General features: G+C 45.0%; 2 protein-coding genes across 2 annotated transcripts in view; both read left to right on the forward strand.

Annotated features, from left to right (window-relative positions):
* Positions 1-20,894, forward strand: part of LOC119969133 (lysosomal protective protein-like) — a 49,349-nt gene extending 28,455 nt beyond the window's left edge. The window contains exons 8-11 of the mRNA XM_038802350.1: positions 5,617-5,692; positions 7,621-7,710; positions 15,220-15,321; positions 19,360-20,894. Coding sequence (XP_038658278.1) covers positions 5,617-5,692; positions 7,621-7,710; positions 15,220-15,321; positions 19,360-19,443 — 352 coding nt within the window. The 3' untranslated portion in view covers positions 19,444-20,894. The remainder of the gene's footprint in view (positions 1-5,616; positions 5,693-7,620; positions 7,711-15,219; positions 15,322-19,359) is intronic.
* Positions 20,895-29,004: 8,110 nt separating this feature from the next.
* Positions 29,005-60,425, forward strand: prelid3b (PRELI domain containing 3). Its single transcript, XM_038802943.1, has 6 exons — positions 29,005-29,153; positions 41,199-41,367; positions 45,365-45,454; positions 53,872-53,942; positions 54,637-54,739; positions 56,000-60,425. The coding sequence occupies exons 1-6, from the start codon at positions 29,029-29,031 to the stop codon at positions 56,111-56,113; spliced, it is 672 nt and encodes a 223-aa protein (XP_038658871.1). The 5' UTR covers positions 29,005-29,028; the 3' UTR covers positions 56,114-60,425.
* Positions 60,426-70,933: the final 10,508 nt, after the last annotated feature.

The following is a 70,933-nucleotide window of genomic DNA, read 5'->3' on the forward strand; positions in this document are numbered from 1 at the left end:
GCCAATCCACCTAACCTGCACATCTTTGTACTGTGGGAGGAAACCGGAGGAAACCTATGTAGGCACAGGGAGAATGTGCAGACTCCGCACAGACAGTGGCCCAAGCCGGATCTTAGGACCCTGGAGCTGTGAAGCAACTGTGCTAACCGCTATGCTAGCGTGCTGCCCTCTCTCTCTCTATTTTATATATATATATATATATAAATATATAGTGGAAATGTTTCCTACCTTCACTACTGGAAGGCCTAGCTCTAATTTCTTGACCATGACTAGTCTCCCCAAACAGCGAAAATAGTTGTTCTCTATCTACCCCATGTTCTTATTTCCCTTAATATGTTGAAACTTCAATCATATCACCCTTAGTCTTCTAAATCTAACAAATGCAATCCTGGTTTGTGTGATCTCTCCTCATAAGTTAACTCTTAAAGTCCACGTAACCTTGCAGTAAATCTACAGTGAATTCCTTCCAGTATATCCTTCCTCAGCTTTGGTGCCTAGATCTGCTCTCAGTCCTCCATATGTGGTCTAACCAAAGTTGTGTATCACTGTAGCAGACCTTCTGCCCCCATTGTAATCTATTCATCTAGATATTAAGGTCAGCATTCCTTTAGACATTCTGATTATTATTGGCACTTCTTTGTGACGTTTTAATGATGAGAGTCTGGACCTGCCCCCACCAAGCCTTTTAGGATTTCCACTGTTTTTAGCTTTTCACCATTTTCACCGGGGTGGCACAGTGGTTAGAACTACTGCCTCTCAGCTCCAGAGTCACGGGTTCAATTCCGGCCTCGGGTGACTGTGTGGAACTTTAACTTTCTCCCCATGTCTGCATGGAATTCATCCAGTTCCTCCTACAGTCCAAAGATGTGTAGGTTCAGTGGATTGGCCATGCTAAATTGCTCCTTTAGTGTCCAAAAGGTTAGTTTGGGTTATGGGGATAGGGTGGAGGCGTGGGCTTAAAGTAGGGTGCTCTTTCCAAGGGGCGGTGCAGGCTTGATAGGCTGAATGGCCTCCTTCTGCACTGTAAATTCTATGATTTAGGAAGTCCCCAGTTCCATCCTTTTCAGGTTCACAGTGGTTTACCTCGCACTTTCCGACATTGAAATCTATTTTCACAGTTTTACACATTCACTTATTCTAACTACTGTATCACTCTTATCCTCTTAATCCATAAATGCTCTTTCAGCGGTCATGGCCCAGCCTTATACAAAAGCCAATTTAAACTTTAATGTGTAGTCTTTAGATTTTTTAACTGCAATCTGCAGACTCCAGGGGCAGATGATCCCAGCCTAGGAGTGTCCACAGGGACTGTGAGGTCACCTGATATCTGTCCATTTGGGATTGGGATACCACGCAAGACGAGCACGGTGCCTTGAGAATTCTCTTTCTCTACTTATTGGCTGGCGGATTGGGGTAATTGTAACCCAGTCCACCGGACAGGAATTCCATGGGATATCTAGCTCTCTGGGTGGCAAGTAAAATTGGACAATAGAAAGCAAGTATTCCACCCAATCCTGTTGGTTTCCAGATGGGCGGGTTAATTTTGATAAATTGTCTTTATTAATTGAATGTTCCTCCTGCAGAATGTGGGAGGAAAGGGTCACCTCGAGTGTCCCTGCTGACTACATCTGCGGGAAGTGCACCCAACTCCAGCTCCTCGAGAACCGCGTCAGGGACCTGGAGCTGGATGAACATCGGATCATTCGGGAGGCGGAGGGGTTTATTGAGAGGAGTTATAGGGAGGTAGTCACACCTCGGGTAAAGGAAGAAGGTAGATGGGTTACCGTCAGGGGAACGAGAGGGAACCGGCAGGCAGTGCAGGGATCCCCTGTGGTCGTTCCCCTCAATAACAAGTATACCGTTTTGGATACTTTTGGGGGGAACGACTTACCAGGGATAAGCAATGGGGCACAGGTCTCTGGCACAGAGTCTGTCCCTGTTACTCAGAAGGGACGGGAGAAGAGGAACAGAACACTTGTCATTGGGGACTCCATAGTTAGAGGAACAAACAGGAGGTTCTGTGGGAACGAAAGAGACTCACAGTTGGTGTGTTGCCTCCCAGGTGCCAGGGTTCGTGATGTCTCTGATCGTGTTTTTGGGATCCTTAAGGGGGAGGGGGAGCAGCCCCAAGTCGTAGTACCAACGACATAGGTACGAAGAGAGATGGGGATTTGAGACAGAAATTCAGGGAGCTAGGATGGAAGCTGAGAGCTAGAACAAACAGAGTTGTTATCTCTGGGTTGTTACCCGTGCCACGTGCTAGCGAAGTGAGAAATAAGGAGAGAGAGGAGTTGAACACGTGGCTACAGGGATGGTGCAGGAGGGAGGGTTTTGGTTTCCTGGATAATTGTGGCTCATTCTGGGGTAGGTGGGACCTCTACAAACAGGATGGTCTTCACCTGAACCAGAGGGGTACCAATATCCTGGGGGGGGGAGATTTGCTAGTGCTCTTCGGGGTGGTTTAAACTAATTCAGCAGGGGGATAGGAACTTAAATTGTAGTCCCAGTGTACAGGATGTTGAGAGTAGTGAGGTCAGGGATAGGGTTAAAAGTTCGAAAGAGGGCACCGGCAAGCAAGATGCTGGTTTGAGGTGTGTCTACATCAACGCCAGGAGCATCCGGAATAAGGTGGGTGAGCTTGCAGCATGGGTTGGTACCTGGGATCTCGATGTTGTGGCGATTTCGAAGACATGGGTAGAGCAGGGACAGGAATGGTTGTTGCAGATTCCAGGATTTAGATGTTTCTGTAAGAACAGAGAAGATGGTAAAAGAGGGGGGGGGTGTGGCATTGTTAATCAAGGAAAGTATTACAGCGGCAGAAAGGACGTTTGAGGACTCTTCTACTGAGGTAGTATGGGCCGAGGTTAGGAACAGGAGAGGAGAGGTCACCCTGTTGGGAGTTGTCTATAGACCGCCGAATAGTTCCAGAGATGTAGAGGAAAGGATTGCAAAGATGATTCTCGACAGGAGCGAGAGTAACAGGGTAGTTTTAAGGGGGATTTTAACTTTCCAAATATTGACTGGAAATACTATAGTTCGAGTACTTTAGATGGGTCAGTTTTTGTGCAGTGTGTGCAGGAGGGTTTTCTGACACAGTATGTAGACAGGCCAACAAGGGGCGAGGCCACATTGGATTTGGTACTGGGTAATGAACCCAGCCAGGTGTTAGATTTAGATGTAGGTGAGCACTTTGGTGATAGTGATCACAATTCGGTTATGTTTACTTTAGCGATGGGCAGGGATAGGTATATACCGCAAGGCAAGAATTATAGCTGGGGGAAAGGCAATTATGATATTCGGCAAGATTTAGGATGTATAGGATGAGGAAGGAAACGGCAGGGGATGGGTACAATCGAAATGTGGAGCTTTTTCAAGGAACAGCTACTGCGTGTCCTTGATAAGTATGTACCTGTCAGGCAGGGAGGAAGTTGTCGAGCAAGGGAACCGAGGTTTACTAAGGAAGTTGAAGCACTTGTCAAGAGGAAGAAGAAGGCTTATGTTAGGATGAGACATAAAGGCTCAGTTAGGGCACTTGAGAGTTACAAGTTAGCCAGGAAGGACCTAAAGGGAGAGTTAAGAAGAGCGAGGAGAGGACACGAAAAGTCGTTGGCGGATAGGATCAAGGAAAACCCTAAGGCTTTCTATAGGTATATCAGGAACAAAAGAATGACTAGAGTAAGATTAGGACCAATCAAGGATAGTAGTGGAAAGTTTTGTGTGGAATCAGAGGAGATAGGGGAAGCGTTAAATGGATATTTTTTGTCAGTGTTTACACTGGAGAAAGACAATGTTGTCGAGGAGAATACTCGGGTACAGTCGACCAGGCTAGATGGGATTGAGGTTCACAGGAGGAGGTGTTATCTATTTTTACACTTTCCAAAATTGCTAAGTCCCCTGGGCCAGATGGGATTTATACTAGGATTCTCTGGGAATCCAGGGAGGAGATTGCAGAGCCTTTGTCCTTGATCTTTATGTCGTCTTTGTCGACAGGAATAGTGCCGGAAGACTGGAGGATAGCAAATGTTGTCCCCTTGTTCAAGAAGGGGAGTAGAGACAACCCTGGTAATTATAGACCTGTGAGCCTTACTTCGGTTGTGGGTAAAATGTTGGAAAAGGTTATAAGAGATAGGGTTCCTAACTTCATCTTGAAAAGAACAAGTTGATTAGCGATAGTCAACACGGTTTTGTGAAGGGTAGGTCATGTCTCACAAACCTTATTGAGTTTTTTGAGAAGGTGACCAAACAGGTGGATGAGGGTAAAGCGGTTGATGTGGTGTATATGGATTTCAGTAAGGCGTTTGATAAGGTTCCCCACGGTAGGCTATTGCAGAAAATACGGAAGTATGGGATTGAAGGTGATTTAGCGGTTTGGATCCGTAATTGGCTAGCTGAAAGAAGACAGAGGGTGGTGGTTGATGGCAAATGTTCATCCTGGACTTCAGTTACTAGTGGTGTACCGCAAGGATCTGTTTTGGGGCCACTGCCGTTTGTCATTTTTATAAATGACCTGGAAGAGTGTGTAGAAGGATGGGTTAGTAAATTTGCAGATGACACGAAAGTCGGTGGAGTTGTGGATAGCGCTGAAGGATGTTATAGGTTACAGAGGGATATAGATAAACTGCAGGGCTGGGCTGAGAGGTGGCAGATGGAGTTTAATGCAGAAAAGTGTGAGGTGGTTCACTTTGGAAGGAGTAACAGGAATGCAGAGTACTGGGCTAATGGCAAGATTCTTGGTAGTGTAGATGAACAGGGAGATCTCGGCATCTAGGTACATAAATCCCTGAAAGTTGCCACCCAGGTTAATAGGGCTGTTAAGGCATATGGTGTGCTAGCCTTTATCAGTAGGGGGATTGAGTTTCGGAGCCACGAGGTCATGCTGCAGCTGTACAAAACTCTGGTGCGGCCGCACCTGGAGTACTGCGTGCAGTTCTGGTCACCACATTATAGGAAGGATGTGGAAGCTTTGGAAAGGGTTCAGAGGAGATTTACTAGGATGTTGCCTGGTATGGAGGGAAGATCTTACGAGGAAAGGCTCAGAGACTTGAGGTTGTTTTCGTTAGAGAGGAGAAGGCTAGAGGTGACTTAATAGAGACATATAAGATAGTCAGAGGGTTAGATAGGGTGGACAGTGAGAGTCTTTTTCCTCGGATGGTGATGACCAACACGAGGGGACATAGCTTTAAATTGAGGGGTGGTAGATATAGGACAGATGTCAGCAGCAGTTTCTTTACTCGGTGTGGAACGCCCTGCCTGCAACAGTAGTAGACTCGCCAAATTTAAGGGCATTTAAGTGGTCACTGAATAGGCATATGGATGAAAATGGAATAGTGTAGGTCAGATAGGCTTCAGATGGTTTCACGGGTAGGCGCAACATCGAGGGCCGAAGGGCCCGTATTGCGCTGTAATGTTCTATGTTCTAATTCTATTCCTGTACATTAATAAAAAATATCTTTGGCAAGAGTCGTAAAGTTTTCCTGGAGTTGAGATAGGGAAAAGGCTTTTCTGGGAAGTCTTAATTTGCAGGAATGTTGTGATATTTGTAAGTATGCCGTCTTAAATTTTTGAAGAACTGGATTACTTTTAATTGTTCTCTTGTTTGTCTTTACTCTTCTCTAGTGCAACTGTGAAACTGCTTTATCGGCCCCTCTACAGTGATATGAAGAATCAATATCTGAAACTGCTGGCTGCCAGGGTAATTGAAACATTGTTCCTTCTACTCCTCTCTTTTATTCCTGTTGGCGACTAACTTCTAGAAACTGTGCATGTTTTAATCATCTATAACACTGGTTTAATCATGTAATTATTATGATCACAGACCATACCCCAACGGTGGCTACGATACTGGACAGCAACATCATTTTTTTTTTTTAATTTTGAAAGACTGTGAGGAAAGGATACCTCGCTCCAGGAGTGATTTCACACAAAATAGGGATATGGTATATTAAAACAAACTATTCTAACACAGTATTAAAATATCTTTAACATCATTCAGGAAAGTAACTTAGAATGATCCCTTAGACAATGCTAACCAGTATAGTGAATACAGTCACAATAACCCTTAACTGCTCTGCTATCTTTATTCCCATTCAAACAACAAAAAGAAATGCTCTCTGCTTCCAATCCACTGTTAAATACAATTAGCACTCAGGAATATCTGTTCATGATGTCTGCACAATGAGAAAGAGACCTTAAGGAAAAGTCCTGACTGTCAGAATCATGCAGAAACTCTCGCTGTATTTCTTAAGAAGCTGCTTCAGTTTGTTTTAGCTCCCCTTCTAGTCAGACAAGTCTGAACTGCTTGGAAATAAATTGCTAATCTATCTATAGACATATCTTTAACTGAACTACAATGAGAGCAAAATGCGTGACCTCTCCTCATATCTCCATCTAAAACTCAACTGAAACTCTGTTTTTCTGAAAAATACCTGATACCTTAACTCCATCCAGTAATGACATCACTGTACCAAGCTGAATCTAATTAACTCCATAGGGAACCCTGCTTAATCCAAACAAAACTGCATTAGCCAAAGCTTTTTACGATGCTTCAATTGCATCCCTAGCTCCCACACTTTCAAACCAGGATTCTTTAAAGCGCTACTAACCCAGGCTTCTAACACTCACTGTACCAAATACCAATAATACATCTGAAAGTTCTACATTCATCACATCACACTGGTTTGGGATTTTGAGGAGGTGAAGCTTGATTGTATTGTTTAATATCTCTGCTGTGAACTATTTACAGCCCAGTGGCTGCTGGGCGAGCGCCTCTGATTCTCCTTCAAGCTTTCTAATCGAGAAATGTTTTTCTCCCTTCCTGGTTACTGTGTGGCATCTCGTAATAATGGAATGGTTAAAATTGGGAATGTGATATTTTAGTGATCACGGAGCCTGGAATATTGAAGTTCCAATCAACTGGGTAAACAACCCCATCATGGTGGCTGGCTTTCATAATAAAACAGACTAAAGTTGGGTTACTGGTATAGGGTGGATACGTGGGCTTGAGTAGGGTGATCATTGCTCGGCACAACATTGAGGGCCGAAGGGCCTGTTCTGTGCTGTACTGTTCTAATTCTAAAAAATGATCAGTATTTCTTGCTGGTGCCCCTCATGCAAGAATGCACTTACCATTCAGTGAGCATTCTTATAACACTTTTCACAAGCACAGGATGTCCAACTGGACTTTGCAACCAGTGCAGTGGGTTAGATGTGTACTTAGCGTTGTAACATCAGGAAACACAGCAGTCAATGTGTGCACAGCAAGATTCAACAAGCAGCAACATGATACTGACCCAATAATGTACTCCAATGATGGAGGGGTAAATATTGGCCAGGACATGCCCCCCCCCCCCCCCCCCCCCCCCCAAACTACTGTTCCTTGGATGACAGGGAGATCCTGAGAGGGCAGACAGAGCATTTGTTTAATACCTTGTCTGAATTATGGCACCTCTGACAATGCAGTTATCTCTGTATTGCAGGATTATGTGCTCAATCCTGTGGCGTTTCGGGTGACTTGTCTATTAACTCTCAGCCTGTGATCAAGTACTTCCCAATCCCTCTGAATTGAATGTTAATTTGGGTCTTTTTGCTCCTGTATCAATTTGGCTGCATTTCCGGTGACAGCAGTACCAGATCCTGGTTTATAATGGAGATGTGGACATGGCCTGTAATTTCCTGGGAAACGAGTGGTTTGTGGAGTCTCTCCAACAGAAGGTGAGCTTTTTTTTTCTATATTCTGCAGCTTGTTTGCAGTATCCGACGTGAGTGGCTTTTTGAGCTCTCTGCATGTGCATACTAGTACTTTCACAACACTGGTGTGCAATAATGTGACAAAGAATCAAAATTCATTAAAGCAAATTGGGGAAAAAGCTTTATTTAATTCTTGAATGATTTCACCCTAACAGTGGGAGATAGGAAGGAAGAGCCTGAGAGAGAACAGTGCAGATTTGCAGATTTCCCGATTCTTTAAAACTAAATCCCATAAACTGCCCTCAAAATTTACAATGAAAATGTTCCGATTTATGCAACAGAGCTATTGTAATGTTCATACTGCAGCATTAAAAATATGAAATTAACTGAAGTTTAATCATAGTCCATTGTGATCATCCGAATGGAATTTCTTTAAAAGGATGACAAGACACACTCTGTTTGCAAAAGGGAAATTAACAGGATCAATCAAGAACTCACTATTTAATCCTGATAATGTCTATTTCATGCCAGAACACTAACTATATCAACCGTTAGCTTGTTAAAATGTCCTTTTCTCCAACATTCATAACAGGTCAATTTTAAACCTAACCACTAAAATTATGTTGTTGTTTATTGTGAGGGGAATTAATTACAAAAGTAGGGGGATTATGTACACAATATTTTGGTGAGACATCTGGAGTGCTGTGTACATTGTTGGTCTCCTTATTTAATATAATGCATTAGAAGCAGTTCAGAGATGGTATACCAGACTAATACCAGGAATGGACGGGTTGTCTTATGAGGAATGGTTGGAGAGGTTAGGTTTGGATCCACTGGAGTTTAGAAGAGTAAGAGGTGACTTGATCAAAACCTTTAAGATCCTGAGGGGTATTGACAGGGTGGATAGGGAGCGTGTGTTCCTTATTGTGGGAGAATCTAGAACTAGGGGCCACTGTTAAAAATAAGGGGCTACTCACTTAAGGCGGAGATGAGTGAAGATTTTTTTCTCTTGAGGGTCGTGAGTCTGTGGAACTCTCTTCCTCAAAAGGCGGTGAAAGTAGAGTCTTTGAATATTTTTAAGGCAGAGCTGGATAGATTCTTGATCACCAAGGAGTGAAAGGTTATTGGGGGTAGGCAGGAATTTGGGGTTGAGGTTACAATCAGGTCAACCATGATCACATTGAATGGCAGAGCAGGCTTGAGGGGCCGAGTGGCCTACTCCTGTTTCTAATTCATATGCCGTCTTAAGTATTGAAAAAAATACTCGTGGTTGCGAGTGACACTTCACACACAGCTGAATATGCAAAAGGACTGAGGGATATGCAAAGATCAAGGAGATGCAGTATCTTGTGCATGGCTCAGATAGAGGCATCATACAGATTATTTAATGTGTGTGGAATTTTTCATCTACGTGATTTAACAGCCGTGACCCCAAAGAAAAACTCCAAAATAGACTACGAAAGCTACGATTGCACTACCGACACCATTCCTGTTTCCCCCACCCTCTATGCCCATGACTGATTTAGTAGTGCAAAGTACAAAGAACTGTTCTACCATACAAGGTGTTCACATGGTAGGCGTGTTTCAGCTAAACAAGCATTATTCACCTTGCAAGGTGACAGTCCCAGTCAGTAAGGGTGGAAATTGCAGAGGGACGATCTTCCAATCCTTCTCAGATAGCGGGGTGGTGTAAGAGGACTAGAGAATTGCACATGTTGTACATTTGTTTAAAGCAGGGTGAACGGATAAACTGGGCAACTACAGGGCAGTTGGTTTAACCTTGGTGGTGGCAAAGCTTTTAGAAATTATAACCCAGAACTACATTCATTTGGACAAATGTGGATTTCCTAAAGAAAAGCAACTCCAATTGGTTAAGAGCAAATCATGTTTAACAACTTGATTGAGTTTTTATAAGAGACAGTTGATGGAGGCAAATTGGTTGGATTCCCAAAAGGTGTGTGTCATGGTAGTGTGTCATGTAATAGGCTTGCTGACAAACTTGAAGCCCATGGAATGAAAGGAAAAATGGCAGCAAACATACCAGGTTAATTGCATGACAAAAAACCGAGAGCAATAATGACCGGTTGTTTTTCAAACTGAGCAAATGTGAGGTTCCATTGGGACCCCTGCTTTTCTTATCTACATTTGGATTTATTGTCATGTGTACTGAGGTACAGTGAAAAGTACTGTTTTGCATAAAGTCCAGGCAGATTGCTCCACACATGAAAACATAGAAAATATGATAAATACACGAGGATATATAATGAAAATATATAGACATAGTAAGCAGGTGAAGTATACAGTATATGGTGCTACAGTAGAGAAGATGCGTAGAAAAATCAGTTCAGTCCTTAAGAGGGTCATTCAGGAGTCTGGTGACAGCGGGGAAGAAGCTGTTTTTGAAGCTGTTGGTGCGAGTTCTCAAATTTTTGTATCTTCTGCCCGATGGAAGAGGTTGGAAGAGAGAATAACCCATAAGATATAGAAGCAGAATTAGGCCACTCAGCCCATCGAGTCTGCTCCGCCATTCAATCACGGCTGATATTTTCTCATCCCATTCTCCTGCCTTCTCCCCATAACCCCTGATTCCCTTATTAATCAAGAACCTATCTATCTCCGTCTTAAAGACACTCAGTGAATTGGCCTCCACAGCCTTCTGCGGCAAAGAGTTCCACAGATTCACCACCCTCTGGCTGAAGAAATTCCTCCCCATCTCTGTTTTAAAGGATCATCCCTTTAGTCTGAGATAATGTCCTCTGGTTCTAGTTTCTCCTACAAGTCGAAACATCCTCTCCACGTCCACTCTATCCATGCCTATAAGTTTCAATAAGATCCCCCCCTCATCCTTCTAAACTCCAACAAGTACAGACCCAGAGTCCTCAACCATTCCTCATACGACAAGTCTTTGATTATGCTGCCAACTTTCCCAAGGCAGCGGGAGGTAGAGCAATGATCTCAGATGGCACAATACTTGGAAGTAAAACTGTGAAGGAATGGTGATAGATTTCAAGGGGACATGGATTGCCACATGGCAAATTAAATTTAATGCAGGGAAGTGTGAAATAGTACCTTTTATTTGGATGTGTGAGGAGAGGCAATATAAAATAAATGGCACAAATCTAAAAGGGGACAGGAACAAAGAGACCTGGGGGGTGCAAAATTCATTGAAGAGGGAAGGGCAGGTTGAGTAAGTGAAAAGGCATGTAGGATACTTGCAAAATAGGCATGTGAAATGAAAATCGCTTATTGTCACGAGTAGGCTTCAAATGAAGTTACTGTGAAAAGCCCCTAGTCGCCACATTCCGGCACCTGTTCAGGGAGGCTGTTACAGGAATCGAACTGTGCTGCTGGCCTGCTTGGTCTGCTTTCAAAGCCAGCGATTTAGCCCAGTGTGCTAAACAGCCCATGTCGTGCAAAAGCAAGGAGGTTATGGTGAACCTTTATAAAACACTGGTTCAACTGGAGTATTTTATCCAATTCTGGGCAGAGTACTTCAGTACGGATGGGAAGGCTTTACAGAAAGTGCAGAAAAGATTTGTGGGAATGATGCCAGGGCTGAGGACTTGGGCTGTGAGGGTAGATGGGAGAAACTGCGACTGTTCCCTTAAAGAAGAATAGGTTGGGCGGAGATTTGATAGAAGTGTTCAAAATCATGAGGGATCCGGACAGAGTAGATATGGGAGAAACTTTACCCATTGACAGAAGGTCGAAAAGCAGAAGACGCTGATTTAAGATAATTGGCAAAAAAAAATTACCATGAGGAAATAGTTTTCACCCTATGAGTGGTTAGGATCTGGGAGTTGATGGCCTGAGTGTGTGGTGGAGGTAGACTCAAATGTGGCTTCACATGGAATTAGATAAGCGACTGAAGAAAGAAAATTTGCAGGGCAGTGACAAAAGGGTGGGGAAATGATTCAAGCCGAGTTGCTCCTGCCAAAAGCCTGCATGGACACAACAGGCTGAATGGCCTCCTGGGTTGTAGCATGGTAACTATAATTAAATAGGCAACAAATGAACTGGTTAACTACTATCTAATCTTTAATACCCCCCTTTTTACTAGCCCCACCCCCTATATATCCATATGTGCACACAAACACAGAGGGAAAGAGGGATGTAAAATAATGATTAAAGTAAAAGGATAAGCGTCTTTGTTTCAGATGGACAACTTCTAGTTAGTTTCAGCAGCCTAGGTTTTCAGATACATAGAACATAGAACATAGAACAGTACAGCACAGAACAGGCCCTTTGGCCCTCGATGTTGTGCCGAGCAATGATCACCCTACTTAAACCCACGTAACCTGTATACCCGTAACCCAACAATCCCCCCATTAACCTTACACTACGGGCAATTTAGCATGGCCAATCCACCTAACCCGCACATCTTTGGACTGTGGGAGGAAACCGGAGCACCCGGAGGAAACCCACGCACACACGGGGAGGACGTGCAGACTCCACACAGACAGTGACCCAGCCGGGAATCGAACATGGAACCCTGGAGCTGTGAAGCATTGATGCTAACCACCATGCTACCGTGATGCTAACCACCATGCTACTCTGAAACATGTTTTCAGATAGATGTTATCTTTTCTTTCAGTTTGTAATAGTTTTCACTGTGGACTCCCATAAATAGGCACGAGAGAGAGAGAGAGAGACAGCTTCTTTCAAGGTCCAGAAGCTTCTCCTCAGACGGTAAGCAGCAGAGTAGAGGGAGAGAGTGCTGCTTCCACCTTGAGCATCCAGTGGCTTCTCCTGGGTTCTCTCTGAAAGCCCACCTAACAGGAAGCAATCACTATTGGTTGCCCGGCAGAATACTGTCCCTGGCCAATCCATTGGCCATCACCTAACCCATCAAAACAGACCCGTCCCATCTTTTGGGTGCCATAAAGTCTGGGTTCTTCTGCCCAAAGTACAAAACAATATAACAGTGTACTATTTTGATACTTTAACTTAAAGGTCTATCTCCATTAATGACCCATAGACCAAAAATTATAAAGACAAAATAAAAGAAATAGGAACAATGGGAATCAACAGGAACGGCCCTTACAATTGGAACTTCTGATATTTTGAGGCTAGAGTGCAAACCACAGTTAGAACTTGATTGGATGTAGACAGGTAGCAACCTTCCCACTCCTGCCGCTAAGGAGGATTCAGAACAGGGTAGTTTCCAGAGAATGAATAGGTGAGGGGAGCGTTTCTGACATTTACAAAGAACTTATGGGGTCAGAGGAGACGCAGACCGAGGAGCTGAAGCGAAAGTGGGAGGAGAAGCTGGGGGAAAAGATAGAGGAAGGCCTTTGGGCGGATGCGTTGAGTAGAGTCAACGTGACCGCAACTTGTGCCAGACTCAGCCTGATTCAATTCAAGGTCGTTCACCGGGCCCACATGACAGTGGCCTGGATGAGCAGATTCTTTGGGGTGGAAGACAGGTGCGCAAAATGTGCGGGCGGACCAGCGAACCATGTCCACCTGTTCTGGGCATGTCCGAAGCTTAGGGGATTTTGGCAGGGGTTTGCAGATATCATGTCCAAGGTATTAAAAACCAGGGTGGCACTGAGTCCAGAGGTGGCAATTTTCGGGGTGTCAGAAGACCCGGGAATCCAGGAGGAGAAAGAGGCAGACGTTCTGGCCTATGCTTCCCTGGTAGCATGGATACTATTAGCATGAAGGGACTCAAAGCCCCCAAATTCGGAGATCTGGCTATCGGACATGGCAAGCTTTCTCTGTTTGGAGAAAATTAATTTTGCCTTGAGAGGGTCACTGTTGGGGTTCGCCCAGAGGTGGCAACTGTTCATCAACTTCTTCGCGGAGAATTAATCGTGTGGGGGGGGGGGTGGGGTTAGGTTAGCGTAGATTAGGGGGTTAATTAATGGTGGGACCTGTTGGTGAGGGAGGTGGTATTTGCACTATGTTTATATTTTCATGTACATTGTTTCTATTGCTGCTGTTACAGTGCCAAAAAATACCTCAATAAAGTGTTTATTTTTTTTTAAAAAAGAACTTGATTGGATTTGGGAATATACTTGGAAAGAAAATATGGTGGAAATGGGTCAATTTGAAACACTTGGCTCTTTGAAACACTTGGCACAGTTGCAACGGGCAAAATAATCATCTCTTGTGCTGTATGGAAGCTCTGAATTCACTCATTCCAAATGGAGACCAGGCACAGAAAGAAAACTGGAATTCTGGTTTATTATTGTCCGGCTCTGTCACTTGCCTTATGACACCAGAGTTAACCCAGTCTCTCAATAATATTTTCTTGCTGAATAAAAGTTGTGAGGGAACAGCAGTGAATCTGTGTTAGCATACCCAGAATTGGCAGGTTAGTGTTGAAGTCACTATTTAAATGTTGGATACGTTAGCAGAGGTTATACAGAATCGTGAGACTGGATTCACTCATTAGAAGCACAATCTGATTCAGATCGGGGCCAGAACATTACATTGCGAGGGTGCACGCTCAACCCAGAAGCGCGTGAAAAGATATCGGGCGGACTTCCCGCGTCGCCGCAACTCACGCATTGTTTCAGCCTGAGAGTCGGAAGTGCATTCGCCGACAAGCTGGCAATTTAGTCCATTAGGGACCAATCGAACAGAAAATTTGCCTGTTATTTGGCCAGCCACTGTGAAATCACGTTCCAGAGCCGACAAAACCGGATGCGCATTTCCCGCTTCTAGGCATGCCAAATGAGCGTGGCCAATGGCTGGAAAATTCATGCCCATGAGATTATTACTTTAGCAGCTCCGTATGAAGAATATATCAAGTTTGCTCCATGGAAATACATAGAAGTTTATTCAAACAAATTAAAGCTCTTGCTTTGTAAACCACATTGCTTCTTTATTAAACAGAGCAATTACAGAGATATTCAGGATCCTGAGGAACACGGACAGGATAAATGGTGATAAACTGTTACCTCTCCAGAGAGCATCAAAATTTAGAGGGCACAGATTCAAAATAATTGGCAAAAGGAGTAAAAGTGATCCAGGGTTTTTCACCCTGAGGGTGATAGGAGCCTGGAACGAACTTACTGAGTGGGTCGTGGAGGCAGATTCGATTGAGGTATTCAAAAGGGAATTGGATTGCTATCTGAGAAGAAAGAGTGTGCATGGTTACGGGGATTAGGCAGGACAGTGGGGACTTCAGAGAGCCAGTGCAGACTTGATGGGCCAAATGGCCTCCTTCTGAACAGCAAGGATTCTGTGATTTTGATGCAAGGCAGGCATGATTGCACCATGAGTAATGATGATTCAAATAATGCAGTTAGATGATGCCGGCTTTGTGGTTTTATGGCTATTGTTTGCAGGTGAAGGAAAAAGCTGTGGATTTTGGAATCTCTCTTGAATCTGTGCAAAACAAACCTTATGAGAAGAAAAGTCTGCATAAGGCAGTATCTCGATCTTCTGACATTCACAATGTGTTGCAGGACCTGCATTGCTGAGGAGAGTGGAGTGGTGGAGAGTTGGTGCTGCTGCCTTTTGGGGTATATTGTGTTCGAAGCTCGGTCTCATCTGTGTGCGTCTGTTTTATTTTCCCCTCAGGTGACAGTGAACCGTCGGACCTGGCTGTATAATGATGGCAATGGTGATCAGGTGGGAGGATTTGTCAAGGAGTTTGGCAACCTTGCTCTCCTGACAGTAAAGGTATGGCTTCATAACGGCATGAATAATAAATAAAAGCAAGAAATGCTGGAAATACTCAACAGGTCGGGCAGCACCGTGGAAGGGGAAGCAGAGACAACGTTTTGGGCCGATGACCTTTCGTCAGAACAGGAAGAAGTTAGAGATTTAATAGTTTATAAACGGGAAAAGAGCCAGGGAAGGGGAGGGAAGATGAGATGGAAATTTGAGGAACAGAATCTCATATTTCAATTGGACAGTTAACAACTTTTGGGATTTAATATTGAGGTCAACGATTTCAGATCATAACCTCTCCTACTTCCTGGGACAGCAGCAAGTCAAGAAACAAATTGGTTATCATCACCTAATCATATCTTACAGCCAAACCATCACTATCTCTGGGTGAGGGCAGCACGGTGGCCTAGTGGTTAGCACAACCGCCTCACGGCGCCGAGGTCCCAGGTTCGATCCCGGCTCTGGGTCACTGTGTGGAGTTTGCACATTCTCCCCGTGTCTGCGTGGGTTTCGCCCCCACAACCCAAAAATGTGCAGAGTAGGTGGATTGGCCACACTAAATTGCCCCTTAATTGGAAAAAATAATTGGGTAATCTAAATTTAAAAAAAAAAAAACTATCTCTGGGTATACCCTGTCCTACCTGCAGGTCAGACCCTCCTGTGTACAGTCAGGGGAGATTTACCCTAGCAACATTTGACACCAGGATCCATGAATTCTCGGAGTCTAGGTCAAACATGCCTGAACCCCAATTTTTGGGATTCCTTCCGTAAACCTTGGTGGCTCCCTCCTCCCCAGTCCACTTTTAAAATTACCTCTGTCACCAAGAGTAAGATTTTAAGGATGATGAGCAATTGGTACTCGCCATCCTGAGTCGGCACTTAATGTGCAGCTGTTGACTCAAACTCCCACTGTCATTTAATGCTCACTTGAACATTGATTGGCAGTGGGCAGGACTTCTATCCACCCTTGGAAGTCCCGTCCATGAGAGCCGCCAGCTAATCGGATTGGCTGACAGCTCTTCTACCGGTCAGTCACAGCGCTGCAGTGGGCAGAAGCGGTACATAGAACATTACAGCGCAGTACAGGCCCTTCGGCCCATGATGTTGTGCCGTCCTGTGAAACCCCTCTAAAGTCCCTCTACACTATTCCCTTATCGTCCATATGCCTATCCAATGACCATTTGAATGCGTTTAGTGTTGGCGAGTCCACTACTGTTGCAGGCAGGGCATTCCACGCCCTTACTACTCTCTGAGTAAAGAACCTACCTCTGACATCTGTCCTATATCTATCTCCCCTCAATTTAAAGCTATGTCCCCTCGTGCTGGACATCACCATCCGAGCAAAAAGGCTCTCACTGTCCACCCTATCTAATCCTCTGATCATCTTGTATGCCTCAATTAAGTCACCTCTTAACCTTCTCTCTAACGAAAACAGCCTCAAGTCCTTCAGCCTTTCCTCATATGATCTTCCCTCCATACCAGGCAACATTCTTGTAAATCTCCTCTGTACCCTTTCTAATGCTTCCACATCCTTCCTATAATGTGGTGACCAGAACTGCACAAAATACTCCAAATGCGGCCGTACCAGAGTTTTGTACAACTGCAACATGACCTCATGGCTCCGAAACTCAATTCCTCTACCAATAAAAGCTAACACACCGTACGCCTTCTTAACAACCCTCTCAACCTGGGTGGCAACTTTCAGGGATCTATGGACATGGACACAGAGATCTCTCTGCTCGTCCACACTACCAAGAATCTTACCATTAGCCCAGTACTCTGCCTTTCTGTTATTCCTTCCAAAATAAATCACCTCACACTTTTCTGCATTAAACTCCATTTGCCACCTGTCAGCCCAGCTCTGCAGCTTATCTATGTCCCTCTGTAACTTCTAACATCCTTCTGCACTGTCCACAACTCCACCGACTTTAGTGTCATCTGCAAATTTACTCACCCATCCTTCTACACCCTCCTCCAGGTCATTTATAAAAATGACAAACAGCAACGGCCCCAAAACAGATCCTTGTGGCACACCACTAGTAACTGGACACCAGTCAGAGCATTTCCCATCAACCACCACTCTTTGTCTTCTATCAGCTAGCCAATTTCTGATCCAAACTGCCAAATCACCCTGAATCCCATGCCTCTGTATTTTCTGCAATAGCCTACCGTGGGGAACCTTATCAAACGCTTTACTGAAATCCATATACACCACATCAACTGCTTTACCCTCATCCACCTGTTTGGTCACCTTCTCGAAGAACTCAATGAGGTTTGTGAGGCACGACCTACCCTTCACAAAACCATGTTGACTATCTCTAATCAAATTATTCCTTTGCAGATGATTATACATCCTATCTCTTATAAATCTTTCCAAGACTTTTCCCACAACAGAAGTAAGGCTCACTGGCCTATAGTTACCGGGGTTATCTCTACTCCCCTTCTTGTACAAGGGGACAACATTTGCTATCCTCCAGTCCTCTATTCCTGTAGACAAAGATGACTTAAAGATCAAAGCCAAAGGCTCAGCAATCTCCTCCCTAGCTTCCCAGAGAATCCTAGGATAAATCCCATCCGGCCCAGGGGACTTATCTATTTTCACACTTTCCAGAATCGCTAACACCTCCTCCTTATGAACCTCAAGCCCTTCTAGTCTAGTAGCCTGTATTTCAGTATTCTCCTCGACAACTTTGTCTTTTTCCTGTGTGAATACTGACGAAAAATACTCATTTAGCACCTCTCCTATCTCCTCGGACTCTATGCACAACTTCCCACTACTGTCCTTGACTGGCCCTACTCTTATCTTAGTCATTCTTTTATTCCTGACATACCTATAGAAAGCTTTAGGGTTATCCTTGATCCTACCTGCCAAAGACTTCTCAAATCCTCGCTTGGCTCTTCTAAGCTCTCTCTTTAGAGCCTTCCTAGCTAACTTGTAACTCTCAAGCGACCCAACTGAACCATCACGTCTCATCTTCACATAAGCCTCCTTCTTCCTCTTGACAAGTGATTCAACTGCTTTAGTAACCCATGGTTCCCTCACTCGACCACTTCCTCCCTGCCTAGCAGGTACATACTTATCAAGGACACACAGTAGCTGTTCCTTGAACATGCTCCACATTTCCATTGTGTCCATCCCCTGCAGTTTTCCTCTCCAGGCGATGCATCCTGAGTCTTGCCTCATCGCATCATAATTGCCTTTCCCCCAGCAATAACTCTTGCCCTGCGGTTTATACCTATCCCTTTCCATCGCTAAAGTAAACGTAATCGAATTGTGGTCACTATCACCAAAATGCTCACCTACCTCCAAATCTAACACCTGTCCTGGTTCATTACCCAGTACCAAATCCAATATGGCCTCGCCTCTTGTTGGCCTATCTACATACTGCATCAGGAAACCCTCCTGCACACATTGGTACTGCAGTGCTCTGCCTGGGACTAAACCCAGGGACCTTTGAAAAGGTAAGTCCTGAGGATGGGAGGGTAGAGGACGCATGGCGGGGGTTTGGTGTCACAGAGCTCCAATGTCTGAGGATAGGGGAGATCTGAGGGGGCTTCAGTGTGAGGCACCATCTTCCTGCCCAAGACATGGAAAAATACAAATGTTACTTCCCCACCTTACCTGCTCCCGCCAGCCTAAAGATTGAGCCACTTGAGGGCTTTAATAGGTGAATTGGCGTGTTTCCCTCCCATGGTTCTGACCGCCCAAGCAAGAAATTGTGTCAGCATTTGGGCAGGTTCTCTTCCCCCCCCCCCCCGGACCCGCCTTTGGGGGAGGTGGGGTGTAAAGTTCCGCCCCAAGCTTTGCCTCCGGAGCAATTTTTATCTGTTCACTCCTGTGACATGTCATGGAGTGTTTTATGGTATTAAAATACTCAATGTAAATTGGCTCCCACTTGGCAGAGTGGTCATTAGTGCACGTCAAGGGTTTGCAAGTTTGATCCTTCAACAGAAATGGAGACCGCTTTTAGAAGAGGAAGAAAGTGGATATCAATAAGTTAGACATTGCATTTGCAACATTGGTTTTGTTTCATCTTTGATTCGCAGGGAGCAGGTCACATGGTTTCAATGGACAAACCAGAAGCTTCGTTTACCTTCTTCAGCCGCTTCCTACTGAAGCAGCCATATTGAAAACGACTGGTATGAGTTGCAACAAGAAGTCCTGAAGATTGAGGTCACTTTGCTGGACAAGTGGACATCTGAATAGAATTTCAAGTGTATTCTGAGACAATATTTGGAAGGAGTTGATGTTGAGGGCTGTGAGCTGTTCATGGGACACCGCTTCCAACATTGCTTCTAAAGGGTTATTGCCTCCTAACACACTCTACTACCAGGTCTTTTCTGCGTAAATATGAAACAATCCTAAGGAATGCCTTCAATTATTGGTGCAGTCCTGGGACACGTTTCACCTTGCAATCATGGATACATTCCTAGGGCCCGGCCTTCATGCCTTTATTAGTGCACAGCAACAGAAATAACGATCTAGTGAATCAAGAAATAAACAAATTCTGAAACCTGACGAACTCTTGGGTCCCTGGCACCCAGCTTGGAAACCAAAGTGGATTTTGATTTTAACCTAGAGTAATAGAATGGTTGTTACCCTGATCACTCCACTGCACTGCAGACTCCTCTATCTTGGAGATTCCATCAACAAATGTTGAGCCATTAGAGGAAACTGAAGATTTCAACTACCTGAGCTTAATGGAGTTTGGGTAGCTTCAGGTTTTGTCTTTTACTGTTCCAGACCTTTGCTGCTGTGCTGTTCTGACCTTGTCGAAAGCCTCACGAAAGAAATCTGGCTATCAGTGACGTAAAACACTCCCAAATGTGCAATCGGGATTGTACGTTCTCTAGTGGGGATTCCGAGCATTGAGCTACAGTGATGTCCGCAAGCTGTCCAAGCAGCTGCTCAGATTAAAAGACCTCACAGGCACCAACCAGGAAATGGAAAGCACTGATAATCAAATCACTAAATGTAAAGAAAGATTGGGATTTACCGCGGGGGTCAAGGTGAATTGCATGTTTGAGTATAAGTTTTTTAAATTCTAATTAGTAATTAGTCATAATGGCGACATTTAACAATATTGCATGGATATCAAATGATTTCCTCAGGGCCAGATTGATTGTTCGGGAGTAATTATTATCCAGATCACAGTATAAAATCCAGTTACCCTTCATTGTGCAGGCTTAACTTTTGATGGGGTTTCTGACAGATGAGATCAGAAAAATGGACCTCTTCACTAACTCAATTGATTTCACTGACTGTCGGTGGGTGGGTGTTGATCCACAGTGAGGCCCATGACTGAGCAGTGAGCGACAGACCACAACGTCGGCATCTCCACAAGAATCTGCACTTCTACTAAATTCGAGGTTTTAGACGGGCAATGGCAGTGAGTGCAAACAGCTTCTCATTCTGGGACATTACTTTTATACCTGTCCTCTTTTTCTGTAAAGGAGGTGTCAGTGGAAGGCTTTTTTTAACCCAAATAAGCAGCAAGTAATGGCCTAGATTTCATCTCCCAACTGGTGGAACCAGATTCAGTGGGAGCTTTCAAAAGAGAATAGGATACTTCAAAAGAAAATCTATGCAGAGTTTGGGGGAAGGAGTGGGGACTAATTGTTATTTCAGAGAGCCTGCACAGGCTCGATGGGCTGAATGGCTTTCTGTGCTGTAATGTGTAGCACCTTCATGTTTGGAAATGTGATTTTAATTCCCTCTGGGTGCTGTTGCCCTTTTTAAAAAAAATTGATCTATGATATGATCTTAAAAGCCTAAAACGTGGTGGCATATTGGTTAGCACTGCTGCCTCACAGCACCAGGGACCCGGGTTCAATTCCAGCCTTGGGTGGCTGTCCGTGTGGAGTTTGCACTTTCCCCCTGTGTCTGCGTGGGTTTCCTCCCACAGTCCAAAGATATGCAGGTTAGGTGGATTGGCCATGATAATTGCTCCTTTGTTTGGGGCTGTTTAGCACAGGGCTAATTCGTTGGCTTTGAAAGCAGGCCAGCAGCACGGTTCGATTCCCGTAACAGCCTCCCCGAACAGGCGCTGGAATGTGGCTTTTCACAGTAACTTCATTTGAAGCCTACTCGTGACAACAAGCGATTTTCATTTCATTTTTCATTTTCCTTAGTGTCCAAAAGGTTAGGTGGACTTACAGGAATAGGATCAGGGAGTGGACCTAGTTAGAGTGCTGTTTCTGAGCGTCACTGCAGACTCTATGGACCGAATGGTCTCCATCTGCACTGGAGGAATTCCTGTGATTTAACTCCGGAACATGAGGAATCTACTCTCGTTTACAGGCTGTCGGGAGCACTGTCACGGTGTATCAGATTCTCCATGGGTAGTTCAGCTGATTGAAGATTCTGATGGAAGGACTAAGCAGGCACAATCTTTACTGAAACTCTCCTTGAAAATTGCACTTCTCAAACCTAAATACACCTCTGCCAATCTGATTCTGTCTCTTTAGATTCAGGCCAATTGTGTATTTATAAAGCACCAAATACCAGGATAAATATTCAAATGTTAGGGCAGTCAGACTCTCATCCAAAGTGGGGTTGAGTTGTGGATTGGTGAGCAGGAAAAGCCACCAGTGTGGGCAGTGTAAGATCAAGAAAGTTGAATATATCCCTGAATTGAGGGCTGGTGGATAGATGTGTTAATCTCAGGAAAGGGATAGAGAAGAGGACAAATTTGTTCAATACCCATTGAATTCCCACAGTGCCATTCAGCACATCAAGTCAGCACCAACCCTCGGAGAGCACCCACCTAGTCCCGCTCCCCCACCCTATCCATTAATCTGCACATCTTTGGACACTAAGGGACAAATCTTTTAGCATAACCCAACCTATACATCTTTGGGTTGTGGGAAGAAACTAGAGCACTCTGAGGTACCCACCCAGACACTGGGAGAATGTGCAAACTCCAAACAGTCACCCAGGGCTGGAATCCCTTGTGCTGTGAAGCAGCAGTGCTAACCACTGTGCCACCATGCTTTCTTTTAACAGTCCTTAAGAGTTAGACACCGGGGTAGGGTATCAGGTTATTGTAATGTTTCCTCAAGATCATTCTTCCGTCACTCGACATTCCTTGCAGACCAACATGATGTGACTTTGTACTTTGTGGGAAGCTCTATCTCCAGTATGTGATCTGCTGTGTTTTGGATTATGCCAGTGTTCTCAAAGGATTCTTCAGACTTGCAGTAATTTTAATAAAGACATTCTTTTGAACACTTCAGATGAGAATCTCTTGCTCACGAGGCTTAATTAGTCGGCTGTAGCTAAATGGTGACTCAAACGGTTGTGGGTTTAAGTCCAACTTCAGAGAGCTGAAATATGTTTAGGTTGGCACTCTAATACAGTACTGAGTGCCACATTTTTGGAATTACAAAGTATGAATCTGTCTGCACTTTAAAGTAAACATGAAATGTCTCATGACAATTCTGAAAGCGAGCCCTGGTGTCTTGGTCGATATTTATCCCTCAATACTGCTTTTTTTAAATCATCTGGTAATTTTTGTGTTGCTGTTTGTGGGAACTTTGTTACGATCCGGTAGGACTAGTGACTTCTTATAAGTAGATGAAATTTGAAATTCCAGGTATCAAGAGTACAAAGCCACAAGATTCCACAGTTTTTCAACAAACACATACATTTTACTGTACAAGAGTCAACAAAGCAAACAGCCAATACTATCTACCTTATACTGTAACATCCAGAATTAACATGAGGTAAACATAAATCAACAGGCAAGCTGTGGTTGAACACAAACCACACCTTAAATGGCAGGCATAAACAACGTATTCTCAGTGATCCCCAAAAAATATCCAATAAAACTTCCTTCCTGAAGAGGAATTACAACTCGTCTCCATTAAAGATCTAACTTCTGATTGTTCTCAACAGCTGTTCCAGTTCAAACAATCCCAACAACCTCTTGCTTCCCAATTGTTCAACCTCTTCTCCCTTCGACTACACCCACAGGATTCACGAGGCTACACTCCAGGATCTAATCACAATCCCAGCTATCTAGCCACACTGAGCAGACACCCACCGTGCACCATGGGCTTTTCTACTTTCAAAGAGCAAACCGCTTCACTGAGCTGACAACTGTGCAGGTCTTCTCTTAAGCTCCAACTCCCCAGCAGCACAGAGTTAACAATTGCACCTGGGCTTCACTGAGCCCCAGCTGTCACCTCTTAAACTCCGGACTAATCTCGTCCTGTTGGTTTGATTTATGTGCCCATAAACCCAACCCTGTAGTCACACGTTTTGCACCACCTTTCAGCATATGCAGCCTATGTCTTCCCTGCCCCCCGCCACATCATGCCAGATTCCCTCACTCTATTCTTTGAGAGAACAAAGTGAGGGAAGCTTCACCATAGTGAAGGTTTCTTTACAATAGCTTTGAAAATATAACAAGATCCTACCATCATTAAATTTTTGACAAATAGTTTACTGCACAATGGAAATCTTCTCATTTTTCACAATTACACATGGTATTTATAGATCCTTCAAAGCTTAAGCAAAAGCAAGTGTATATGACAAGTATTATTAGCGGGATTCAAAATTCAAACATTATAGAACTATCATATCTTGGTTTTTCACCTACATCTTTCCTTTGAACTCTGGACATAGCATCAGCAATTACATTGTGCTTCCCATAATCTTTCCATGTCAACAAAAGGTTTATATTCATTCATGGATGAAGGTATCTTTGGCTACGCCAACATTTATTGCCCATCCCTAATTGCCTTGAGAAGTTGGTGGTGAGCTGTATTACTGATCTGCTGCAGTACCTGTGGTTAGGTACAACCACAGTGGTGTTAGGGAATGAGCTCCAGGATTTTGACCCAACGACAGTGAAGGAACAGTGATATATCTAAATGGTGTGTGGCTTGGAGGGGAACATTCAGGTGGTGATGTTTTCAAGTTTCTGCTACCCTTGTACTTCTAGATGGTTTGGAAAGTTGTCAAAAGGGCCCGTTGCTGAAGTGCACCTTGTAGATGGTAAACACGGCTGCTATTATGTATCATTGCTGGAGTAAGTGAGTGTTTAAGATGGTGGATGGGGTGCCAATCAAGCGGGCTGCTTTGTCTTTATTTATAGCTTAAGAAACAGTGGCAGGATCGGACAGAGTCAGCATAGATTTATGAAGGGGAAATCATGCTTAACAAATCTACTGGGATTCTTCGAGGATTAGTTAAATCAATAGCAAGAAGCGATATGGGATCAGAAGGCATAGAATCTCTGTGGGTACGGTTGAGAAATCATAAAGGTAAAAAGACCCTGATGGGAGTTGTATAGAGGCCCCTGAGCAGTAGTCAGGATGCGGGGCAGAAAACAAAACAGATTTAAAAAGGCATATAAAAAGGGACTTTCCAGGTGGACCTGGAAAATCAGGTTGGTAGTGGATCCCAAGAAAAGGAATTTATGTAATGTTTAAGAGATTTTTTTTGGAGCAGCTTATGATAGAGCCTAATAGGGAACAGGCAATTCTGGATTTGATATGTAATGAGGCAGACTTGATTAGGGAACTTAAGGTGAGGGAACCCTGAGGGAGCAGTAACCACAATATGATAGAATTTAACCTGCAGTTTGAGAGGGAGAAGCTGGTATTCCAGAGGCACAACAAAAGTTCATCCCAAGGAGAAGGAAACATGCTAAGGGGAGGACGAGGCATCCATGACTGAGTGAAGTCAAGGACAGCAGAAAAGCAAAAGAAAAAGCATACAAAGTGATGAGCATTAGTGGGAAGCCAAAGGATTGGGAAACCTTTAAAAGTGAGCAGAGGATAACTAAAAAAGCAATAATGGGGGAGAAGATGAAATATGAGTGTAAGTTAGCTTGTAATATAAAAGAAGATAGGAAGAGATTTTTCAATATATAAAAGGTAAGAGAGAGGCAAAATTAGACATTGGACCACAGGAAAATGAGGCTGGAGGAGTAATAATAGGAAACAAAGAAATGACAGGGGAACTTAATAGTTACTTTGCATCAGTCTAAATGGTGGAAAACACCAGTGGGATGCCAGAGCTCCAGGAGAATCAGGGGGCACAGGTGAGTGTAGTGACCATCACTAATGAGAAGCTTCTGGGGAAACTAAACGGTCTGAAGGTGGATAAGTCACCTGGGCAGGATGGACTACATGCCAGGGTTCTGAAGGAGGTAGCTGAGGAGATTGTGGAGGCATTGGTGATCTTTCAGGAATCACTGGAGGCGGGAGGGTCCCAGAGGACTGGAAAGTAGCTAATGTAACACCACTGTTTAAGAAGGGAGGGAAGCAGAAGACGGGAAATTATAGGCCGGTTAGCCTGACTTCAGTCATTGGCAAGATATTTTTGAGTCCATTATTAAAGATGAGATTGCGGAGTATTTGGAAGCGCGTGATAAAATAGGACTGAGTCAACATGGCTTCATCGAGGGGAGATCATGTGAGACAAATCTGTTAAGAGTTCTTTGAAGAGGTAACAAGGAAATTAGACAGAGGAGAGTCAATGGACGCGATTTATTAGATTTCCAGAAGGCATTTGACAAGGTGCCACACGGGACTGTTAATTAAGTTAAAGATCCATGGTATTAAGGGTAAGATCCTGGTGTGGATAAAGGATTGGCTGACTGGCAGAAGGCAGAGAGTGGGGATAAAGGGGTCTTTTTCAGGATGGCAGCCGGTGACGAGTGGTGTGCCCCTGAGGTCGGTGCTGGGACCACAACTTTTTACAATATACATTAACGATTTGGAAGAAGGAACTGAAGGCACTGTTGCTCAGTTTGCAGATGATATAAAGATCTGTAGAGGGACAGGTAATATTGAGGAAGGGGGGGGGGGCTGCAGAAGGAGTTGGACAGGCTAGGAGAATGGGCAAAGAAGTGGACAGGCTAGGAGAATGGGCAAAGAAGTATCAGATGGAATATAATGTGAAAAAATGTGAGGTTACGCACTTTAGAAGGAGGAATGGAGACAGAATATTTTCTAAATGGAGAAATGTTTAGGAAATCAGAAGCACAAAGGGACTTGGGAGTCCTTGTTCAAGATTCTTTTAAGGTTAATGTGCAGGTTCAGTCATCAGTTAGGAAGGCAAATGCAATGTTAGCATTCATGGCGAGAGGGCTAGTGTACAAGAGCAAGGTTGTACTTCTGAGGAGTATAAGACTCTGGTCAGACCCCATTTGAAGTATTGTAAGCAGTTTTGGGCCCTGTATCTAAGGAAGGATGTGCTGGCCTTGGAAAGAGTCCAGAGGAGGTCCACAAGAATGGTCCCTGGAATTAAGAGCTTGTCATATGAGGAACAGTTGAGGACTCTGGGTCTGTACTTGTTGGAGTTTAAAAGGATGAGGGGGAATCTTATTGAAACTTACAGCATACTGCAGGGCCTGGATAGAGTGCACATGGAGAGGAGATTTCCGCTTGCAGGAAAAACCAGAACCCGTTCCGTAGGGCAGGGACTCATTTTAGATACCTGGGGGTGCAGGTTGCTTGGGAGTGGGGAGGGGGGCTCTGTAGGCACAACATTTCTAGTTTGGTGGGGAGAGTGAAAGCTGATCTGGCAAGATGGGATGGTCTCCCTCTTGTCACTGGCGGGTCGGGTACAGGCGGTTAAAATGAACGTGTTGCCGATATTTCTGTTTATTTTCCAATGCCTGTCGATTTTCCTGCCAAAGGCATTTTTTCGAGAGATTGAAAGAATGATTACCTTGTTCGTATGGGGAGGGAAGGAGGCCAGAGTTAGAAAGGTGCTGCTACAGAGGGGAAGGCAGGCGCGGGTTTGGGTCTTCCGAACCTGACATGTTATTACTGGGCGGCGAATGTGGAGAAGGTGCGGAGCTGGGTCAGAGGAGTTGATTCCCAGTGGGTCAGAATGGAGGAGAGTTTGTGTAGGGGGGCGAGATTGAAGGCGCTAGCAACTTCCGATGGCCCTAGGTAAATACTCAGGGAGTCCGGTAATAACAGCTTCATTGAGAATTTGGAGACAGTTTTGCCAACACTTTGGGTTGGGGGCAGGGTCAAGGGAAATGCTGATTTGGGGGGAACCACAGATTTGAACCAGGGAAGTGAGATGGACATTTTTGGAAATGGAAGGAGAAGGGGATTAAGACACTAAAAGATTTGTTTCTTGGGGGTTGGTTTGCAGGATTGAAGGAGATGAAAGCGAAGTATGGACTGGAGCAGGGGGAAATGTTTAGATACATGCAGGTTTGAGATTTTGCCACAAAGGAGTTAGAGCTTTCCGGTGGAGCCGGCCTCCACATTGCTGGAGGAGGTGCTGATGACATGGGGACTGGAGAACGGGGTAGTGTCAGCGGTTTACTTTGGAAGAGGAGAAGGCACCACTGGAAGGGATCAAAGCAAAGTGGGAGAAAGAGTTGGTATGGAGATGGGGTTCTGGTGTGAGGTGCTGCAGAGAGTGAATGCCTTCACCTCGTGTGTGAGGTTGAGGCTGATACAGCTGAAGGTGGTATATAGAGCACACAAGTGGTGCACGTGAAACTGGACCCAGGCCCAGGGCAGGCCATATTCGGTGTGTCGGACCATCCGGGGGTTGGAAACGGGTGCGGAGGCAGATGTTGTAGCCTTCACTTCATTGATTACACGAAGGCGGATCCTTTTGGGATGGAGAGCAACCTCTCCACCCTGTGCCCTGGCATGGTGGGGGAACCTGTTGGAATTCTTGACTCTTGAGAAGGTTAAGTTTGAACTGCGGGGAAGGATGGAGGGGTTCTACAATTCATGGGCGTTATTCATTATGCACTTTCAAGAATTGGATAACATTGAACTTTAGTGGGGGGGTTGGGTGGGGGGGAGGGTTGGGTGGGGGGGGGGGGGTGGGGGGGAGGGTTGGATGGAGGGGGACTGTTATGTGTTAATGGTGACTGTTATGTGTTAATGGTGACTATGGGTGATTCCTGATTCTTTTTTGTTATTTGTTATGTTAACATGCGGGCAGTTGTTTGGGGATTGGTGGGAGGATGGGATTGTTGTTGTTGATATGGGGATTGACATTATATTCATTACTGCTTATTGTTTATTGTTGGTGGGTGCAAATTTAGGAGAAAATGTGAAAAAGGAGAATTAAAATATTTCTAACAAAAGGAAAAACGAGAACCAGAGGGCACAATCTCAAACTAAAGGGATGATCCTTTAAAACAGAGATGAGGAGGAATTTCCTCAGCCAGAGGGTGGTGATTCTGTGGAACTCTTTGACGCAGAAGACTGTGGAGGCTAAATCACTGAGTGTGTTTAAGACCGAGAGAGATAGGTTCTTGATTAATAAGGGGATCAGTGGTTTATGGTGAAAAGGCAGGAGAATGGGGACCGGAAAAATATCAGCAATGATTGGAGGGCGGAACAGACTCGATGGGCTGAGTGGCCTATTTTTGCTCCGATATCTTATGATCTGATACTCTTATACTGCCCTGTCATGTAAGGCTTTCCTCCTCACTATTTCCCACACCACCAATTGAAACACTATATAAATCTGATCAGTTGTTGAACACTCAAATTCTGAGACTATGTGTTCCCACGGACTCCCCAGTGACCGTACCAGGTGAGCAGCAGAGGAGGTACCTGTGAACGTGAAGACGTCAGCACGCACAAGCCCGGCTGGGCCAACTTGGAGGATCCCGACGTCTGCCAGGTCCGGGCTGCGTGACGACGTCATGGCGGATGGGTCGGTTTGCGTGTTGACGTCAGTGACGGACAGGAACGGTTCGCGTGCTGACGTCGATGACGGATAGGTCGGTTTGCGTGCTGACGTCGGCTGAGGGCTTCTGGCGGGCGGAGAGCGGGACCCGGGTCGGCAGTACGATCACCGGGAGGATGAAGATTTGGACCTCGGAGCATGTATTCAAGTGAGTGAGGGAGTCACTAACCGGGATTGACTCAGGGTATTTGACCAGGCTCCCGGCATTAGGGTCGGTCAGAAGCCGGCCTGGCCTGAGGGAGTCGGGCCTGCCCCCGGGGCGCCGACCTATTACCGACAATGGGTTAGTGGTTGAGGAGAGCGGCAGCCTGGGTTGCGCGTGACTCCTCTGGGCGGTGTTGGCTCAGTGACTACAGTCAAGGTGACAGCAGCCTACATGTGCTGACCTCTACAGAGGGGGAGGTGCTGTGAAGTCAGTCAGTGCAGTGTGATTCAGGCTCACTCTGAGGGTGGTCAGTCAGTACAGTGTGATTCAGGCTCACTCTGAGGGTGAAGTCAGTCGGTGCAGTGGAATTGAGGCTCACTCTGAGGGTGAAGTCAGTGAGTCAGTGCAGTGTGATTCAGGCTCACTCTGAGGGTGAAGACAGTCAGTGCAGAGTGATTCAGGCTCACTCTGAGGGTGAAGTCAGTCAGTGCAGAGTGATTCAGGCTCACTCTGAAGGTGATGTCAGTCAGTGCAGTGTGATTCAGGCTCACTCTGAGGGTGAAGACAGTCAGTGCAGTGTGATTCAGGCTCACTGAGGGTGAAGTCAGTCAGTGCAGTGTGATTCAGGCTCTCTCTGAGGGCAAAGACAGTCAGTGCAGTGTGATTCAGGCTCACTCTGAGGGTGAAGTCAGTGCAGAGTGATTCAGTCTCACTGAGGGTAAAGTCAGTCAGTGTAGTGTGATTCAGGCTCACTCTGAGGGTGAAGTCAGTCGGTGCAGTGGAATTCAGGCTCTCTCTGAGGGCAAAGACAGTCAGTGCAGTGTGATTCAGGCTCACTCTGAGGGTGAAGTCAGTGCAGAGTGATTCAGTCTCACTGAGGGTGAAGTCAGTCAGTGTAGTGTGATTCAGGCGTACTCAGGATGAAGTCAGTGCAGTGTGATTCAGGCTCACTCTGATGGTGAAGTCAGTGCAGTGTGATTCAGGCTCACTCTGAGGGTGAAGACAGTCAGTGCAGTGTGATTCAGGCTCACTCTGAGGGTGAAGTCAGTCGGTGCAGTGGAATTCAGGCTCACTCTGAGGGTGAAGTCAGTCAGTCAGTGCAGTGTGATTAGGCTCACTCTGAGGGTGGTCAGTCAGTGCAGTGTGATTCAGGCTCACTGAGGGTGGTCAGTCAGTGCAGTGTGATTCAGGCTCACTGAGGGTGAAGTCAGTGAAGTGTGATTCGGGCTCGCTCTGAGGGTGAAGTGAGTCAGTGCAGTGTGATTCAGGCTCACTCTGAGGGTGAAGTCCGTCAGTGCAGTGTGATTCAGGCTCACTCTGAGGGTGAAGTCCGTCAGTGCAGTGTGATTCAGGCTCACTGAGGGTGAAGTCAGTGCAGTGTGATTCAGGCTCACTGAGGGTGAAGTCAGTGCAGTGTGATTCAGGCTCACTCTGAGGGTGAAGTCAGTGCAGTGTGATTCAGGCTCACTCTGAGGGTGGTCAGTCAGTGCAGTGTGATTCAGGCTCACTCTGAGGGTGAAGTCAGTGCAGTGTGATTCAGGCTCACTCTGAGGGTGAAGTCAGTCAGTGCAGAGTGATTCAGGCTCACTCTGAGGGTGAAGTCAGTGCAGTGTGATTCAGGCTCACTCTGAGGGTGAAGTCAGTGCAGTGTGATTCAGGCTCGCTCTGAGGGTGAAGTCAGTCAGTGCAGTGTGATTCAGGCTCACTGAGGGTGAAGACAGTCAGTGCAGAGTGATTCAGGCTCAGTCTGAGGGTGAAGTCAGTCAGTGCAGTGTGATTCAGGCTCACTCTGAGGGTGAAGTCAGTGCAGTGTGATTCAGGCTCAGTCTGAGGGTGAAGTCCGTCAGTGCAGTGTGATTCAGGCTCAGTCTGAGGGTGAAGTCAGTCAGTGCAGTGTGATTCAGGCTCACTCTGAGGGTGGTCAGTCAGTGCAGTGTGATTCAGGCTCACTCTGAGGGTGGTCAGTCAGTGCAGTGTGATTCAGGCTCACTCTGAGGGTGAAGTCAGTCAGTGCAGAGTGATTCAGGCTCACTCTGAGGGTGAAGTCAGTGCAGTGTGATTCAGCCTCACTCTGAGGGTGAAGTCAGTGCAGTGTGATTCAGGCTCGCTCTGAGGGTGAAGTCAGTCAGTGCAGTGTGATTCAGGCTCAGTCTGAGGGTGAAGTCAGTCAGTGCAGTGTGATTCAGACTCACTGAGGGTGAAGTCAGTCAGTGCAGTGTGATTCAGGCTCAGTCTGAGGGTGAAGTCAGTCAGTGCAGTGTGATTCAGGCTCACTGAGGGTGAAGTCAGTCAGTGCAGTGTGATTCAGGCTCACTGAGGGTGAAGTCAGTGCAGTGTGATTCAGGCTCAGTCTGAGGGTGAAGTCAGTCAGTGCAGTGTGATTCAGGCTCACTCTGAGGGTGGTCAGTCAGTGCAGTGTGATTCAGGCTCACTCTGAGGGTGGTCAGTCAGTGCAGTGTGATTCAGGCTCACTGAGGGTGAAGTCAGTGCAGTGTGATTCAGGCTCACTCTGAGGGTGAAGTCAGTGCAGTGTAATTCAGGCTCACTCTGAGGGTGAAGGCAGTCAGTGCAGTGTGATTCAGGCTCTCTCTGAGGGTGAAGTCAGTCAGTGCAGAGTGATTCAGGCTCACTCTGAGGGTGAAGTCAGTCAGTGCAGAGTGATTCAGGCTCACTCTGAGGGTGAAGTCAGTCAGTGCAGTGTGATTCAGGCTCACTCTGAGGGTGAAGTCAATCTGTGCAGAGTGATTCAGGTTCACTCTGAAGGATTCACTACATGTTTCCTGGCTCGGAACATCACCAGGGTTTGTGGTTGCAAATCTTCAGCCTTTTCGGTAAAAAGACAGTTCCCAGTAAGGAGCAAAAACTTACTTTTCCTCTATTAAAACTGATTTGTAACAGCTAGCTCATATTTTCTGTTTGTTCGAGTTGATGTTAGGCATGCACAGAAACCTCTCATATTGTTATAAAGCTAAAAGATTGACTTGTCCATGTGGCACATCTCTGCATCATGACATACCTGAAAAAGCTATTGTTTCTGTGAATGCAGTATACAGTGAAGTCCAGAGAGCTTGGGTGTAAAACGTAAGAACCATGACTTAAATGATGTTAACATGGGTCCTTTTAGTCGGGAGGACTATTCAGGGAGACAAAAGGAGGGCTACTATTCCTTTTTTTTCATTCTTGGGATGCGAGTGTCACTGGCTATGCCAGCATTTATTAGGCATCCCTATTTGCCTGCAAAAAGATGGTGGTGAACTATCATCTTGAATGCTTGATGTAGATGCACACAGTGATGTTAGGGAGGGAGTTCCATGATTTTGAACCAGTGACAGTGAAGGAGCGGCAATATGTTTCCAAGATGGGATGGTGCGTGACAGTGGCACAGCAGTTAGCACTGCTATCTCACAGCTCCAGGGTCCTGGATTTAATTCTGGCATTAGGTGACTATAAAGTTTGCACTTTCTCCCCGCGTCTGCATGGGTTTCCTCCAAGTGTTCCGGTTTCCTTCCACAGTCCAAAGATGTGCAGGTGAGCCCTCCATTTGTCTCCCTGAATAGTCTTCCTGACTGTAAGGACCCATGCTATATTGCCCCCTGTAATATTCAAAAGGTTAGGTGGGGTCCCAGGGATAGGGTGGAGACATGGGCTTAAGTAGGGTGCTCTTTCCAAGGGCTGGTGCAGTCTCAATGGCCCGAAGGCCTGCTTCTGCACTGTAAATTCTGTGATTCTATAACCTGGAGAGGAACCTCCAGCTGGTGGTGTTCCCATGTATCTGTTGCCCATGTCCTTCTAGGTGGTAGAGATCATGGGTTTGGAAATAGTCAAACAAATCTTAGTGAGTTGCTCTTGTGATTTTTTTGGATGATACTGTGAACTGATGGTGGATGGGGTGCCAATGGAGCAGGGCTGCTCTGTCTTGGATGATGTCATGCCTGCTGCGTGTTGGAGCTACACTCGTCCAGCCAAGTGGAGAGTATTCCATCATAATCCTGACTTGTGCCTTGTAGATGGTGACCAATCTTTGGAGAGTCAGGTGAATGAATAGAATCACTAGCCAGGGATTGCTGCTGGGAGGACATGTAGTGAATGGATTGGATTTGTTGTATTGTCATGTGTACTGAGGTACAATCAAAAAGTATTGTTCTGCATACAGTCTAGACAGATCATTCCACACATTAAAAAAAACATAGGGAGTACATAAATACACAATGTCAGTACTTGCTATCCACATTCCAATAACTTGCTGTTGGGCTGCGTACATCAGAAAACCTTGTGTCTGTGAATTCTACGACAGAAATTGTCCACACCAGTGGGACAGCAGAGGAGAATTTGACAGGAAAAATTCATTTTAAAACAAACAAATGTATTTCCTGTTTGAATCTGTTGAACACCTTACACCAATTTTCTTGGGTGATACTTTGCAGGCAGCACAAAAGTCTTGATGCTCGTTCACAATAGTTAAAATGTGTTTTGCCTTGTTGTGGCATCAAATCGAGTGATCTTGTGTTCCCAAGTTGTAGTTAGTTTTGAGGTGTAATTTGAGCTCCAAACTTACTGACTGTGTGTGCTATGTTACAATTTATGTATTCACCTTACACAAACTAGTGGATCAGGTGCTGCTTCTGGTAAAGCAGACCCCCGTTCAGTGTACTGTAATAGCAGAATAATTTGGTTTAATTCTGCAAAGATACTTTACAGTAAATGTCTTCAGTTTAGTTACAGGTTCATTGCCTTGGGTGAAGGAGGTTTGCAGATTCTCACATGCTTGTAAATTTCGAGCTTCAGGTCAATTTGCACATTTCCTCACAAGAGGAAAATTTACTTGTGATTGGTTTCGATATGAAATTACTCCTTTTCTTTATGTTTTTACAGTTACGGACAAATGACTTTCTAAGTGTTTATAATTATTATTTAATGCACGTCTCATTACAACTATATAAATTTCTTTAAAGTATGTGATCACCTAGAGACTGGAACACGGTGCAAAGAGATTTGAACACTTTTTATTTGTTCATTGTGTGGGTGCCGCTGGCTCGACCAGGCTTTACTACCCATCCCTAATTGCCCTTCAGAAGGTGGTGGTGAGCTGCCTTCTTGAACCGCTGCAGTCCATGTAGGGTAGGTACACATAACAGTGCTGTTGGGAAGTGAGTTCCAAGATTTTGAAACTGTGACAATGGTGGTTTACCATGCACCTGCCCTTCAAGTTGTGGGAAGAGGTTGTAGGTTTGGAAGGTGCTGTCTATTGAGGTTTGCTGGGTTGTTTTGCATCTTATAGATGGTATACACTGCTGCCACTTTTGCGACGGTGGAGGTTGGGGTGCCAAACAAGCAGGCTGCTTTGTTCTGGATGGTGTCAAGCGTCTTGAGTGTTGTTGGAGCTGCACTTATCCAGGCAAGAAGGGAGTAGTTCATTACATTCATGACTTGTGCCTTATAGATGGTGGACAGGCTTTGATGAGTCAGGAGGTGAGTTACCATCACAGAATTCCCAGCTTGAGACCTGCTCTTGAGGCAACAGTATTTATTTGGCTAGTTCAGTTTCTGGTCAATGTTTACCCCCATGAGGTTGATATGGGGGGGGAGAAGAGGGCAGAAGATGGTTAGATTTTCTCTAGTTAGAATGGTCATTGGCTACTTTTGTACAGTGAATGTTATTTGCCACCTGTCAGTCCAAGCAGAATGTTGTCTAGATTTGCAGCATGACGGCACCAGCTGCTTCAGTATCTGAGGAGTTGCAAATGGCACTGAACATTGTACAATCACCAGCAAACATGTTAATTAATCTTTATTGTTACAAGTAGGCTTACATTAACACTGCAATGAAGTTACTGTGAAAATCCCCCATTCGCCACACTCCAGCACCTGTTCAGGTACACTGAGGGAGAATTCAGAAAGTCCAAATTACCGAACAGCATGTCTTTTGAGACTTTGTCTTTGTTTTTCGGGACTATGACAAAGGATAGTGAAGTACCTACAATCAATTGGTCTATGACACTACCCTGAGAAATTGATGTCCTGGGGCTGAGATGGTTGATTTCCAATGATCACAATTGGCCAGGTCGGATTTGTCCATTTTTTGGATAGAACATATCTGGGCAGTTTTCCACATTGTCAGGTAGATGCCCCTTTTGGAGCTGTAATGGAACAGCTTGGCAAGAGGCACAGCTAATTCTGGAGCACAAGTCTTCACTATAGCTGGAATGTCCAAGCACATAGCCGTTGCAGTATCCAGTGCCTCCGCTGTTTCTTCATGTCATGAATCAAATTGACACCTTTGTAAGACTGGCACTTGTGTTATGGGGCGCTCAGTAGGAGGTAAAGGTGAATCAACGACATGCTGTTAGGTAAATTGGGCATTCTCAATTCTCCCTCCGTGTTCCCGAACAGCGCCGGAATGTGATGACATGGGGCTTTTCACAGTAACTTCATTGCAATGTTAATGTAAGCCTACTTGTGACAATAAAGGTTATTGTCATCCAATCGGCACTTCTGGCTGAAGATGGTTGTAAATGCTTTAGCCTTGTCTTCTATATTGATGTGCTGCGTTCCTCCATCAATGAAGATGGGGAGAGATGTGGAGCCTCCTCCAGTTTAATTTTCTGGTTTAAGTATCGATTATAATGACTGGTTGTGGCAGGACTGCAGAGCTTAAATTTGATCCATTAGTTGTGCAAATACAAAGAACAATACAGCACAGGAACAGGCCCTTCGGCTCTCCAAGCATATACCGGTCATGATACCAACCTTTGTCAAAACCCTCAGCACTTCCTTGTGCCGCATTCCTCTACCCATTCAATCCATGTGTTTGTCAAGATGGTTTTTGAACACTGTTAATGTTTGTGCTTCCGCAACCTGCTCTGGCAACACGTTCCAGTTACTCATCACTCTCTGCATAAAAAACATGTCTCGTACATTTCCTCTAAACTTTGCCACACGGACCTTAAACCTATGCCCCTTGGTGACTGACCCTCCACCCTGGTAAAGAGTGCCTGCCCATCCATGCCCCTCATAATCTTGTAGACCTCTATCAGGTCACCCCTTAACCTCCGTCTTTCTAATGAAAATAGTCCGAGTCTGTTCAGCCTCTCCACACAGCTAACATCCTCCAGACCAGGCAACATCCTGGTAAACCTCCTCTGCATCTCTCCAAAGCCTCCACATACTTTTGGTATTGTGGGGACTAGAATTGTGTGCAATATTCCAAGTAGCAAAGCAAGTGGACAGGTAGTCAAGAAAGCATACGGAATACTTGCCTTCATTGGACGGGCATTGAGTATAAAAGCTGGCAAGTCATGCTACACAATGAAAGATATCCTCAATGTGGAGATGGGACTGTGTCTCCATAAGGACTGTGTGGTGGTCATGCATGCCAATATGGCCATGGATAGATGCAACCGCAAAAGGTAAATTGCTTAGGATGATGTACAGTGGGATTTTCCCTCTTGTTAGTTGTCTCACCCCCTGCTGCTGACCCAGTCTAGCAGCTATGTCCTTCAGGACTTGACCAGCTGAGTGGTACCACCAAGCCCCTCATTGTGATGGACATTGTAGTTCTCCAACCACAGTCCATTCTGTGCCCTGCCACCAGTGAGAGTCCTGATTCATCTCCTGGCGACAGTAGATGCTAATCAGTAGGAGGTTTCCTTCGCCAGTATTTAACTTGATGTCATGTGACTTCATGGGGTCCGGAGTCAATTTTGTGGACTCCCAGGGCAACTCCCTCCGACTGTCTACCCACTGTGCCACCATCTCTGGTTGGTCTGTCCTGCTCGTGGGATAGAACGTAACCAGGGATAGTGATGGAAGAGTCTGGGACTTGGCTGTAAGGTATCATTTGATGAATATGGCTATGTCAAATTATTGCCTGCCTGGTCTGTGGAACAGCTTGCCATAACATGATGCTGAGTGGTCTGCCTTTTTTAAATTCTTATTTGACTTTTCCACGATAAAGAAATATTCTAAAGGGAGGACCCACCATTCGTAGTTAACTAGACGTTAGGCAAAGCATGAAACTTGAGGAAAAAGCATAACTGCTCGAAGGCAAGTGGCTGGTCAGAATCTAAAGAATGGCAGAGAATGACTAAACCTTTAATCAAGAGAAATAAATGATACAGTATGGGAGGAAGCCAGCTAGAAATTTAAAAATGGATAGCAGGAGTTTATACAGGTAGTTAAAAAGGAGCAGACTCATGTAAAGTGAATGTTGGCCCTCTAGAGAGTGACAATATGGAGATGATAGTAGATAATGAGGAAATGACTGATAAAATGAACAATTATTTCACTTCTTTCTTCACTGTAATTCAGTAATAGCTGTAAATCGAGGTGGAATGGAGAGGGAACTTGGTGAAATTCCAATCACGAAGAAAGTGGTACTCAAGAAACTGATGGAGCTATAGGCTGGGTCCTAATGGACTTCATCCTAGAGTCTTAAAAGAGGTGGCTAATGAGTTAGCAGATGCATTGGTGTTAATTCTCCAAAATACCCTCAATTTTGGAAAGGTTCTATCAGACTGGAAATAATCCCTCTATTCTAGACGGGAGGGAGGCAGAAAACAGGAAACTATAGGCTAGTTAGATTGTAGTGCGGAAAATGTTGAATCAATCATTAAATAGGTTTATAGTTGGACATTTAGGAAAATGTCAAGTCAGGCAGAGCCAACATGGCTTTGTGAAAGCGAAGTCATGTTCGACCAATTTATTATTCTTTGAAGAACTAACGTGTGATGTAGATAAAGGGGAACCTGTACTGTACTTGAATTTCCAGAAGGCATTTCATAAGGTGTCACATCAAAGATTATTGCAGAAATCTACGGCATGAGGACCCGGGTTCGATCCCGGCCCCCGGTCACTGTCTGTGTGGAGTTTGCACATTCGCCCCAGGGAATTCAAAGGGATTGAATTATTTAAAATTAGCGGTCACCCTTTTAGGACAGTAATGAGGAGATTTTCTTTCTCTCTTGAGAGTTGTGTGACATTGGAACTCTGTGTCTCCAAAGGTGTTGGAAGCACATCACTGAATGTTTCCAAGGCAGAGCTAGATAAATTCTTATTGGACAAAGGAATCAAAGGAGTAGATGGGAATGTGGAATTTGAAACACAGACAGATCAGCATTAATCTTATTGAATCGCGGAGCAGGCCCGAATGGCCACCTTCTCCTATTTTGTATGTTTGATAGATCTGCCTGACTTGCAAAACCATATTGGAGGACCTCCAGCATGTTGCTGGAGGTTGGAGTCATGTGTAGGCCAGACCCAAGTAAGGACAACAGATTACCTTCCCGGAAAGGACATTAGTGAATCATGTTTAAAGGAGAAAAATTATTAGAGTGGAAAATTTCAATGTGATGTGTTGTTCCTTTTGAATTAAATTATCTTGTCTTCAAATCGTCTTATCATAGATAATATGTATTTTGTCATACAGACTGCCATTTTGGCTATGGCTTGAAGACTTAGATGTAGTTAGTAAGTTTCTGAACCAGTCAGATATTTCTGTAAGCTGCCCTGGATGGTGTCCAGTTAGTATTTGTTTCTGAAACGGTGTTTCTCTGTAGGTTTTCCAACGGGGTTTCTCAGTAATGCCATAACTGTTCAAGCTGAATTTCTCCCTTCTGATGCCCAGAATCATGGTTCTCATGATTAAGAGAAAGGGGAAAATTAAAGATTTTCCATGTTTTTACACTGCCGTACCCTGGTTGGAATCTCGGCCAATGATGCCAAGTCAAATGTGATAAGATCTTCCTGTTGCCGTTTGCAGCATACGTCAATGACATTGGGACAGTGGCCTGGATTTTGTTCAGCACTGAAGCAACAGCAGTCACCATTGACCTCAGAGCTGCCCACAGAGATCTTATGATGTCGGTGGCATGGATTTCCTCTTTCATAACTTTGAATCTAGTGAAAAGTCAAGAACATCACCGGAGCACCCTAACGAGACCCGATTCCCATAACCCCGGTTAACCTGCACATCTTTGGACACTAAGGGACAATTTAGCATGGCTAATCCACCTAACCTGCTCATTTTTGGACTGTGGGAGGAAACCAGAGCACCTAGAGGAAACCCGCGCAGACACTGGGAGAGCATGCATATTCTACAGTCATCCAAGATCATAATTAAACCTGGATCCCTGGCGCTCGCTGTGTTGCCCTAATTAGCAGTAATTATGAACTTAGTGTGCAGTTAGAAGCCCTCATTCACAATGCTGTAACTTTTTGAAGGGGTTTTACAGCGAGACCATTAGCATATAAAGACAAAGTTCTCTTTAGTTCAGGAATTGTAGTTAATTGCAGTCTGGGGGATTTCAACTTCACACCTTATGGAGTAACGTAGAATCACTGCCAACTACTTCTGAATTTTCATGTTAATCTGTGCGGACTCCAGAATTTACTGTCGGTTTTAGAGATGTAATGACAGTGAACGTTAATAGTATCATTGTCTTTATCACTGCAAAATCCAGACCACTCAATCGGACTGGTGTTTATTCAATTTTGCCTCACTATTAAATATCAGAAGGACTTTTATAATTACTGCAAGGCCATGCTGTTTGCAATTGGACTGATACAATGTTAAAGAATCAGAAATAAGAAATTAGCACTGCTTTTTTTATGCCTAGTCCAATCCCATTCCTGGTTAGTCACACACATTTTACAATCTTTTATAAATAATACCTAATTCCCCTTGAAATAATGTGATATCTGCTTCAGCGACCTTTTGGTAGAGTGCCTTGCCCAATCGCATGAATGAATAGCAAAAACGAGACGGCAGACTATTATTCGAATGGCCATAAATTAGGAGAGGGTAAGGTGCCACGTGACCTGGGTGTCCTCGTGCATCAGTCACTTAAGGTAAGCATGCAGGTACAACAGGTGGTAAAGAAGGCAAATGATATGTTGGCCGTCATAACGAGAGGATTCAAGTACAGGAGCAGGCATGTCTTGTGCAATTATACAGGGCCTTGGTGATGTCACACTTGGAATATTGTGCCGTTTTGGTCACCTTATGGGTGATCCTAATCACCCATATGGGGGATCCTAAGGAAGGATGTTCTTGCTCCTGGTGGAGGGTTTGACATTATGAGGTGAGATTGAATCAGTTCGGATTGTATTCGCTGGAGTTCAGAAGAATGAGGGTGCATCTCCTAGAAACCTATTTAATTCTAACGGGACTAGACAGGGGAGATACAGGAAGGATGTTCCCGATGGTGGGTGTGTCCAGAACCAGGGTTCACAGTCTGAGGATAAGGGGTAGACCATTTAGGACAGATGAGGAGAAATTTCTTCACCCAGAAAATGGTCCACAGGAGGTAGTTGAGGCCAAAACATTCAGTGTATTCAAGAAGCAGTTAGATAAAGCATTTGGGGCGAAGGTGATCAAAGCATATGGGGGTGGAAAGTGGGATTAGGCTATTGAGTTGGATGATCAGCCTTGATCATAATGAATGGCAGAACAGTTTCGACGGGCCGAATAGCCTCCTTCTCCTATTTTCTATGTTTCTAAACTTCTAACAAGTGATCTTTTTTTAAATAAATTTAGAAAACCCAATTATTTTTTCCCAATTAAGGGGCAATTTAGCATGGCCAATCCACCTAACCAGCACATCTTTGGGTTGTGGGGGTGAAACCCATGCAGACACGGGGAGAATATGCAAACTCCACACGGACAGTGACCCAGGGCCGGGATTCGAATCCTGGTTCTCAGCGCCATAGTCCCAGTGCTAACCACTGAACCACGTGCCGCCCCCTAACAAGTGATCATTCAAGTTTATGACAATGTAATTGCCGAGTGGAAATGATTTACACTTTATCTTATCACTCTTCAAAAAAGTCATCCTTTAAATTTCTCAACGTGAGTGAAAGCAGCCTCGAGTCACAACTGGTAATTAGCCTGTCTGGGATATTCTTACTTAATTTGCACCTTTTCATTGCTATTATATCATTCCACGATGGCTCCTTACAAACTGTAGACAGTGCTCCAACTGTAGCTTAACTGTGATTTTGTGCGTGTTCATCATTGTTTTGTTGCTGATTTCTTTGTATTCCTTTCTCCAGCCACCCTTGGGAAACTGTGTTTAAAGCTGCCATGCAGAAGTACCCCAATCCGATGAATCCATGTGTTGTAGGAGTAGATGTACTAGATCGACGTGTTGATGACCAAGGCAAGTTGCATAGTCAGAGGCTGCTTAGTACAGAATGGGGGATACCATCTGTTGTCAAATCAGTAAGTATTGTTCTTCTATTATGAACTGTTACACTCTGACTTTTAGGTAGTAGGGAATAGAGCCTACAGTTTTTGCTATATATTCTGTGTATCTTGGGTTTTAACCAATTTTACTTTTTGCAAGAACAAAGTTCATCACCATTTTTAATGCCACTGAACCCATCCTCTTTAAAACCTGCCGAGACAACATTGGTCTGCAGGTAAAAGGATAAATGAGCTGTTCCCTATCTGACCCCACTGGTGCTCTTTGGCTAGCCAGAACCTGCCAATGATTATCCTTCGGATTTTTGCCCAGTTGTTTCAACTACTTCTGGTACCTGCTTTCAAAAACATTTGAAGACCGTTGTCTTTGCCATAGCGTCTCCTTCGCCCAGTATTAATCGATCCATTACCTACTCACCACTGTCAATTATCAGTGTCCTCTGAAGTACTCTGATCTCTCACTCTCTCTCTTGCACTCTTTCTCTTTTCTCTCTCTAGAATAGAATAGTTACTGCACAGAAGGAGGCCATTTGGCCCATTGTATCTGTGCTGGCTCTGTGCAAGCAACTTGGCTTGACCCATTCCTCTGCCCTCTTCCGATAGCTCTACAAATGTTCTATTTCCAGATGCTTATCCAATTTCCTTTGAAATGGCTTCACATGAATGGTCAAGGCCAGTGAATCCATCTTCCTACCCTCCAGCCCCTCGCCGTACTCAATGCCCCACAGCTCCATCGCTACCCAGTAGCAGTCCCTAGTAACTAGGACCCTCACCTAATATCCAGATACCTTATCCGCACAGGCATTCCAGTTATGCTGTAGATACTGTGCAAATGTACAGTTTACGAGCTTGAAACCAATTCTGGGAAGGTGGGATAGCAGTGTTATGTTGTACTGTAGTGCCTTCTAACAAGTCAGTGTCCTTTGCTTGTGGTATTTTGAATTGTGTGTTACTATATTTGGTGACATAGTGTCACTTTTCCAAATATAGTAACTCAACGATGAACTTGGGGACGAGTATGAGAGCATACTCAAACTGTTGCCGTTCACCATGATCAATCTCCAGATTAATCCTGCAAGCTGCTTTTTGCAAATGACTTGAATCAGCGGGGAAGGACCAGTGATCCATCACCTTGGATTTGTTGTGTGGGATTCTGATGGCCCCAAGATAAATGTAAGACTTGTGTGAGTCAAGTCTTTAGTCAGAGAAAGAACTATATCGCACCTTAAAATCAGTAGCATGGAAGGGACCGCAGCCAGGAGGGTGAGGTATCAGATTGGGATAAAATAATATAGATAGGAATGCTCTGCACTTTTTGATATGTTCTTGGCAGTGAAGTGATTGAATATGTAAAAAGTGAGTTCCAACTTCTGGCTGGATGTCCCATTTTAACAGGAGAGGTTTTGTGCTCTCTCATCAGACTAGTCAAACTCCCTGTACCAGCTTGTATTTGTTTCTGGTTGAATGATACTTGGTAAATTATAAAGGAAATGTATTGACATAGATTAACATCAAAGGCTGAAGTAAGTTGTCGGAATGTTTTTGAAGCAATCTATGTCCTGAAACCCTGGAAACAACATTGTTGTCAAACTCATTGCCAAACTAAATTGCTCTGTTTAACTTTAATGTTCTTGGAGGTTTCAAAAGAACTGTTCTTAGTCCTATTAATTATAGCTAGCATTTATACAACACCATGTCATTTTCTTAAGTATGTGCAATAGGGTTTATTACAGTTTTTCATGGCAAAAGTATTTAAATATGGAGATAAACTGTTGCCTGGTGGATACATTCCAAATTAGAGCACCAGAATTTGTTAGTCAACATAGTTTGAGACATGTGTAAATTAAATGAAAATGAGTCGAAATTTTCTTGCAAAGTTGCATGTTGTGCATCTAAGCCGTCCACAAAGAATCTATTTGTCTACTAATTGAACAGTCCCATCTGACAAACTTGGGGGTAAGAAGCAGAGCGCATTCCAGTGCTGCCACTGTCTTCCAGTAAGAAGTCTTAACACCAGGTTAAAGTCCAACAGGTTTGTTTGGAATCACTAGTTTTTGGAGCGTAGCTCCTTCATCAGGTGAGTTGTAAGACTTCTTACTGTGCCCACCCCAGTCCAATGCCGGCATCTCCACATCATGACTGTCCTCCAGGGTGAATCTCCAGTATGTCTATAAGGAGTGCTCTATTCAGAGCTTTGAACCTTATTGGGTTCACTGATCTATGCAGGCTTGTGGCGTTCTAACCTACAACCTACCATGAATGATTATGTATATTATGCTGTACTCTGAAAACGGTGAACCACTTTATTTTTTTATAATGGCTGAGTGAGGAAAGATGGCATTATAAAAGAACCAAATCCTATCGGGTGGAGTTAAATGGTTTAGATTCACAGAATTGGTATTCATTTAATCCGGTCAGCCTAAGAATTGCAGAATATTTTTGTTTTATTAAATCAGACTTACAAAGGGGTAAGGTTCAGTAAATTGTGTTAGGACTGGTGACAGACTTTGATTCTAACGTGGAATATATGTTAAAGGTTGTAGTTGTGTATGACTTCAGTTGTGCAATTCTGCACCAGGTCCCCTCCTATTGCATAACTGAGTAATGTGTGGAGAAGCAGGCCAAAATATCAAAAGGTCACCTTTCAGGGCTTTTACGAGACTCGTGCGAAGTGATGAGGTGGATCAAGTTACAACTTTGAATCATTCAAAAGGTTGAGAACAGGATAGGCACAGGAGAGAAGGTGGGGAAGTGCACGCTTACGTTATTTGATACCAGTTTCCTGTTCACACTTCATCACATGTGACTCCTTGCCTGCTGACCTCTAAAACATTTATTTCCAAATTATATCAGAGGTGAAACAAAAACTAGTTCATTGTATTAGTCTAAATACAAGAATTTAACCCAGTTGTAGCTTTTTTTTAAATTTGGGAATGTCAATTTACTGTTGAGTCACAATCTATTCAACCGTTTTTCATGTTTCTGTGAAATAAAACTATTTTATAAAACATAATTTCTTGTTCTTTCAATTAAATTAAAAGAAGTTTATTCACCTGCACCCCAACACCCCAATCCCCTAAAAGCACCAATATTGGATTTGGATTGGATTTTGTTTATTGTCACGTGTACTGAGGTACAGTGAAAAGTATTTTTCTGCGAGCAGTTCAACAGATCATTAAGTACATGAAAAGTAAATACATAATAGGGCAACACAAGGTACACAATGCAACTATTTAACACCGGCATCGGGTGAAGCAATATCCCCCTCTTACCAACCTATGGTACTGGCAGTGTGCCACTTTGTCACATAATATGACTTGCCTATGGGAGAGATAGTCCATTTTGTAAATAAATCAATTTGTGGAAGGTGTAGCTGGAATAGTATCGCAAATGAGAGCGAAGCAGTTCGTGCACAACATCTTGACTCCTTCACAAAAAAAAATTGTCTTCAACTTCCTTTGTGTTGTACAGTTTGTCCTAATCCACTTGTGTCCAATTATTTAGAATCAGGCGAGATTGTTCGGCCCAGCAGGTTCATGCTAGCTCTCTGTAAAGCAGTCCAGTCAATTACATTCCTCTACTCCATCACCATAACCCTACAAGTGCCTCAGCAATTTTCTGGCAAATAAGGGAATTTCTGGCGCTAACTAAAGCGGATTAATATGTTTGACACCTTTGTGTTCAACTTGTAGAAATAAAAAAGGAAGGAGTGAGAAGTTTGATAATTAAACAGGTGTTAGAGATCATCCTCTACCATTCTGGCTGCTTACTCCCAAACATCCCACACAGGGCAACTGTGTCTGTAAATTGTTACATCGGGAAACTGGACTGTTTCACTTCCAACCCACGTGGTTGGGGAGCAGCCACATGGCTAATTTTGCCGGTGGACAAAATTGCTCGAAATGCTGTATTGTCTTTGGTGTGAAATAAGTTCGCAGTAGCTATGATTAATGCCAGGTGGAAGAATTAATAGTAATTTTTATCTAAAATATTGATCTTTCTTCCATTCTTTCAGCTCATTGGTGCTTCGAGGACGCGGACGTATGTGCAGGAACACTCTGTCGTGGATCCCGTGAAACGAACCATGGAGCTTAGATCTGCAAATGTTAGTCAAGTAACATGACTGTAGAAACGGCATAATTTCCCACTGTGTATACATGAGGGGATAACGGGAATTGTAATATTGACTAGAAATATTGCGTGTTTTAGAAACTTCATGTTTGGTTGCAATCAGGGCAGCATGGTGGCGCCGAGGTCCCAGGTTCGATCCCGGCCCTGGGTCACTGTCCGTGTAGAGTTTGCACATTCACAAAAGTAAAAACACAGATTAACAAGGTGATTAAAAGTATAAAAGCAAGACACTGATATCCAGTTGTAGAATTGGAAAACAGTGAACTTATGCTGAATTTGCACAGAATCTCGGTTGGAACACCTTTGTCTCTATATGACAAAACGGATATGGAGGCACTGGCGAAAGTGCAGTAAAGATTTATAAAGACGTTACAGGAGCTGAGAGACTATAGCCGTGTATTTCAGTCTTGTGTAATGTAGCCAGTCTTTCCTGATTGTCCAATGAATGTTTATTCAAATTTCGAGGATCTTCTGCAGCCAAACTACAAGCAATATTGCCAACACTGAGGGAAATGTTGGTTCATTTTTTTTTATCAACAAACACTCTTCAATCCCTCCAGCTTTATATTCTCTCTTTTCCTTCACATGGTTACTTTTGGTGACAAGTAAAGCTGAGGGTTGGCTATAAATGTATCATTCTTTGTCTTACAGTTTTTAACTTCCTCATCAGAGTCTTCTTAATCACAGCCCTTATCACCGTTTAGGAATATGGACTTAAAGAATTTGTGTTGTCCAGATTTCAACTTTTCTTCTTTACTTTCAAGAATCAGAAGATGGCACATTATTGGCTCCATGGCCTTTCTGGTTTTGTTAATCACTGCAGGGTTCTCCATCCTTCTTCCTTTAATTTCCAAAAGGAATTGATTACTGAATATTTCATTCCTTTGCTATTGGCTTTCTTTACCTTGAAGAGACACAGTGGACGTTTTAAAAGGATGTGGGCTAATCAGCTGTTTGGTGTCACTTCACAGCCCTTGCTGTCCTCATTGGATTGGATTTGTTTATTGTCACGTGTACCGAGGTACAGTGACAAGTATTTTTCTGCGAGCAGCTCAACAGATCATTAAGTACATGGGAAGAAAAGGGAATAAAAGAAAATACATAATAGGGCAACACAACAATGTAACTACATAAGCACTGGCATCGGATGAAGCATACAGGGTGTAGTGTTAATAAGGTCAGTCCTTAAGAGGGTCATTTAGGAGTCTGGTGACAGTGGGGAAGAAGCTGTTTTTGAGTGTTCGTGTGTGTTCTCAGACTTCTGTATCTCCTGCCCGATGGAAGAAGTTGGAAGAGTGAGTAAGCCGGGTAGCGGGGGGGTGTAGATGGAGTCAATGGATGGGAGGCAGGTTCGTGTGATGGACTGTGCAGTGTTCACGACTCTGAAGTTTCTTGCGGTCCTGGGCCAAGCAGTTGCCATACCAGGCTGTGATGCAGCCAGATAGGATGCTTTCTATGGTGCATCTGTAAAAGTTGGTAAGGGTTAATGTGGACATGCCGAATTTCCTTAGTTTCCTGAGGAAGTATAGGCGCTGTTGTGCTTTCTTGCTGGTAGCGTCGACGTGGGTGGACCAGGACAGATTTTTGGGGATGTGCACCCCTCGGAATTTGAAACTGCTAACCATCTCCACCTCGGCCCCATTGATGCTGACAGGGGTGTGTACAGTACTTTGCTTCCTGAAGTCAATGACCAGCTCTTTAGTTTTGCTGGCATTGAGGGAGAGAGTGTACAGGGACTGGAGTAGGGTGCTAAGTACGCAGCCTTGCGGGGCCCTGATATTGAGGACTATTGTGGAGGAGGTGGTGTTGTTCATTCTTACTGATTGTGGTCTGTTGGTCAGAAAATTGAGGATCCAGTTGCAGAGTGGGGAGCCAAATCCTAGGTTTTGGAGCTTTAATATGAGCCTGGCTGGGATTATGGTGTTGAAGGCGGAGCTGTAGTCAATAAATAGGAGTCTGATGTAGGAGTCCTTGTTTTCAAGATGCTCGAGGGATGAGTGTAGGGCCAGTAAAATGGCGTCTGATGTGGACCGGTTGCAACGGTTTGCGAATTGCAGTGGATCAAAGCGTTCTGGGAGTATGGAGGTGATGCGCTTCATGATCAACCTCTCAAAGCACTTCATTACGACTGAAGTCAGGGCCACCGGACGGTAATCATTGAGGCACGTTGCCTGGTTCTTCTTTGGTACCAGTATGATGGTGGTCTTCTTGAAGCAGGTGGGGACCTCGGAGTGGAGTAGGGACAGGTTAAAGATGTCCGCGAATACCTCTGCCAGCTGGTCCGCGCAGGCTCTGAGTGTACAACCAGGGATCCCGTCCAGGCCCGTCGCCTTCCGAGGGTTCACTTTCAGGAAGGCCGATCTGACTTTGGAAGCTGTGATGGTGGGTATGGGTGAATTATGGGCTGCTGGGGCACTCGACAGCGGATTGTTGGTTACCTGCTCGAACCGAACATAGAATGCAGTGAGTATTCTTTGACTCATTCTGAACAGCTGATGCTATGCTATTAAGCATATTGTCCTTGAAAACAGACATGCTCTGGGAAATATTTGCACCGGAAGAAAATTGAAATGGGTTTACCGCAAGAGGCTGTAACAAGTTACTTTTAGAAAAGTCTAATTCGCTTTCTTCTTCCGATCCGCTGATTTTCCAAGCTTCGGAATAATTACTTGCCATCTGTTTAAGATCAGTGAGTGATGGGTCTATTCGGTAGAAGTTGTTTATCATTACTTCATAATCAGAACCGAAGTCTGATTCAGAACTCTCGTCTGAATCTTCATCACTGTTATTACTATTCGATTCAGATTTCTCTTTCTTAGGGTCACCTTTGGTCTTGGAGTTCTCAGAATCTGGTTCTCTACCAGATTTTATGTTTGACAAACTCCTGTATGGAATCATTCTCAGAGAAATAATTTCATTAGTATCAAGAGAATCAGATTCACTGCCATTATCTTTCAGATGTGATTTCATGTCTTTCAACATTTTTTTCTTTGAATCACTTAATGCCCAAAGAGTTTTTCTAATTCCCACATACCCTAACGTTGGTATCTGATGTGCTATCCACAATATCTCCTTCGGACTGTCTGTAATCCTGGGTGAAGCTACCACCTTCACTCCTGCCAAATCATTCCCCAAAAGTAAGTCGACTCTGTCCACTGAAAATTTCTTGATCACTCTGACAACAACTGGACCTGACACTAAATCACACTCCCATTGTAATTTATACAATGGGACTGAGATAGAATTTCCTCTGCTTTCATTGCGCTCTCTGGAGGGAAACAATATCCTTCTCCAGTAAGAGAGTTTGAGTAGCCCCTGTGTCCCTTAAGATAGTTATGGGTTTGGCTACACAGTTGAGGAAAAGGGGGTGATCTTCCCCTTAGACACAAACCTGACAAATCTCTCATCTACCTCATTCCTCTCACCACCTTCACAGCACTGTTTACCTTGCTCTCCTAAGTCTAGTTAAAGCTCAGTCTGCCTTGTAGTGTTCTCCACTTTTGTTCCCTTTTCAGAATCCTCTTCATGAACTCCCACAAGTCCCATGGGCTTTCCTCAACTTCCAACATGTTGAACCAACGTGCCCCATTTATTATAGTGGTAACACCTCTGCTATTAGTCTTGCCTTCACCCTTGGTTCCTGGTCTGAGAAGGAGATCTCGGAGCATTCCCCACTATCCATTTTTTACCTTGGATACCTGCCATCTGTTCACTCTCTCACTTCCTATCCTTTTCAAAACTATGGGGATGATGGAACAAAGTTTAAAATTTTTGGATTAGCCATAATTGCTGCCTGCCTGGCAGCCTTCACCCTCCGGTCTTCAACATGGGTTCTTATTATAGAAGGTAGGGAATTCTTCCATCCCTCTTGGAGCTTCATAGGTAGTTGCAACTCTCAATGCTCGTACCCATCTATCAAATTTTTTTTCGCTTAGCCGTTTGAATTCGGCATACGTCTGTCTCCTCAAAATCTGAAACTTTTGTCTATTTGCTTTGGGAACTAATTCATATGCACCCAGAATAGCCTTTCTTACTTTGTCATAATTCTTAAACAGCTCCTCCCCCGCGACAGAGAAGCCTAAACTTCCTGTACCTGCCCAATCAATTTACTTTGCATGGGCAATGTCCACTTTTCTTTCAGCCACTCAATTTGGATTACTATTTTCTCAAGTCCTAAAAAAAAGGTTTCTTTCTTTCTTTCTTTCTTTCTTTCTTTCTTTCTTTCTTTCTTTCTTTTCTTTCTTTCTTTCTTTCTTTCTTTCTTTCTTTCTTTCTTTCTTTCTTTCTTTCTTTCTTTCTTTCTTTCTTTCTTTCTTTCTTTCTTTCTTCTTTCTTTCTTTCTTTCTTCTTTCTTTCTTTCTTTCTTCTTTCTTTCTTCTTTCTTTCTTTCTTTCTCTCTTTCTTTCTTCTCTCTTTCTTTCTTTCTCTCTTTCTCTCTTTCTCTCTTTCTTTTTTTCTCTCTTCCTTTCTTTCTCTTTCTTTCTTTCTCTCTTTCTTTCTTTCTCTCTTTCTTTCTTTCTCTTTCTTTCTCTTCCTTCCTTTCTTTCTCTCTTTCTTTCTTTCTCTCTTCCTTTCTTTCTTTTCTTTCTTTCTCTCTTTCTTTCTTTCTCTCTTTCTTTCTTTTCTCTCTCTCTTTCTTTCTCTCTTTCTTTCTTTCTCTCTCTCTTTCTTTCTTTCTCTCTTTCTTTCTTCTCTCTTTCTTTCTTTCTCTCTTTCTTCTTTCTCTCTTTCTTTCTTTCTTTCTCTCTTTCTTTCTTTCTTTCTTTCTTTCTCTCTTTCTCTCTTTCTCTCTTTCTTTCTTTCTCTCTTTCTCTCTTTCTTTCTTTCTCTCTTTCTTTCTTTCTTTCTCTCTTTCTTTCTTTCTCTCTTTCCTTCTTTCTCTCTTTCTTTCTTTCTCTCTTTCTTTCTTTCTCTCTTTCTTTCTTTCTCTCTTTCTCTCTTTCTTTCTTTCTTTCTTTCTTTCTCTCTCTCTCTCTCTCTCTCTCTCTCTCTCTCTCTCTCTCTCTCTCTCTCTCTCTCTCTCTCTCATTACCATCTCTTTTTCTTTTTGCCTCATTTCATTTTCTTCTTCTATTCTTTTTAATTCCTTCTCGAACAGCAACCAAATTCTCTCCAGCTCAATTTCCCCACCGGAAAATATCCTTGATGCTACACCACTTTGTGGGCTCTCCTGTGTTTCTCGCATCTCTTTCAAATTTGAATCCTGAGCAATCGTGTCAATTATCTCTACCTTCCTTGCTCTAGCTGGCACTTCTATTTCTAATTCCCCTGCCAATTTGACTAGCTTGTCTTTCGAAGCTCTTTTAAATAAACCAGAGACAAATCGTCACCTGAAGAAAAATCTTAGCAGCTTCCAGAACCATCACATTAATTGTGTTCAAACTTACAAACCCGGTGTCTCTTTTCAAAAAACTTTTACTGTAACCCAAACTTTGCATCTACTGTTCCAAAGATCCAGACTCCCTAATTATGTTACGACGCTAGTGTACTGTCAATTCCAGCCACACTTCACCCACAGTCACACACAGTAGTACAGTGGGTTCACAGCGCCAGGGTCCCAGATTCGATTCCTGGCTTGGGTCACTGTGTGGAGTCTGCATGTTCTCCCCATGTCTGCGTGGGTTTCCTCCGTGTGCTCCGGTTTCCTCCCACAAGTCCTGAAAGACGTGCTGTGAGGTAATTTGGACATTCTAAATTTCCTCCCTGTGTACCTGAACAGGCGCCGGAATGTGGCAACTTTTCAAGGTAACTTCATTTCAGTGTTAATGTAAGCCTACCTGTGACAATAAAGATTTTTTTTAAAAAGCACAAGTGTATTAACCAATAATTCTTAGAAAAATACCTGAAGTCTAAAAATTGCAATCACCAGGTTTGTAAGTTTAAACACAATTAATATTTATTTATAACAAGAACTATAATGAAATTTTCAACAAATACAACTGGTGAACTATTATGTAATTGCTAATCTCCTGCTTTAACTTTCCCCCTCCCCCAACCCTCTATATATACACTCATACACACACAAGACAGACACACACAAAGGGGAAGAAAGAAGTTTAAAAAACGCAAGTAAAGGTGAAAATAAGCCTTTCTTTCAAATGGGTGTTTCCAGTACCCTGCACCTCTTCAAACCTTGCTTTCAGTTTGAGGTTTTTACTGTGGATTCATTCAGGCCTCTGTAATTTTAGGAAAACAGTGTTCACAGCTTTTCTGGAGAGCGAGAGTGTCCTGGTCTTTGCCTGCAATGGTTTTCCTGTAGATTCATTCGTTCAGATTCTCTTGAACCTCAGGAATACACCATTCTCCGCCTGTCTGGAGAGGGAGGAAAAAAAGCATGTCTTTGTCTTTTTGTGTCGAGGAGTCAAAACTGAAACTCCTTGGGACTCTGAAAACCATTCCATTGCGATAAGATCCAATCACTGCCTGCTACCAGGCACAGTACAGCCTTTTGAGTCAATACATATGCCCCCAACCAATCAACCAAACCAAACCCCAGCCCATTTCTCTCTCTGGTGACAAGTCTGAAACTCCTGTTCAACCTAGCAGGATGTTTTGTCCTGTACCGTCTGAGTTTCTCATTCTCTCTGCTGCTTGACTTAAAGATATAGGCCCATTAATCACCTATGGATCAAATGAAAACAGCTAAATAAAAGAAAGGGGAAATAAGGGAATAAACAGGGAGGATCCTTACAAAAGAAAATGTTTGAGGGATGAGCTGATGGAGGTCTTCAAGATTATGAAATGGTTTGTTAAGGTAGACTTAGGGGAGATGTTTCCATTGGTGATCCATAAATACAAAATAGTCACAAATCCAATAGGATATTAAAGAGATATTTATTTTCCTAGATAGTGGTGGCAATGTCGAACTCGTGACCACAGAATAGTTGAGGCAAATAGCACTGATACATTAAAGGGGAACAAGTACACAAAGGGGAAAGGGATAGGACATGATGGTATTAATTAATTACGTGGGTGAGGAGGAGATTCTTGTGGAGCATTGGCATCAGCGTGGACCAAATGGCCTATTTCGGATTTAAAGTCGTCTTATATTGTTGAGCATTCTTATTCTCAAAGCAATTTGACACAATACTGTGGCACTGTTTCCTAACAGCAACCTCTAGAACAGGGGTGGGCAAACTTTTCCGTGCAAGGGCCGCATTCAGAAATTCACAATTCACAAAGGGCCGCATAGTATATTAAGTAAAATAATTACTTCACCCGGTTTGGGCCTCACGGTAGCATGGTGGTTAGCATCAATGCTTCACAGCTCCAGGGTCCCAGGTTCGATTCCCGGCTGGGTCACTGTCTGTGTGGAGTCTGCACGTCCTCCCCGTGTGTGCGTGGGTTTCCTCCGGGTGCTCCGGTTTCCTCCCACAGTCCAAAGATGTGCGGGTTAGGTGGATTGGCCATGCTAAATTGCCCGTAGTGTAAGGTTAATGGGGGGATTGTTGGGTTACGGGTATACGGGTTACGTGGGTTTAAGTAGGGTGATCATTGCTCGGCACAACATCGAGGGCCGAAGGGCCTGTTAACACAATAACCCCATCTAACCTTTTTGGACTCTAAGGGCAATTTAGCATGGCCAATCCACCTAACCAGCACGTCTTTGGACTGTGGGAGGAAACCGGAGCACCCGGAGGAAACCTATGGAGACACTGGGAGAACGTACAGACTCCACACAGACAGTGACCCAGCGGGGAATTGAACCTGGGACCCTGGTGCTGTGAAGCCACAGTGCTAGCCATTTGTGCTACCGTGCTGCCCTTTGTGCTACCATGCTGCTCTTAGTCTCCATGCGGCTCTTAGTCTATCCATGCTGTCCCAATAGTCTGTTGGACTAATGATTTTTCCAATTACTGAAACAACCAATCTGTTGTCTCTCCAAGACTGGGTGCTGTTTTGTGTTGTGATCTATGCAAAATAAGACTACCCCAGCTGACATCACTTAACGGTCTGCAGACAAACCATTATTCCAGGTTTGATTTGAACCCAAGGTGAAATCAGGCACATCATCCACTGCACCACCCAGTTCCCCACTCATTTTGATAGGATTTTATTGGTAGCCATGTTATCAGTCATGAATTAGGGCGGCACGGTGGCACAGTTGTTAGCATTGCTGCCTCATGGCGCCGAGGTCCCAGGTTCGATCCCGGCTCTGGGTCACTGTCTGTGTGGAGTTTGCACATTCTCCCCGTGTTAGCGTGGGTTTCGCCCCCACAATCCAAAGATGTGCAAGCTAGGTGATTGAACACGTTAAATTGCCCCCTAATTGGAAAAAATGAATTGGGACACTAAATTTTTTTTAAATGAATGGTGTATATTTGAGCATCTTGATGGTAGAACTGGCAAATGTATGTTCAAATTCTGTTTTGCACTTGCATTATTTTTCAGATAACCTTAACAAATCTAGTATCGGTGGATGAACGATTAGAATATAAACCCCACCCACAGGACCCAGAAAAGTAGGTACAAGCACACTTGTTGATGGTGCAAAAATTCTATACAGAGTGTATTTATCCCTTACAGAAATATAGTGCTGTTTTATTGCTAATTCACCTGTAGATATGAAGGCTTTTTATTTCCCTTGGGTCTTGTTAGATGACGTCCAGGTTGGGTGACCAGCAGCAGTCCACTGTCTTGTTTTGCAGGCACCAAATGGAGAGTGAGCGCCCTTGCATCAGCTTGGCTACGAACGAAGTGTAGTAGTGAAATGCAGAGTCGAGCTCTCCAGCACGCACTCTGGTTGCTGCTTTGTTTTCTGTCATTTTAAAAACGTAGCTATTTAATAGCACAACTGGGCATTGAAGTTGAATAAGGCGGGTGACAAATCCATGGTAATGCATTAACTGCTAGGATGCATCTGCACCTTTGTTTGCTGCATTATTCTGCTTTCTTAATTTGTTTGATATTTTCTGTGTGGGGGTGTTTACCAATGGCTAGTCCACATGACGTTCCCTCAGAGTTTGCTTTGGCACCTAAAGGAGAAGTAGCTCATGTGCTTACTATCATATATCTTTGAAGCAGCATTCAAGGGGAAAGTGAAATGGGAAATTGTATGATATTAATCAGAGCAATTGGTACAGACTATTCTTCAATTATATTACTCTTTTCCTTCCAATAGGACCTCAAATGTATAATTCAGTTTTGTTGTTTCAGAACAATCCTTACCCAAGAAGCTATAATTAGTGTAAAAGGAGTCAGTCTAAGCAGCTACATGGAAGGAATAATGGAAAACACCATCTCTGCTAATGCTAATAAAGTGAGTATAAGAGTTGGGAAAATAGAACTGCGAGTGACACAATGGAACATTTTGAATAACACATGGAATGTAATAGTTTACCCAGTATGCTTCTCTCCACCCTCAACATTTCTTCCTGAGCTTTTAAGTACAGTTCTAAGCATGTTGATAGCTCACTTATGTCTCTCTATGCCATTCTGGATTTTTAAAACACATTTATTACTTTGTGGGCTGTGGGAATCACCTGGTGAGGTTAACATTTGTTGCCCATCCCTTATTGTCCAGGGGAAGTTGGTGGTGAGCCAATTTTTGAACTGCTGCAGCCCATGTCATGTAGGTACACCCACTGCACTATTGGGGAGGGAGTATGAGGATTTTGAGTCGGCTACAGGGAAGAAAAGGCGATATATATAGTTCCTTCTATTATATGTAGAGAGTCGGGGTGATGTGTGGCTTGGAGGGGAACCTGCGGGTAAGCTAGGCCATTGCAGGGCGCAGTTAAGAGTTAATCACATTGCTGTGGGTCTGGAGTCACGTGTAAGCCAGGTAAGGATGGCAGATTTCCTTCCCTAAAGGACAATAGTGAACCAGAAGGTTTTTACAACAATCGATGATAGTCATGGTCACCATGATTGAGACTAGGTTTCAATTTCAGATTTATTAACTGAATTTAAATTCCACCAGCTGTTGTGCTGGGATTTAAACCTCAATGCCTAAAGCTTTTAGCCTGGGCCTTTAGATAACTAGTCCAGTGACATTACCAATATGCCATCTTTCAGGGATATATTTAGTTGAGCACAATTGGCAGGCCTGATATTGTCTTCACCTGACAGCACTTCTTTGTGATCAGGTATGGAGATTTGGTCTGATTTTTAGCATTCTGTCGCCTCTCTCCCTCACTACACCATTTCCTCTTTCTGCATGATGGTCACTGGGAGCAATAGCAAAGCCTCTAACGCTCCCCCTCTGACCAACAGAGATTATGAATGAGGCTGGGGCTACTTGGTATGATTTAATTGACAGGCTGAGCTGCTTTTGGGAGTTTCAACGGGGTCTTACTGCATTGGTTTATAATGAAAAATGAAATGAAAATCGCTTATTGTCACGAGTAGGCTTCAAATGAAGTTACTGTGAAAAGCTCCTAGTCGCCACATTCCGGCGCCTGTTCGGGGAGGCTGTTACGGGAATCGAACCGTGCTGCTGGCCTGCTTGGTCTGCTTTCAAAGCCCCTGGTGTTTTTGGCCGGTGTTTTAATACTGCCATCTGTGATTTTCTACGCAGGGACGAGAAGCAATGGAGTGGGTAATTCGCAAGTTAAATACTGAAATCGAAGAGTTGGCAGCATCTGCAAGAGGAAGTATCAAAATGCCAATGGCAGCAACTTCAGTGGAGTAATAGCTGAGGGTTGTTGTGAAATATGTTGTTCGCCTCTGGGCTGTTTAGCCGACTGCTCCCCACTGTGCATTTCATTTCCCTCATTCGCCAGAGCTGCAGATCTAAGAAGTGTTAATGCATCTTGGATTTGTTTGCTTCTTGCTCTGTTTCAGTGGGACACACCATACTGCTGCGTGCTGATTGTAATTGTGTACCAGCTGTGCAGTATGTGTGTGTTTTCCTGGAGGGTTTGTTTTGGAGAGAATGTATTAGGACTGGTGCACAGAGTGAAGTACTGGGTTTTAATATGTATTACTAGGTATGTTATAATATTGGCAGAAGAATTGAGAGATAGCAAAGGCAAGTAATTTGACAATGGAGGAGCTTGTGATCTCAGTATGCCAGATTTTGTGGCCCACATGCTTGCAGAGGTTAAAAACAACCGTGTTTGTGGTAATTGCCATTGATCAGAAAGCAGTACCTAAAATGATGGATTTGTTTGGCAAAGTCCTTGTATAACTGAGGAAGACAGAAGATTCAGTCCTTCGTCTGGACTCTGTTAACTGGTCTTAGCCAGGTGGCCAGTAGGATTGCTGCAATTAGCCTCAGCAATTCCAGACCAGAAAAATCAGCCGAGTATTCCCATTTCTGTTCACTATCCAGTAGTTCATGTTAAAAAAAAAAAATCAGCTGTGGCGCCCAACAAGCTACTGAATCTTGTTGTCTTGTCTTCACAATTTGTGACTTGCCATATGGTGAGGCACTGGAGGATGGCGAGCACCTTCTGATTTGTAACCCAGCAAGTCTAAGCGCTGAGCAACTTTGAGCAGGGGCTGAGGTACAGGGCACACAAATATTTCACCTGCAATTTGGACAAGCTGTTGTGATTTAGACTCATTGGAAGTCCAGGGTTTGCTGGCCCAATTATGCTGTTAAGTTCAACATGATCAAAACTTGGAAAAAACTGTTGTTTTGACCACCCATACCTAACAGCCAAACTGTTAGCCCCAAACAACAAGTATCGCAGCATGAGTGTTTTAAATTTCAGTATTAAAATTAGGAAGTTAAACTTTTAGAACTTGTATCCAGTTCTCAGTCATTCAGTACATCATCCTTCAATAAATGGACCTCTGTCATAATAAGATAAATCGTATTGTACAGCAGTGTCATAGAGCTTGTAAGTTTATAAATGAAGTCTTCAGGTTAGGAGAAAATCTGTATAAGAAAGCCAAGGATGTCGCCATAATATCAGAAACTACTTTACAGTTATAGTTTTGTATGAAAGTTCCTCTGAATCTCTGGGTAACTACGTATTGGTAATCTTTCTCTCATTAGTGTTTACAATTTAACCTAGAGAGAATTACACCACATAGTTGTGATAGAGGCGATAGATTTTCTGCATTAAGGTGTTGATATTCCTAAAACACTGAAATATTAGTGAAGGCTTTTTGCCTGTGGTGGTACTTGGATCTAGCGCTTTTTAAAAGAGACACTTCCTCATTATTTATTTGTCAAATCCCAAAGTCACGTTACTTCTGAATTATCAAAATAATTGTGGAGCTGGGGGCCACGGTGGCGCAGTGGTTAGTGCTGCTGCCTCACGGCGTCAAGGGCCCGGGTTCGACCCTGGTCCCAGGGCACTGTCCGTGTGGACATTGCACATTCTCCCCGTGTCTGCGTGGGTCTCACCCCCACAACCCAAAGATGTGCAACGTAGGTGAATTGGCCACGCTAAATTGCCCCTTAATTAGAATTTTGTTTTTAAAAATTACTCTGGAGCCTTATAATAACCCTTTACATACCACTGCGACCTCAGTGACCGTGCTTTCTGACCCTCAGGAGCAGTATTGACTTTGGCCATTGATTGGATATCTACGATGCTCCTGTCACCACTTGCAAACTACAGGGGAACAATCCTTTTGTTGCACCAAGCCAATATCGTACAGTTCAATGGGACAGAGTGCCATTTAAGAATTCCTGAACTAGACTGTGGGGAGGGAGACCTGTTGATTTGGTAAAAAGCACTTGACAAATTCCAGAGCTGAGCTGTGCTCTTTGTGACCTTCAAGCAGGTGAATTAACATTATACAACACTTGGAAGTATGCAGACCTAAAAGTTAATTTTGTTTTCACAGGATTCTAGTGACAAAGCTGTTTCCTGTCCTGAATGTAGAGCGATTAATGTAAAGTTGTTGCAGTGAAATGTCAGCTTGACACAGTTAGCAGCAGTCTTGCCTCAGGAATAGATGATCAAGCCCGCTGCATTGAACACCAGCACAATAGCTACACAGGAATTAGCAATTCCATCCTTCTCATGAGGCTTGTTCAAGTGAACATTAAAGATCCGACGGCCTTATTTCACAAGGAGAGTTTTTCCACTACCTGAGCTAACATTCCTCTTTCAAAACTATCAAAGCTGTATTAACTGATTACTACTTGTCGGACCTTGTTGTAGTCAAATTGGCTGTGCATTTCCTTGCATAAATCACTAATTCATTGAAAGTGAGGAGCTTTAGAAGTGACCAAGTGCTTTACAAATGCAATCATTTAATTTTAATAGACTTTTTGTCTCTTAACTACAGGATAATTTTGAGTTGAGAATTTCATTTGGGGTTGTCCTGCCCAAGGCCGTCTCTTTTTGAGCTCTCTTTCTGTAACATTTTCGTTGAAGGGTTACAGAGCTTTTGACTTCTGACCATAGAACCACAAAAAAGCCACGGTGCAGAGTGAGACCATTCAGCCTATAGTGTCTGTGCTGTCAGGTTGCTGCTGATCTGTTCCTTGTATAACCACTAATTTTATGTAGTACCAACCGATTATTGACTAGTAAGTCCAGCAGGACTTTAGTTTGTTCTTGGGGACTGTTATGTTCCGTTTCCAATGTACTTGCAGTGAGTTTGAGCTACTGTGCAGATGGATTAATTCAGTGGAATATGGAATAGTGAGTAAGTTTGAGGTGCCTGCATTCACCAGCACATTATGTCTTAGTACATTATTTGTGCAGCACTAAAGTACAGGGCGGTGTTTACTGTTTTGCACAGGATTGTATCACACGGCATATCTTGCAATAAGAAAACTCTTCACTTAGTTCCAAATTTCAAATTTTCCTTTAAACAACTCTCTGGCAATAATTCTCTTAATATATGTACCTTCTGGGGTCACCGTGTAATTGTGCCTGTACCTGCGAAGTGCATAGAAATAAGTTGTGCCATACACATTTGGTCGAGTTGCACTAATATGGTGAATAGAAATAAACTTTTAATAGATTAGGTTTTTCAATTAACACTATATGCAAAACGTCACTGCACATGGTGAGTTTGCCTCAGTTTGTATAAATATACAGCTTGGGAGGTGAGTTTAAAGTGCATATGTAGAAAGAGGAAGGTGTCGTTAATGTTTCAGGTCAATTAGCGCTCATCAGAATTTGTTCTGATGAAAGGTAATTGAATTGAAATATTGACCCTAAATCCTCCCTTTTGCCACAGATGCTGAATGTTTCCAACATTTGCAATTTCACTTCAGATTTTCAGCATCCGTGGTATCTTGTTTTAAAGTAGATAGTTCGGTTGAAGAGATCACATCAGCACAGTTTGTTGTGCTGAACTTTCTGTGATTCTCTTGGAGTGCTAAGGCTGGTACGATTTGGAGTCCTGGGTGATTTGTCTTTTTAACTTCTATGGGATTTAGAACTGGAACCCAGTATTTCATCACCTACCGGCCCAAAATCCCATTCTTTGAAAAGTAAGATTCAGATGGACCATAGATTTAATTAGGCAATGTGACCCAATATTCTTATTAAGAGTTCCAAAAAGTTTGGTGATCAGAGTGAACAATTCAACACTGAATTCTGCTGTGTGTTAATATGTTAAGTGGGCTCGGAGGACTGTTCCAGGCTCTATCTTTACCCCTACTTGATTTGGTTTTGCTCTGGTACAATGGCCATTCCTTCCTGGGACTGTCAGCATTTCCTTGTTTCCTTCTCCACATAAATGGTTTGTGAGCTGGAACTTTTTCAAGCTACAAAAGAACACTTTTATATGCTGCTAGTAACGTGTATTATTTAATATTTTGCTAGATAAAGATTTTGTTTAACTTAATGTGACCAACATAAAGAAGTGAGCATTGGATTGGACTTGTTCGGTTGAAGCATAACACAGTGTTAATTTTTTAAAACATATTTTCCTGTAATAGCTCTGCTACCTTTCATTTCCATGAAGGAGTTTTTTGTATGGAATAGTATTTATTTTAATAGCACTGAATTGTACTTCAAACTCCAGCCAAGTTATCATTTTTAACAAAACTGCTGACAATAAAATGGTGTTTTTAAAGTAGATTATATTGTGTCTGTGTTTCTTAATTCAATCTGATCTGATCAAACTGATCTACTCCTTTGCTCCAAATGCTTTCATATCCTTCCCCATTCTGGGGAATGGTGCACTGCATCCCCACCAAAATCAAATATATCCTTTCTGAGATTTGTCCAGAATTGAATGCAGTATTCCAGATGGTCTGTCCCAGGTTCTACACTACTGAAGCGTGAACCTCAATTTTGTATTTCAGCCAGGCAGTAATTGCAAGATGTTGAAGTCAGTCCAATTGACAATGGCATTAAACCAGATTGTGATGCTTTCAGTGAAACCGGCAGGAGGTTACTGTTTATTTCTGCATATTCTAACACATCTCACAAAATTCACATACATCTCAGAAGTAACTCCTTGGCTCCTTAACCATGATGGGAAATTCAATATTTCATTGCACCAGCAATGTGCTGCAGTTTCTGTGATTCTCTTGGGAGTACTGAAGCTGGTACGATTCTGGAGACATAGGTGGTTTACTTTTTTTTATCTTTACGGGGTTTAGATCTTGTTAAACAGTCCATCTTCCCAGCGTTGATTCTTTACCCTTCAAAGTGGTATCTGCACGATTCAATAAATGCATATTTCACCTGATGTAGAAACCTTCCAGATAATACGGCAGGCATTTAGATTGATGCAATCCAGCTAAGCTCCGAACTCCCAAAATAAGATACTAAAAATATAGAAGCGGAGGGAATGTTTCTGTGGGGTTTCTTCTACAACGTTGATAGAAGCAACGTGGAAACCTCTGGGAAGTTCCCCGAGGTGACGTTTTTCAGAAATTACATTCCTGTGGAGTGAAACCCCTTTGTGGTGTCATTGCCTTGACATGATATCCCCTAGAGCAGGCATTGTCAAACTCGGGTGCAACCCGCGGGTGGGTCACGGGCGGGTGTCGGGAGAGTTGCGGAGCCGTCCGTCACGGCACTCCCGATCGCACAAATCCGTACGCAGCAGCCAGCTTTAATACTGCCAGCTGCGAGTGGCCTTCAAAATGGCCAGGAACAGATTTTAAAATTCGGCCGCACTGCACATGCGTGCCCGATCATCGGTGCGCATGCGCAACTATGCGCATGTGCACCGATGATCGGGCACGCGTGCGCAGTGCGGCTGCATTTAAAAAAATATATGATCACAGCCTTTTTATTTACAAGTTCGGGGGCCAAAGGGACCATTGGGGCCAAAGGGACCCAAAACCATTCCCTCCATTTTTGTCAGCAACAAACAAGGTAAGAGATAATGGTGGGTCGCGCAGGTCAGCCGGCGTGGGTCGCGAAGGTCGGGCGGATGGGTCCCGAAGGTTGGCTGGTTGGTAAAAATGGGTCCTCGGAAAAAAAAGTTTGAAAAACACTGCCCCAGAGTGGTATTGCTCTGGATTCACATCACGTTTGGGTGACAATTGTAGGATGCTGGAGCATAGAAGAGCCTGTCCTTTCCACATAACCCTGCAAATTCTTAACAAAATGCCTTTTCAAAATTATTCTTGAATCTGCCTCCAATAGCCTCTTGAGCACTATATTCCAGCCTCTAATAAAAATAAAATAATATAGTTCTTCTCAACTCACCTGTTTCTTTTGCAAAATACTTTCAATCTGTGTCCCCTGGTTATTGATCCCTCAAACACTGGAAGCAGATTCTGCTTATTTACCTTAATGATTTTGAATTGTCCTCTTGACCTTCCTTGCTCCGAGAAGAGCTAGGGAATGTGAATTGGGAGCAGCTGTTTAAGGGTAAGTCCACGTTTGAAATGTGGGAGTCTTTTAAGGAAAGGTTGATTAGATTGCAGGACAGACATGTCCCTGTGAAAGTGAGGGACAGAAATGACAAGATTAGGGAACCATCGATGACGGGTGGAATAGTGAGACTAGCTAAGATGAAAAAGGAAGCAGACATAAGATCTAGGCGACTTAAAACTGATGAAGCTTTGGAGGAATATCGGGAAAGTAGGACAAATCTGAAACATGCAACAAAGAGGGCTAAAAGGGGTCATGAAATATCTTTGGCTAACAGGGTTAAGGAAAATACCAAATCCTTTTATTTGTATATAAGGAGCAAGAGGGTAACTAGAGAAAGGATTGGCCTACTCAAAGACTAAAGAGGGAATTTATGTGTGGAGTCAGAGGAAATGGGCGAGATTCTTAATGAATACTTTGCATCGGTATTCACCAAGGAGAGGGACATGACGGATGTTGAGGCTAGGGATGGATGTTTAAATACTCTGGGTCAAGTCGGCATAAGGAAGGGGGAAGTTTTGGGTATTCTAAAAGGCATTAAGGTGGACAAGGCCCCAGGTCCGGATGGGATCTATCCCAGGTTACTGAGGGAAGCGAGGGACGAAGTAGCTGGGGAATTGAGGACTGGAGAATTGCTAATGTCCCTTTGTTTAAAAAGGGTAGCAGGGATAATCCAAGGAATTATAGACCTGTGAGCTTGACAGTGGTAGGCAAACTGTTGGAGAAGATACTGAGGGATAGGATCTATTCACATTTGGAAGAAAATAGACTTATCAGTGATAGGCAGCATGGTTTTGTGCAGGGAAGGTCATGTCTTACAAACCTAATAGAATTCTTTGAGGAAGTAACAAAGTTAATTGATGTGGGAAGGGCTGTAGATGTCATACACATGGACTTCAGTAAGGCATTTGATAAAGTTTCTCATGGCAGGTTGATGGAAAAAGTTAAGTCGCATGGGGTTCAGGGTGTACTAGCTAGATGGATAAAGAACTGGCTGGGCAACAGGAGACAGAGAGTAGTGGTGGAAGGGAGTGTCTCAAAATGGAGAAAGGTGACTAGTGGTGTTCCACAGGGATCCGTGCTCAGACCACTGTTGTTTGTGATATACATAAATGATCTGGACGAAGGTATAGGTGGTCTGATTAGCAAGTTTACAGATGATACGAAGATTGGTGGAGTTGCAGATATCGAGAAGGACTGTCAGAGAATACAGCAAAATATAGATAGATTGGAGAGTTGGGCAGAGAAATGGCAGATGGAGTTCAATCCAGGCAAATGCCATGTGATGCATTTTGGAAGATCTAATTCAAGAGCGGACTATAGAGTCCTGGGGAAAATTGATGTACAGAGAGATCTGGGAGTTCAGGTCCAGTGTACCCTGAAGGTGGCAACGCAGGTCGATAGAGTGGTCAAGAAGGCATACAGCATGCTTGCCTTCATCGGATGGGGTATTGAGTACAAGAGTCGGCTGGTCATGTTACAGTTGTATAGTACTTTGATTAGGCCACATTTGGAATACTGCGTGCAGTTCTGGTCGCCACATTACCAGAAGGATGTGGATGCTTTAGAGAGGGTGCAGAGGAGGTTCACCAGGATGTTGCCTGGTATGGAGGGTGCTAGCTATGAAGAAAGGTTGAGTAAATTAGGGTTGTTTTCGTTGGAAAAACGGAGGTTGAGGGGGGACCAAATTGAGGTCTACAAAATTATGAGATGTATGGACAGGGTGGATAGCAACAAGCTTTTTCCAAGATTGGGGGTGTGAATTACAAGGTGTAGCCACCTAAGATGGACACTGGGCTAACAAAATGGAGAACTGCTAAGGCTGTAGGGAGAAAACAGTTTTAGCCAGGACAAGCAGTTTGCAAAAGGCTAATTAGCATTCTGCACGTATCGAAACCAGTTTATGGCCAGGTGCAAGATCTCAACCAAAGGTGTAAATGGCAACAACGCTTTGCATAGCAATGAGGCGATCCAGATCTGGGCCCACACAATAGAAACATTTGAGTTTGAATGGATACTTTGAGTGGACGGCCAGACGAAACGGCACCAGAAGTATCCATCACAAAAGACCCTAGAGACCGCCCCACCCATCGAGAAGAGACCCTCAGATTGGGGGATTTGTAAGATATCGATTGGGAAATGACCCAATCGATACATGGCAGGTAAAGGCCCGCCCCGAAGAGGCACGGACATTGGGGGACAAAATAAGAGCACAAAAATCTGTTTTTGTGCTCCGGCTTGGACTGCTGTTTTGGCTCCGGCTCCGCTTCTGACTCCGACGCCAGCCTCCAGAACCTGTCTTTCATCACCGGCCGTTGAGCACCAGCCATCGTTCAGTAAGTGCCAAACGACGCTCGCTACGTGACCCCGGCATTACCTATACTCTAGCCGACTATTAGAGAACAGAAGGTGCAGTCCGGAAAGGAACAAAGGCCTTGTCCCCTGACCTTGCTGGTTCCTACTTAGATAAGTATTTAGTCGTTTAATAGTAGAAATAAGTATTAGTCTTTAGCGTATGCATGCGTATTTATTATATTTGTATAATAAATATCAATCGTTTGAACTTACTAATGGGTGTATAGTTTTATTACTTTGAACCTGACCTTGATATACTTGTGAGGTGTCTAAATACGGCACCTGGCGACTCCGAGCTGAAATTACATACTCAGAGCTGTAGTAGTGTTAAGCACACGGCCTTTAAACGGAGGCGTGTTAATACACTCCAATAAACGCGTAATACACTCAAGTAAAACGTGCAACAAAAGGCTCACGATTTCAAGGTGAGAGGGGGAAAGTTTAAGGGAGATGTGCGTGGAAAGTTTTTCACGCAGAGGGTGGTGGGTGCCTGGAACACTTTGCCAGCGGAGGTGGTAGAGGGGAACAGAGGGAAGTAGATGCTTGGAAAATAGGTGACAGGTTTAGATAAAGGATCTGGATCGGCGCAGGCTGGGAAGGCCGAAGGGCCTGTTCCTGTGCTGTAATTTTCTTTGTTCTTTGTTCTTCTCTACTCTTTACGCAAAACTGAAGTCTCTCATGCCTTTTTTTAAAAATAATTTTAATTGGAATTTTTTACAGAAACAAACAATAAAATGCAACAAACTACCCTATAGCAACCGTAACACCCCCCAAACCATATCAACACATGTATCCCATCCACCCCACCCCCTCCCCCAACCCCAACAAGAGAACTTAACCATAAATTAAAATTAAATAAATCAAATTTAAATAAAATGAACAAACATAGTCATCGTTCCCCCCCCCCCCCCCCCCCCCCCCCCCGCCCCCCCCGGGTTGCTGCTGCTACTGTCCCAGTACCCTATCGTTGAGCCAGAAAGTCGAGGAAAGATTGCCACCGCCTGAAGAACCCTTGTACCGATCCTCTTAGGGCAAATTTGACCTTCTCTAGTCTAATAAAACCCGCCATGTCATTGATCCAGGTCTCCACACTCGGGGGGCCTCGCATCCTTCCATTGTAGCAAAATCCTTCGCCGGGCTACTAGGGACGCAAAGGTCAGCACACCGACCTCTTTCGCCTCCTGCACTCCCGGCTCCACCCCAACCCCAAAAATCGCGCGTCCCCATCCTGGCTTGACCCTGGATCCCACCACCCTTGACACCGTCCTCGCCACCCCCTTCCAGAACTCCTCCAGTGTCGGGCATGCCCAGGACATATGGGCATGATTCGCTGGACTCCCCGAGCACCTGACACACCTGTCTTCGCCCCCAAAGAACCTACTCATCCTCGTCCCAGTCATGTGGGCCATGTGCAGCACCTTGAATTGAATGAGGCTAAGCCGCGCACACGAGGAGGAAGAATTAACCCTCTCCAGGGCATCAGCCCATGTCCCGTTTTCGATCTGTTCCCCCAGTTCCCCCTCCCACTTAGTTTTCAGCTCCTCTACTGACGCCTCTTCCATCTCCTGCATAACCTTGTAGATATCGGATATCTTCCCCTCTCCGACCCAGACCCCTGAAAGCACCCTGTCCCTCACCCCCCTCACGGGAAGCGCAGGGAATCCCTCCACCTGCCGTCTAGCAAATGCCTTTACCTGCAGATACCTGAACATGTTTCCCGGGGGGAGCCCAAATTTCTCCTCCAACTCCCCCAGGCTCGCAAACCTCCCGTTGATAAACAGGTCCCTCAGCTGTCTGATGCCCGCTCTGTACCAACCCTGAAATCCCCCATCCGTGTTCCCCGGGATGAACCTATGGTCCCCCCTTAACGGAGCCTCCATCGAGCCCCCCACTTCTCCCCTATGTCGCCTCCACTGCCCCCAAATCTTGAGGGTAGCCGCCACCACCGGACTCGTGGTATACCTCGTGGGAGGGACCGTCCACGGCGCCGTTACCAGGGCCCCCAGGCTCGTATCCCCACAGGACGCTCTCTCCATCCGTTTCCATGCTGCCCCCTCCCCCTCCATCACCCACTTGCGCACCATCGACACATTAGCCGCCCAGTAGTACCCCGAGAGATTGGGCAACGCCACCCTCCCCCCCCCCCCCCCATCTCTACCCCGTTCCAAAAAGACCCTCTTCACCCTCAGGGTGCCATGCGCCCAAACAAAGCCCATGATGCTGCTGGTCACCCTTTTAAAAAAGGCCCTAGGGATAAAGATGGGCAAGCACTGGAAGAGGAACAAGAACCTCGGGAGAACCGTCATTTTGACGGTCTGCACTCTACCCGCCAACGACAGCGGCACCATGTCCCACCTTTTAAATTCCTCCTCCATCTGCTCCACTAGTCTGGTGAAGTTAAGCTTATGGAGAGTCCCCCAACTCCTGGCCACCTGCACCCCCAGGTATCTGAAACTCTTCACTGCCCTCCTAAAAGGGAGCCTCCCAATTCCCTCCTCTTTATCTCCCGGGTGCACTACAAATACCTCGCTCTTTCCTAAATTTAGCTTACAGCCCGAGAAGCCCCCAAATTCCGCCAACAGCTCCATCACCACCGGCATTCCCCCCTCTGGGTCCGCCACATACAACAGCAGGTCGTCCGCATACAGCGATACCCGATGTTCCTCCCCACCCCGCACCAAACCCCTCCATCTCCCTGACTCCCTCAACACCATAGCCAGAGGTTCAATTGCCAGTGCAAAGAGCAAGGGGGACAGGGGGCACCCCTGCCTGGTCCCACAATAGAGCCTGAAGTACTCTGATCTCCTTCCATTTGTAACTACACTCGCCATCGGAGCCGCGTAGAGCAGCCTCACACATTTGATGAATCCCTCCCCAAATCCAAACCGCTCCAGCACCTCCCACAGGTACCCCCGCTCAACTCTATCAAACGCTTTCTCTGCGTCCAGCGCCACCACTATCTCCGCCTCCCCTCCACTGCCGGCATCATGATAACATTTAGCAGTCTCCGCACATTCATGTTGAGCTGCCGCCCCTTGACAAATCCTGTCTGATCTTCGTGTATCACCTCTGGCACACAATCCTCTATCCTGGTGGCCAGGATCTTCGCCAGCAACTTAGCGTCTACATTGAGGAGCGAGATAGGCCTGTATGATCCACACTGCAAGGGGTCCTTATCCCGCTTTAGGATCAAAGAGATCAGTGCCCGCGATATCGTCGGGGGCAAAGCCCCCCCTTCCCATGCCTCGTTGAAGGCTCGTACCAGCAGGGGGCCCACCAGGTCCGCATACCTTTTGTAAAATTCCACCGGGAACCCGTCCGGCCCCGGGGCCTTACCTGACTGCATTTGTCCAATCCCCCTGACTAGCTCCTCCAGCTCTATCGGCGCACCCAGCCCCTCTACCAGCCCCTCTTGAACCCTTGGGAAACATAGCCTGTTCATGAAGCTCTCCATCCCCTCTCTCCCCATCGGAGGTTCCGACCGGTACAGTTCCTCGTAAAAGTCCCTAAAGACCCCGTTTACTTCTGTCCCCTTCTGCACTACATTTCCACCCCCATCCTTCACTCCACCAATTTCCCTAGCCGCATCCCGCCTACGGAGCTGATGCGCCAACATCCTGCTCGCCTTCTCCCCATACTCATATACCGCGCCCTGCGCCCTCCTCCACTGTGTCTCCGCCTTTCTGGTGGTCAGCAAGTCAAATTTGGCCTGCAAACTGCGCCGTTCCCCCAGCAACCCTTCCTCCGGTGCCTCCGCATATCTCCTGTCCCCATCCAGGAGCTCCCCCACCAGTCTCTCCCTCTCCTTCCTCTCCCTCCTTTCCCTGTGGGCCCGGATGGAGATCAGCTCCCCCCGGATCACTGCTTTCAGAGCCTCCCAGACCATCCCCACCCGGACCTCCCCCGTATCATTGGTATCCAGATACCCCTCAATGCTTCTCCGAACCCTCTTACACACCTCCTCCTCTGCCAGCATCCCCACATCCAGGCGCCAGAGCGGGGGCTGGTCCCGCGCCTCCCCCATCTCCAAATCAACCCAGTGCGGAGCATGGTCCGAAATCGCTATGGCCGAATACTCGGCATCCTGCACCCTCGGAATCAATCCCCTGCTCAGGACAAAAAAGTCTATCCGGGAATAAACCCTATGGACATGACAGAAAAAGGAATACTCCCGCGCTCTTGGTCTCCCAAACCTCCAGGGATCCACCCCTCCCATCTGGTCCATGTATCCCCTCAGTACTTTGGCCGCTGCAGGTCTCCTACCCGTCCTTGAACTGGACCGGTCCAGTGGGGGATCCAGCACTGTGTTAAAATCTCCCCCCATGATCAGGCCCACTGCCTCCAGGTCCGGGATGCAGCCCAACAAGCGCCTCATGAAGCCAGCATCATCCCAATTCGGGGCATATACGTTCACCAGCACCACCTTCTCTCCCTGCAGCCTACCCTTCACCATAATATATCTGCCCTCCTTGTCCGACACCACCTCAGCCGCCTCGAACGCCACCCTCTTCCCCACCAGAATCGCCACCCCCGGTTCTTCGCGTCCAATCCTGAGTGATAAACCTGCCCCACCCACCCCTTCCTCAGACGAACCTGGTCCGCCACCTTCAGGTGGGTCTCCTGGAGCATAGCCACGCCGCCTTCAACCCCCTCAGATGAAAAAATACCCTGGTTCTCTTAACCGGCCCATTCAGCCCCCTCACGTTCCAGGTAATCAGCCGGATCAGAGGGCAACCCCCCCCCCGCCGGCTAGCCATAGCTTATCAAATGTTCACCCGAGGCCAGCACACCCCGCCCGACCCGTTCCCCATGGCGATAATGCCTCTCCTCTTCCCCCCCCCCGGCCCTCACCAGCTCCTTCCTGGTCATTCCAGCAGCAACCCGGTATCCCCCCTCAACCCCCCTCCTCCCCCCAGGCTAGGACTCCTCCTAGCCGGGACGCACCCTCCATAGTACTTCCTTGAGTCAGCTGACATCTGCTGACCCCGGCAGCTCCCGCCAACGCCCATCCCCTCCCGGCGTGGGGTCATCCCCCTCTTGCCACACCTCCTTGGCACCGCTTCAGCGCGGGAAAGAAGACCAGTAGAGGCCCCGCCCCCACCGCCAGCTCCACCCCCCCTGCCCCGCAGCGCGGAAAACCAGAGGAAAGGCCGCGCTTTAACACTGCCACACCCCACCCTTCTAACGCAGTTCCCCAACATCCAGTTTCACCCCAATCCCCAGCCCCGTACAGAAGAGAACATATAAAACACAAACCCCCAACATTCCCCACCTAACCCACAACCATACCCAGCAGACAAACCCACCCGTAAACAGAGCAAAAAGAAAAAACCAGCATACATAACACACATGTCGAAGTTAAAAAAGTTGAAAAAACAGCAACAACAGCGAAAACAGCAACGGTCATATTATGTCCCCAGACCCTAGTTCAAGTCCAGCTTCTCCGCCTGTACAAAGGCCCACGCCTCCTCCGGGGACTCAAAGTAACGGTGCCGGTCCTTGTATGTCACCCACAGGCGCGCAGGCTGCAACATTCCAAACCTGACCTGCTTGGCATGCAGCACCGCCTTCGTCCGGTTGAACCCGGCCCGCCGCTTTGCCACCTCCGCACTCCAGTCCTGGTAGATCCTCACTACCGAATTCTCCCATTTATTGCTCCTCTCTTTCTTGGCCCAGCGCAGCACACACTCCCGGTCACTGAATCGATGGAACCGCACCAGCACCACCCTCGGGGGCTCATTTGCCTTGGGCCTCCTGGCCATCACTCTGTGAGCTCCCTCAAGCTCCAGAGGCAAATGGAAGGACCCCGCTCCCATCAACGAGTTCAGCATCGTAGTCACATACACCGGGAGGTCCGACCCCTCCAGCCCCTCCGCCAGGCCCAGGATCCTCAAATTCTTTCGCCTCGTGCGAACGTCCAGCTCCTCCAAGCGGTCTTGCCACTTTTTATGAAGTGCCTCGTGCAACTCCACTTTCTCCACGAGGACCACGCCCTCCTCCTCCCTTTCAACGGCCTGCCGCTGCAACTCCCGAATAGATACCTCCTGGGCCGCCTGGGTCCCAAGCAGCTTGTTTGTAGTTGCATTCATGGAGTCCAGCAACTCAGCCTTCAGCTCCGCAAAACAATGCAGGAGAGAGGCCTGCTGCTCCTGCGCCCACTTCCACCAGTCCTCGGGTGTTCCGCCGGCCGCCATTTTGTTCTTCTTCCCCCGTTTTTTGGGGGAGCTGCTGCAGCTTCTTCCTTCGTCCCACTCCGGGTGAGCATCATAAATTGTGTGGAAAGCTCCTCCAGACACCTTCCCCCACCGGGATGCGTTAAAACAGCGCCGTTTGGGGCCCTCAAATCGGCCCAAAAGTCCCTAAATAGCGGGAGCTGCCGAACGTGCGGCTTAGGTCCG

Source organism: Scyliorhinus canicula, chromosome 7 (assembly GCF_902713615.1).
Source record: "Scyliorhinus canicula chromosome 7, sScyCan1.1, whole genome shotgun sequence".
Taxonomy (NCBI): domain Eukaryota; kingdom Metazoa; phylum Chordata; class Chondrichthyes; order Carcharhiniformes; family Scyliorhinidae; genus Scyliorhinus; species Scyliorhinus canicula.

Bases quoted from the DNA above. Each gene is read 5' to 3' on its own strand.
- prelid3b (XM_038802943.1), top strand. From the start codon at position 29,029: ATGACGGATAGGTCGGTTTGCGTGCTGACGTCGGCTGAGGGCTTCTGG. The intron at 41,368-45,364 runs GTAAGTATTGTT...CCATTCTTTCAG, and splicing joins TACCATCTGTTGTCAAATCA to CTCATTGGTGCTTCGAGGAC. The intron at 53,943-54,636 runs GTAGGTACAAGC...TTGTTGTTTCAG, and splicing joins CACCCACAGGACCCAGAAAA to AACAATCCTTACCCAAGAAG.